Source organism: Salvelinus sp. IW2-2015, linkage group LG7 (assembly GCF_002910315.2).
Source record: "Salvelinus sp. IW2-2015 linkage group LG7, ASM291031v2, whole genome shotgun sequence".
NCBI classification, from domain to species: Eukaryota; Metazoa; Chordata; class Actinopteri; order Salmoniformes; family Salmonidae; genus Salvelinus; species Salvelinus sp. IW2-2015.
Window position 1 is genome coordinate 20,524,688 of NC_036847.1, and position 64,782 is coordinate 20,589,469.

The 64,782-nt window shown below is 42.2% G+C and overlaps 2 protein-coding genes across 3 annotated transcripts in view; both read right to left on the reverse strand.

Annotated features, from left to right (window-relative positions):
- Positions 1-5,793, reverse strand: part of LOC111966563 (vitamin D3 receptor A) — an 88,997-nt gene extending 83,204 nt beyond the window's left edge. For both annotated transcript variants that reach the window (XM_023991306.2, XM_070444517.1), the window contains exons 1-2: positions 5,701-5,793; positions 5,095-5,236 (exon numbers count right to left, since the gene is read on the reverse strand). The gene's annotated coding sequence lies outside the window, so the exon portion shown is untranslated. The remainder of the gene's footprint in view (positions 1-5,094; positions 5,237-5,700) is intronic.
- Positions 5,794-31,647: 25,854 nt separating this feature from the next.
- Positions 31,648-59,815, reverse strand: LOC111966564 (calcitonin gene-related peptide type 1 receptor). Its single transcript, XM_023991310.2, has 13 exons — positions 59,682-59,815; positions 43,215-43,269; positions 42,981-43,122; positions 37,565-37,672; positions 37,333-37,445; positions 37,080-37,171; positions 36,415-36,541; positions 36,094-36,247; positions 33,937-33,997; positions 33,683-33,749; positions 33,359-33,577; positions 33,192-33,233; positions 31,648-33,018 (listed from the first exon to the last, which is right to left on the reverse strand). The coding sequence occupies exons 2-13, from the start codon at positions 43,263-43,265 to the stop codon at positions 32,755-32,757; spliced, it is 1,440 nt and encodes a 479-aa protein (XP_023847078.1). The 5' UTR covers positions 43,266-43,269; positions 59,682-59,815; the 3' UTR covers positions 31,648-32,754.
- Positions 59,816-64,782: the final 4,967 nt, after the last annotated feature.

The window sequence follows — 64,782 nt, forward strand, 5'->3', positions numbered from 1 at the left end:
GTGAGGGGTAAAGGGTTTTATCAGCACTGCCTCAGAAAAGCATGGAGTGCCTCACAATCTGACCACATCAAACAGCCCAACCATGCCAGCCAAGATCTCCGCATGGTAATGGCTTCAGAAACAACACAGTGACTCCCAACGTAATATGGCCATCAGCCACAAAAAGTACCGTAGACAAAGTCTCTTTTCACAGAGGTATGAGATTTAGCCTATGGGTTAATGGTGCTAAAAACATCAAATTTAGCCATACATCAGACCACAAATAATGCCAGACTACAACATTTAGGAACAGTCTGCGCTGCAGAGAACGCTGACAGAATCCAGACATTAAAATTAACAATATTTTTTTTTAATGTGTAACTTTTATTTAAATCAACTAAATGTATTAACTTATTAGAAAATGCATTAAATTTGCCCAAGTTAAACATAAGACATGAATAAAATGCATCATAAGAAAACGTAAAAGCACAGGAATGGCCGTCTGTGTGTGTGGTGCGTGCGCATGTCTACATGTGTAGCCGTTAGCGACGATGCTAACGATAACCATCTTCTGATTCAGACAGAAAGGCTTTCCCAAAACCTTCTCAATTAAATGTGAACTACAAACTTGCATATGAATCCAGTGGCCATTTGTTTTGCAAACTCTGCAATCACATGAGGGTTACAGAAACATTGCTAATGAAACAAGTCTCTTGCTGGTATACACTTCCATTAAAATAGTAACTACTCAAAAAAAACATTGTATATTTTTCCTACCTCAAAAGTAGTCTGTGGTTTTAGCAAGTGTTGTTTTTTCTATTAAACAAGTGATTGACAGTGAAAACCTGAAGCAACAAAACAGAGAACAGAATATTGGGGAGAAATAAATTAAAATGAACCACTCAGGCAAAAAAAGCTAATAGTCTGGTAAGGTTATGAACACTGCCATGTCACTAGAAATGTGTCTGCAACAGAGAATGTCTCTATAGATTCACATACAGGAGGATGTAACGGTACCCACATAGCTACTTTAGTGAGTAGGGTTACACGCACACAATGAGAATGGTGGATAGTCAGATTAAAAAGGCGACTCGGCAACCTTTCAATCTAATATTCATTATCTCCAGAATCAAACCAGTGTCTGTGTGAAAACAGCACATTTGTAAAAAATAAAGTGCGTTAAAAAGTAAGTCATTTTCAAACAAAGATTTTCAGTATATGGGGGGGGGGGGGGGAATACCCTCCCTCATTGCAGGTTTTGAAATCATTGTTTTTCCACACTTGAAATATAATTAACAATTTTAAAAATCCATCTGTTTAAGATATGTTGCACATTTTGGAGAATATTCAGAAGTGGAAACTTTCCATGGGAATATATGCAATTAATATTTAGATACCATTTAAATGTAGAGTTTTTTTATATATATGGAGACAGAAACATTTTACCTTACCATAAGTAGAGATAATTGCAAATGATTAAATCACTCCAAAGAAAAAAAACAAATAATTTAGTTACTAACTGAACTTTAATTAAATGAGTTGACGCTTCACATGGGAGGATTAAAAAAAAAAAAAAAAAAAAGGGAATACTGATAAGGAAATAATGATCCATTGCATCTCCCAAAAACATTTAACATACATCTGTAAAATGAGTCGAAACTAAAGCTTTGGTTGTGTTCCTCTCAGGCTTCCATGTCTTCTTCCTGGACCTCCTCAATTTCCACCTCTTGAACATCAGACTCTGACGCCCATCTTCCAACCTGTTTGAGGATGGCTCGTTGTCAGGTCAAAAAGCCTCAAAATTGCCCGGGTGGCCACCAATTTCTCAACCCTAGTATTGGTCAGACTGTTGCTTGCTTTGGTGTGTGTGTTTCCCAAACAGGCCCAGTTGCGCTGAGGCGGCTGATGAGATATGTTGGCACGACTCCCATATTGCATCTCCATCCCAAAGCCCTTCCTTGGAAGTGTACATCGCCAGACGCTTTTTGATGTATTTCAGAACTGCAGTTTCCTCTGCTTGGAGCACAGTGAACTGGGCAGGGCAGTACAGATGTATTTCTCTACATCTGCAAGCAGAGTCTGAACATCACAGACAGGATGGCATTGTCTCCCTCAATCCGTGCAATGGCTACTGCTATAGGTTTCAGGAGTTTCAGGCTGCTTACTCTATCCCAAAATACATTATCCAGGAGGATCCTCTTGATGGGGCTGTCCATATGGGCAGACTGTAATATGGCCATTTCTTGGAGAGACTCCTTCCCCTCAAGGAGACTGTCAAACATGATGACAACACAACCCAACGGATGTTGCTGGGCAGCTTCAATGTTGTGCTCTTATTCTTCTCACGTTGCTTGGTGGGTAGATTGCTGCTAATACAACTTGATGACCCTTCACATAGCCAAGGAAATGGTTAGGTCTCTTGTAGAGTGTATCCATTGTTTTCAGTGCCATGATGTCCTTGAGGAACAGATTCAATGCATGAGCAGCACAGCCAATGGGTGTGATGTGAGGGTAGGACTCCTCCACTTTAGACCAAGCGGCCTTCATGTTTGCAGCATTGTCTGTCACCAGTGCAAATACCTTCTGTGGTCCAAGGTCATTGATGACTACCTTCAGCTCATCTGCAATGTAGAGACTGGTGTGTCTGGTGTTCTTTGTGTATGTCCTCTTGTAGAATACTGGTCGAGGGGTGGAGATGATGTAGTTACTTATTCCTTGCCCACGAATATTCGACCACCCATCAGAGATGATTGCAATAGGGTCTGCTTTCTCTATGATTTGCTTGACCTTCACTTGAACTCTTGGTAGATAAAGCATGTCTGGTTGGAGGGGTGTATGTTGGGCGAAGAATATTCAGAAATCTCTTCCAATACACAATGCCTGTGAGCATCAGAGGTGAACCAGTTGCATACAGGGCTCAAGCAATACATTCATCAGCATCTCTGACTACGTTCTTCCATCGAGTCAAAAAAAAAATATTCCAGGAGTTAGTTTGTTTTTTATTTCAGCCTCCCGGGTGGCGCAGTGGTCTAGGGCACTGCATCGCAGAGCTAGCTGTGCCACCAGAGACTCTGGGTTCGTGCCCAAGCTCTGTCGCAGCCGGGAGGTCCGTCGGGCGACGCACAATTGGCCTAGCGTCATCCGGGTTAGGCCGGTAGGGATATCCTGGTCTCATCGCGCACCAGCGACTCCTGTGGCGGGCCGGGCGCAGTGCGCGCTAACCTGGTAGCCAGGTGCACGGTGTTTCCTCCGACACATTGGTGCGGCTGGCTTCCAGGTTGGAGGCGCGCTGTGTTAAGCAGTGCGGCTTGGTTGGGTTGTGTTTCGGAGGACGCATGGCTTTCGACCTTCGTCTCTCCCGGGCGCGTACGGGAGTTGTAGCGATGAGACAAGATAGTAATTACTAACAATTGGATACCACGAGATTGGGGTGAAAAAAAGGGGGTAATCTTTTTTTAAATTTTATTTAAAAAATAAAATAATTTCAGCAGGACCGCAGTTGTACAGGAAAAACAATTGTTTTCAGAATTGACATTTTCACAAGGATCGACTGATAGTAACTCAATAAGTAGGTTTACAATTAGTAAGGTTACCCAATAAAAATGATATTAAATCGATTATGCAATAGTCATGTAAACACCATACTCTGCTTATCTTAAAAAAGGTYCACTAGGCAGAAAACCACTGCCATTTCCTAGTTGCTAAAATTCAAATAGTTTGCCTAATTTCAGTTTGTGAGAAAACAAATGTAAAGAATCATTGTATCATTTAAAATCGCTGTTAAATATCTTCTCAATAACCCAAAATATTGTATTTTTCAGTTTTTTGAAGCTGGTGTAGAAAACAGAAACTAAAAGATGCAAAAACAAAACTTAAGAATGGGAAGGTAGAACAGATGTACCTTTTCTTAGATTTGCTTTCAATGAAAATGACAGATCGATAAGTCACATTTCTACATGAATTTGCTCAGGTCCCCAAAAATTTACATATTGCAGCTTTAATCTGCGTAAAGTCAAATTACGAGAGCATTCGCGGATTAAAACACCTAGTTTTCTGAGCAATCTTTCGAAAAGATTACGACACGTAATGACCTTAAAAATCGGCGTACCAGCGGTGCATTTGATCTGCGCGTGTGCTAGCACCAGCCGAGCGAGCCCCCCTCTTCAGCGTGAGTGAACTGTGTTCGGAACTGAATGCATGCATCTTAGAAGTAGTTTGCACATACAAACTTTATATGTACAAACTCAGAATCAAATACGCTTAGCAAAAATAACATGTTCGCTGTGGTGGAACGTTTATTTTGATTGCCAGTTTTCTGCTAGTGCCGAGCAAGTTACTTTTCGGTTTTCAAACAACTAATAACAGTTGCTTTGGGAAGCATCTACTTGAAAATACATGATCTAAGTGATTGATAGTTGGTATTCAGCAGTCATAAAAGTATGCCTCATTTACTTTGAAGAACTACAAAATAGTGATTTTGTCAGATAGCATAGGCAGCATTTCTATAGATATGAGATGACTTGGAATGAAATAGTCAGTGAATAAAACAAATATAATATACACAACTAAAAAAATTGAATTAAGTAAAGTAATGTGAATAAACGGTTAATGTGTGGGTTGGATAAGCAGTAATGACCGGTCACTACCATCATGGGACTTTTATTAACCGTTTTATTCTGTCTTGTTACAGCATTCAACCCACATAATGCATTTGATGTTTAAAAAAAATATCGAACCGAAACCAAAAAGCACTAATCACTCAGCACTATTTTCTGCATTTATCAGATTGCCATCAGGTAACCTGATTTCAGATGTGTTCATGTAAAAATGATTATTAGGTTCTTCTTGCAAAGTAAGTAAACGTTTTAATCCAACTATTATAATAATTGGACTATACAAAATAATCGCTTTTGTGTGCATGTGACCGCACTGAATGTTGTTGCTAGCAAATCCCGCGACCAGATATCAAAACTCAATTCAGCCTCGATAAGAAAAAGGAGTTGAGCGTTCCTCAACTAGCTGCATCACAGTCCCTGCTGTGGTGGATGAATCGAGTTTGTGACTAACGTTAGTTAACTACCATTATGCAAACTTGCTAAAAAGCTATGTTCATACCTGATGTGGCATGTCACGTTTCTTTACTTTGCTGGGTAGGGTCTCGGGGACTGTTAAACTTGAAGCCAGGTCGAGAATTTTCCAAATGTTTGGTAGCTGGTGAACGTATTCTTCGTTCAATGGAAACTTTTCTGGTGTTAAACTGAAAGAAATGGCAATGAATCACACAACTTACGTAACCGGCTAGCTATGAATAAAGACGATAAATCAAAACATGTATTATGCAGAACAAAATAGCTAACGTTAGGAGTATAACTCGCTAACAAGTAATATTGTAGCAAGATAGCTAGGTAGCCATATTAAGTATCTCGTAAAGTATATAATAATACTATTCACCAACATTACCAAATTAAACGCAGTAAAATTACATTAGCTAACTACATTGTCAGCATGTTAAAATATTAACAAACTAGCTGGCTAAAATGCCGCGAGCTACCCGCGCAGTTGCGAAGCGCCAGCAAAGCGTGTGCGCGAGCGAACCATTTTTTCAGTCTCAAACGCATCAAAACACATATTACTAAAAGTCAGTGCATCATAATCAAATGTATTTAAAACGTTTACATGTTATATAGACCAAATCGTAAGCTTATTAGTAAAACAACTTACATTAATCCGTACGGAGGTAAATCTTTAATCTACCCATAAATAGCTACGACCACCACTTCTGCGTTGTCCCGCCCCATAGCTCAGCAGAAAGGCATATCTGTAAGTATATCACCACAAGCAACCAATCATAACAAACATGTAAGAATAATCTCTCTTTTTATTGGGCAGGAGCATGACAGTCTCATCTTTTTGGTCGAATAGAACTCCTCGGAATTTATTGAAGACGATGCACCCCTGCCATATAGGGGTGTGTCCTGACGTCATAGAAAACCAGCTAAGAGCTAAACAATTCGGCTGTTGTGAAGTTTGGAATTATGTGTATTTGGAGATTTCTCGTAATGACTGAAAGGAGAATTGGAGAATGTTGTTGTTTTTCMACAGTGAGCTATGATTCTATCGCAAGAAAGAGACATTAACAATGTGGATACAAAAATGTAAAGTGTTTCTGGTTATGAATTATACATCGTCAAAGGCTGCATCAAAGCCTCTCTTCCTTTCTGCATTGAAAACGAATGCCACATCCCGAAGAGGAGGGGGATCAAGAGGTTAGGGAAACTGATTTTGTATGCAGCCCAGTGTTGTTGAGTTAGAGCTTAATTTGGGGCACATGCCTTTCTGGAGGTAGTCTGAAGGAATGACTGTCAGACCTCTTTGTCTGTCAGTGATCATGTGTGAGGCTGCGAGCTGAGCTTGGGTAGGTTGGTTTCACTTACAAATAATGGAGAATTTCAGACCTTTAAACCAGAGCCACATCTTTGACCAGTAGGCTATTAGCATTTTTATAGCACCAAGTGGTTCCTCAAAGCCATATTGTGAACAGTAGGACACATGCTCACTCATCACGCGTTGGAAAGTGGTGTTGTTGTAGAGTCACATGGGCCCCACTCGGACGGTTTCCTGCGACCTGGGTGTGTCTCTCAAATCTAACCTACCAGAACTCTCCTCACAAAGCACTTTGCAGATGGCGAGAAGTGTGTAGTGTGGAGGAGGGGGCTCAGTGTGTAACAGTGACCGCATTAAGCTTTGTCTGCATACCTTGTGTGGGCGTATACATGTGTGTGAATGTGTAGGCAATGGTTAGTAGTCTAGTCTTTCAGCATGCTCATACACACAGCATATGATGGAGTGTGTGAATCTGGCGTGAGGGCCATTTGTGCTATGTGTACATGTAAATGAATATCTGGCAAGGTATGTGGGTTGCATGTGCAACAGAACAGGCATGTGTAATATTTTCCCTGTGCCTTTATGTGCCTGCGTCTGCACGTGCAGGAATCTAGGCCATCCCTGTGGCTTTGTGTCTGAGGGGCGGATCAGTGTATGTGGGGGAAGTGAGGCATGGGGGTGTGTGGTGGTGCCTGGGTCAGGGGTGTGTCCACTGTGTAAACACAGTGCAACTGAGGAACAGGAGACACTCTCTCCCTCTCAAATTCCACCCCATGCTCACACCCCCTCCATACACTAGGCATCCTCTCTCCCGAATGCAGACTCCACTGGAACATAAACAAGCCACAAATTCTCTGGATTCACCTCCATTGGTGGAAATTGCCGTTTGCCCAGTGCTCTTGATGGTGAGTGAAATGTGTATTAAAGGATGATGCACAAAGGACGTTTGCAATTTTCAGTCCATCATGTTTACTGTTCTGCTTTTACTGTGTTCACCACAAGGGCACATATCCCAGACTGTCCTATTTAAAAAGCCCCAGAGCCACAGTGAGTCCAGCTGGAAAAGCAAATAAAAGCTCACTGACCAGGCCCATGAGTCTATGAATGCAGTCTTGAACTTGAACTCATGGTGAATGTAGTAAGTTTAAAATGAATTGAAATAGAGGCTCTATCCGCTATAAAAGTAATCATTTACCATTTAATTATCAATGATATGACATATTCCTAACACTTATTGTGACCTCTTGCTGCATTATGCCTTATTTACAAAAGCTGACTTCATTTTATACAGGCATGTAGGCGGCTTGGGTGAGTTCCCAGCCCACTTAACCCAAGGGAAATGTTTGATAGACAATTTCCACTTATTTGAGGAACATTAACAAGCAGCAGCTTTGTCTGAAAAGGATTCTCACCTATCTACGTATAACCCTTCCTCTGAGATAAAGTACAGAGAAAAACAATACAACACAAATCATCCTGGTAATAAACACATAATCAACCATGTGAAAAAATACTGGTAACTGCCAAAATAAAGGAAAGACCAACATAAAGGGGCGGTTTTGCAGACACAGATTAAGCCTAATCATAGACTAAATTGCACTTTTAAACTGGACTAACTGAAATGGCCTTAATCTAGATTTAAGTGAAGCCTTAAATGAAACCTGGCCAGAGGCAGGTTAAACTTCAGATGAATGGATGTTGGTCCCCAGGTTGACCTTGGCAATGGAGGAAAATTGACTACCTGGACTTTCAATGATGATCACAGAGCACCACCAAGGCCAGGCAGAAAGGCAGTTATAGACAGGAGCAACCCACTGAATGATTCTGATGAAATCAATTTCTGTGACAATTTCCGTATGTACAAAGAAAATGCTGCTGACATAATTTGTTTGCTTGAGCCAAGGCTTTCATCTGACTCTTAGGGGAAGGCTCATCTTCATGTAATAGGACCTGAGCAACAACGTTACAACCAAGCTCATATCGGCACCTGGGGTGTAGTGGAGCGCACGTTTGGTGTATGGAAGAGTAATTTCCAGTGTCTCAGAAACACATTGCGCTTTCTACCAAGAAGATGCTGCATTGTCATAATTCCAACAGCAGTGCTTCACAATTACCTCAAACAGCATGGCTGCCCAGATCCTCGCATTGAAGATGAGGATGACCCCCATGTTCTCATGGTTGAGGCAGAGAATGACAGAAATGGACTCACCTGCAGAGATGCTTTTGCTATGCAGCACTTCTCCCAACAAAGATAGCTCAGGTGATTGAAACAAGTAATATCCAAAACATTTTTATTCACAAATGGAAATATCGGGACCCCGAACTGGTGCTGATTTGAGAAGAAGATTGGTACTACTACTGCTTCATGTTTCTCTCCTCCTTCATAGCCAACTCAACATGAAGGATGTGCATCTTCATGCCATGCTCTTCTTTTAAATACATTAGTTTGCACTCATGAAATTCCATGGTCAGTTTCTCATGCATGCTCAGCTTCTGTCTTTGTCCTCCAGCCCGGGATAGTGACAAAATCTTCCCTCCTGGCTGCTGCAGATGTAGTGATTTGCCCTTCATCCTGTCTTGTTCCCTACAATCTAAGGTGATCATCTGCTTCTAGAAAATGATTACATTGCTGCATTAGAGAACATTATTTCTTCAAGAGTTGAGTTCCTTACATTATGTTTTATTATGGGAGTGCAAGAGATGACTTACAACATTACGTATTCCCTGCAGTCCGGGGATGGCACATGTTGAATAAATTTTTCTTACCAAATGAGGATTGGAATGGTCCCCAATCTGACCTGTCTGTGGTCTTACTAGGGGGTCAGCCACCAGTCTTGAAACACTCCCTATGAGCAACAGCATTTGTCTTCTTTTAGTTTATTTTTATGTTTTTCCACAGGACCTTAGAAATACAAGATAATATAGAAATGATTCGTAATTATGTATGATATTGTTTTGTTACATTTAATTTAACATTTTTTTTGTATGAATTTTTAGTGACTTTTTAGTGATATCTAATTGGTAATTGTCCCAACTCCCGTACGGACTCGGGAGAGGCAAAGGTCGAGAGCCATGCGTCCTCCAAAACACGACCCCTCCAAGCCGCACTGCTTTTTGACACACTGCTTGCTTAACCCGGAAGCCAGCCGCACCAATGTGCGAAGAAACATAGTACAGCTGGCGACCAAAGTCTCCCGTCACAAGAAGTCGCTAGAGCACGATGGGACAAGGACATCCCGGCCAGTCAAACCCTCCCCTAACCCGGACAACACTGGGCCAATTGTGCGACACTTCATGGGTCTCCCGGTTGGCTGCGACACAGCCTGGGATCGAACCCGGGTCTGTAGTGACGCCTATGGCACTGCAATGCCATAGGCGTGCCTTACACCGCTGCGCCACTCAGGAGTTTGTTACTGTCACAAATACATTTAGGCCCCACTGTGTTATTACGCAAGAAAACTAACATTTCAAAGTGATTTGTAAAAGTCAGGCAACAATAAATATAGCATTTTGTCTGAAGTTATTGTAGCATCCTTTTGTTAATTTTTTAAAACTTTATTAGAGTTCAATTCATTACAAATGGTAGTCCAGGCATTCTTTTTCTTATTTTCTGTTGATGAATCATTCTGTTTGTTCTCGATAATTGGGACAATTCACTTTGAGGGTTTTTTCAAAGTTTTCTTTTACCTCCGTCCATTGTTTGGTTTAGATGACTTGCTCCAATTCCAGTTAATAATCAAATTCTTATTTACAATGATGGCCTACCAAGGAGAAAAAGGCCTCCTGGTTGAGGGGGGCTGGGACAAAACACACATCACGACAAGACACCACAACACTACATAAAAGAGAGACCTAAGACAACAACACAACATGGCAGCAACACATGATAACACAGCATAGTAGCAACACAGCATGACAACAACAAAGCAGCAACGCAACATAGTAGCAGCACAAACATGGTACAAACATTGTTAGGCACAGACAACAGCACAAAGGGCAAAAAGGTAGAGACCACAAATACATCACGCAAAGCAGCCACAAGTGTCAGTAAGATTATGTATTAATGTCCCATCCCTGGTTTTAGAAGCATCCTTAGGTTAGCACAAGGTCCACATTTTTTATCTAATTAGGCTTCACAAAAATGAACTGGGTAGTCCTTATTTACCTTAGCCTGAGACTCCCTAGTCTAGAACTAATTAGTCTGAAGTTAAGAAAAGTCTCAGAACGCCATTTTTAAAATCTGGATTAATTGAAGTAGAATTAGCTTGGTCCTGATTTAAATTAATCTCTGTCCAAGAAACCGCCCCCAAGTATCTTAATAGGGCGTTGGTCCACCACGAGCCAGGACAGCTTCAATGCACTTTTGCATACATTTTACAAGTGTCTGGAACTCTATTGGAGGGATGCGACACCATTCTTCCATGAGAAATTCAATAATTTGGTGTTTTGTTGATGGTGGTGGAAAATGCTCAGGCGCCTCTCCAGAATCTCACATAAGTGTTCAATTGGTTTAAGATCTGGTGACTGAGACGGCCATGGCATATGGTTTATATCGTTGTCATGCTCATCAAACCATTCAGTGACCCCTTGTGAACTGTGGATGGGGGCATTGTCATCAAATGGGGGCATAGCCATTTTTATTCATGACCCTAAGCATGATGGGATATTAATTGCTAAGGAATTGCTCAGGAACCACACCTATGTGGAAGCACCTGCTTTCAATGTACTTTGTATCCCTCAGTCACTCAAGTGATGCTGATCCATCACGACTGGTCTGCCGACGTAACCGCACGAGGGGGCTACAATAGACTTCTTCTGTCGCGACGTCCCTCTAAGGCCCTTCTTCTAGCCTGCTAGCCCCGGCTCGGCTAGCTGTCTGAATCGCCGTGTCTCCAGCCATCCAAGCAACTCACTGGACCCCTATGATCACTCGGCTAAGCATGCCTCTCCCTAATGTCAATATGCCTTGTCCATTGCTGTTTTGGTTAGTGATTATTGCCTTATTTCACTGTAGAGCCTCTAGCCCTGCTCAATACACCTAGCTAACCCTTTAGTTCCACCTCCCACACATGCGGTGACCTCACCTGGTTTAAATTATGTTTCTAGAGACAATATCTCTTTCATCGTCACTCAATGCATAGGTTTACCTCCACTGTATTCACATTCTACCATACCTTTGTCTGTACATTATGCCTTGAATCTATTCTACCGTGCCCAGAAACCTGTTCCTTTTACTCTGTTCCGAATGTACTAGACGACCAGTTCTTATAGCCTTTAGCCGTACCCTTATCCTACTCCTCTGTTCCTCTGGTGAGGTTAATCCAGGCCCTGCAGCCCACAGCTCCACTCCCACTCCCCAGGTGCTCTCATTTGCTGACTTTTGTAACCGTAAAAGCCTTGGTTTCATGCATGTTAACATTAGAAGCCTCCTCCATAAGTTTGTTTTATTCACTGCTTTAGCACACTCTGCCAACCCGGATGTCCTAGCCGTGTCTGAATCCTGGCTAAGGAAGACCACCAAAAACCCTGAAATTTCCATCCCTAACTATAACATTTTCCGACAAGATAGAACTGCCAAAGGGGGCGGAGTTGCAATCTATTGCAGAGATAGCCTGCAGKGTTCTGTTTTACTATCCAGGTCTGTGCCCAAACAATTTGAGCTTCTACTTTTAAAAATCCACTTTTCCAGAAACAAGTCTCTCACCGTTGCCACTTGCTATAGACCACCTTCTGCCCCCAGCTGTGCCCTGGACACCATATGTGAATTGATTGCCCCCCATCTATTTTCAGAGCTCGTGCTGTTAGGTGATCTAACTGGGACATGCTTAACACCCCGGTCATCCTACAATCTAAGCTTGATGCCCTCAATCTCACACAAATTATCAATGAACCTACCAGGTACAACCACAAATCTGTAAACACGGGAACCCTCATAGATATCATCCTAACCAACCTGCCCTCCAAATACACCTCTGCTGTCTTCAACCAGGATCTCAGCGATAACTGCCTCATTGCCTGCGTCCGTAATGGGTCTGCGGTCATACGATCACCCCTCATCACTGTCAAACGCTCCCTAAAACACTTCAGCGAGTAGGCCTTTCTAATCAACCTGGCCCGGGTATCCTGGAAGGATATTGACCTCATTCCGTCAGTAGAGGATGCCTGGTTATTCTTTAAAAGTGCTTTCCTCACCATCTTAAATAAGCATGCCCCATTCAAAAATGTTTTAACCAGGAACAGATATAGCTCTTGGTTTACTCCAGACCTGACTGCCCTTGACCAGCACAAAAACATCCTGTGGCATACTGCATTAGTATCGAATAGCCCCCGCGATATGCAACTTTTCAGGGAAGTCAGGAACCAATATACACAGGCAGTTAGGAAAGCAAAGGCTAGCTTTTTCAAACAGAAATTTGCATCCTGTAGCACAAACTCCAAAACGTTCTGGGACACTGTAAAGTCCATGGAGAATAAGAGCACCTCCTCCCAGCTGCCCACTGCACTGAGGCTAGGAAACACTGTCACCACCGATAAATCCACGATAATTGAGAATTTCAATAAGCGTTTTTCTACGGCTGGCTATGCTTTCCACCTGGCTACCCCTACCCTGGTCAACAGCCCTGCACCCCCCACAGCAACTTCCCAAGCTTCCCCCATTTCTCCTTCACCCAAATCCAGACAGCTGATGTTCTGAAAGAGCTGCAAAATCTGGACCCCTACAAATCAGCTGGGCTAGACAATCTGGACTCTCTCTTTCTAAAATTATCCGCCGAAATTGTTGCAACCTCTATTACTAGCCTGTTCAACCTCTCTTTTGTATCATCTGAGATCCCCAAAGATTGGAAAGGTGCTGCGGTCATCCCCCTCTTCAAAGAGGGAGACACTCTAGACCCAAACTGCTACAGACCTATATCTATCCTACCCTGCCTTTCTAAGGTCTTCGAAAGCCAAGTTAACAAACAGATCACCGACCATTTCGAATCCCACCGTACCTTCTTCGCAATGCAATCTGGTTTCCGAGCTGGTCATGGGTGCACCTCAGCCACACTCAAGGTCCTAAATGATATCATAACCGCCATCGATAAGAGACAATACTGTGCAGCTGTATTCATCGACCTGGCCAAGGCTTTCGACTCTGTCAATCACCACATTCTTCTCGGCAGACTCAACAGGCTTGTTTCTCAAATGACTGCCTCGCCTGGTTCACCAACTACTTCTCAGACAGAGTTCAGTGTGTCAAATCGAAGGGCCTGTTGTCCGGACCTCTGGCAGTCTCTATGGGGGTGCCACAGGGTTCAATTCTCGGGCCGACTCTCTTCTCTGTATACAGTCCAATTGATGTCGCTCCTGCTGCTGGTGATTCTCTGATCCACCTCTACGCAGACGACACCATTCCTGTATACTTCTGGCCCTTCTTTGGACACTGTGTTAACTAACCTCCAGACGAACTTCAATGCCATACAATTCTCCTTCCGTGCCTCCAACTGCGTCTTAAATGCAATAAAACTAAATGCATGCTCTTCAACCGATCGCTGCCCTCACCTGCCCGCCCGTCCTACTCTGGACGTTCTGACTTAAATATGTGGGCAACTACAAATACCTAGGTGTCTGGTTAGACTATAAACTATCCTTCCTGACTCAAATTAAGCGTCTTCAATCCAAAATAAAATCTAGAATCGCTTCCTATTTTGCAACAAAGCATCCTTCATTCATGCTGCCAAACTTACCCTCGTAAAACTGACTATCCTACCGATTCTTGACTTCGGGATGTCATTTACAAAATAGCCTCCAACACTCTACTCAGCAAATTGGATGCAGTCTATCACAGTGCCATCGTTTTCACCAAAGCCCCAAATACTACTCACCACCTGGACCTGTATGCTCCTCTTGGTTGGCCCTCCGCTTTCATATTCATTGCCAAACCCACTAGCTCCAGGTCACTAAAGTCTCTGCTAGGTAAGCCCCGCCTTATCTCAGCGCACTGGTCACCATAGCAGCACCCACCCGTATCACGCACTCCAGCAGGTATATTTCACTGGTCACCATAGCAGCACCCACCCGTATCACGCACTCCAGCAGTATATTTCACTGGTCACCCATAAAGCCAATTCACTTGCCGCCTTTCCATCCAGTTCTCTGCTCCAATGACTGAACGAACTGCAAAAATCCCTGAAGCTGGAGACTCATATCTCCCTCACTAACTTTTAAGCACCAGCTGTCAGAGAGCTCACAGATCACTGCACCTGTACATAGCCCATCCAACTACTCATCCCCATACTGTTATTTATTATTTTATTTTGCTCCTTTGCACTCCAGTATCTCTACTTGCACATCCATCTTCTGCACATCTACCACTCCAGTATTTATTGCTAAATTGTAATTATTTCGCCACTATGGCCTATTTATTGCCTACCTCCTTATCCTACCTCATATTTGCACACACACTGATATAGACTTGTTCTATTGTATTATTGACTGATGTTTGTTTTTCTATGTGTAACTCTGTGTTGTTGTTTTGTCGCACTGCTTTGCTTTATCTGTGGCCAGTTCGCAGTTGAAATGAGAACTTTTCTCAACACTAGCCTACCTGGTTAAATAAAGGTGAAATAAAAATAAATAAAAGTGTTTCTTTATTTTGACAGTTATAATTGACATTTAGGCCTATACAGCTGAAGTCAGAAGTTTACATACACCTTTAGCCAAATACATTTAAACTCAGTTTTTCACAATCCTGACATTTAATCGGAGTTAAAATTCCCTGTCTTAGGTCAGTTAGGATCACACTTTATTTTAAGAATGTGAAATGTCAGAATTATAGCAGAGGAGATTATTTATTTAAGCTTTATTTCTTTCATCACATTCCAGTTGGTCAGAAGTTTACATACACTCAATTAGTATTTGGTAGCATTGCATTTAAATTGTTTTAACTTGGTTCAACAATTTGGGTAGCCTTCCACAAGCTTCCCACAATAAATTGGTGAATTTTGGCCCATTCTTCTGACAGAGCTGGTGTAACTGAGTCAGGTTTGTAGGCCTCCTTGCTCGCACACGCTTTTTCAGTTCTGCCCACCAATTTTCTATAGGATTGAGGTCAAGGCTTTGTGATGGCCACTCCAATACCTTGACTTTGTCCTTAAGCCATTTTGCCACAACTCTGGAAGTATGCTTGGGTCATTGTCCATTTGGAAAGACCCGTTTGCGACCAAGCTCTAACTTCCTGACTGATATCTTGAGATGTTGCTCAATATATCCACATAACACCCCCCCCCCCCCCCCCCCGATGATGACATCTATTTTTGTGAAGTGCACCAGTCCCTCCTGCAGCAAAGCACCCCACAACATGATGCTGCCACCCACCGTGCTTCACGGTTGGGATGTGTGTTCTTCGGCTTGCAAGCCTCCCCCTTTTTCCTCCAAACATAACAAATTCATTATGGCCAAACGTTCTATTTTTGTTTCATCAGACCAGAGGACATTTCTCCAAAAGTACGATCTTTGTCCCCATGTGCAGTTGCACACCGTAGTCTGGCTTTATTATGGCGATTTTGGAGCAGTGGCTTCTTCCTTGCTGAGCGGCCTTTCAGGTTATGTCGATATAGGACTCGTTTTACTGTGGATATAGATACTTTGTACCTGTTTCCTCCAGCATCTTCACAAGGTCCTTTGCTGTTGTTCTGGGATTGATTTGCTTTTCGCACCAAAGTACGTTCATCTCTTGGAGACAGAAGGCGTCTCCTTCCTGAGCGGTATGACAGCTGCGTGGTCCCATGGTGTTTATACTTGCGTACTATTGTTTGTACAGATGAACGCGGTACCTTCAGGCGTTTGGAAATTGCTCCCAAGCATGAACCAGACTTGTGGAGGTCTACAGTTTTTTTTTCTGAGGTCTTGGCTGATTTCATTTGATTTCCCCATGATGTCAAGCAAAGAGTTTGAAGGTAGACCTTGAAATACATCCACTGGTAAGCCTCCAATTGACTCAAATGATGTCAATTAGCCTATTAGAAGCTTCTAAAGCCATGACATTTTCTGGAATTCTCCAAGCTGTTTAAAGGAACAGTCAACTTAGTCTATGTAAACTTTTGACCCACTGGAATTGTGATACAGTGAATTATAAGTGAAATAATCTGTCTGTAAACAATTGTTGGAAAAATTACTTGTGTCATGCACAAAGTAGATGTCCTAACCAAATTGCCAGAACTATAGTTTGTTAACAATACATTTGTGGAGTGGTTGAAAAACGAGTTTTAATGACTCCAACCTAAGTGTACGTACACTTCCGACTTAAGTCTATATCCAGCCAGGCGCTACATAAAGCCCATTTCATGAGTGTTGATTCATATTTTGTTCCAACTGTTAACCCACTACACATTGGGCCATATCAACAGAGAAACTGTAATATTCTGTAATTGTTTTGTAGAACACTGGAATGTACAATGATGCAACATACTACATGCAGGTTCCTTATTAACTGCAGTAAAATGATTGGTTGGGTGAAAGACATACAGAGAAGTGAGAGAGACGAAAAGAGGAGCAGCAGGAGGAAAGGAAAAGAGGAGAGAGAGGAGGTGGGACGACTCATAATGCACCAGAGAAAAAGGAAAACAACAACAATGTGTGTATTACTAGAGAATCGAGGCACAGCAGAGAGTGAAAAGGAAGGAGGCATGTTGTACGGCTGTTTAACACCAGTAAACTGCAGTGTCATTGCTCATCAGCCCCAGATCAATGTCAAGTGTTGCACAACAACTGACCCTGGGAAAAAACACGTCCCCGACCCCCATTGCCCTGGCTGTTCCTCCACCTCTGCCCCACTTGGCTCTGTGTGGAGATAAGGGAGGGGTTGGACACACAGCACAGCACCATGCATGTGAGAACTACCCCAGATCAGAGGTTAAGGAGCACACAGAACATGTGACCGTCCCTGGAAAAACATATAGCGAAGAGAACAAAAGAGAGAGTGGAAATGAAAGAGACATGTCAATCATAGACCCTAGTGTGTAAGTTTTTTCTGTTTTGAATTGATTAGCGCTTTCCACTGGACACAGACATCCGTTCAACGTCTAGTTTTGATTTACATTTAATTGAGATGTCAACTAATGTGAATTCAATGTGAAATCAACAAAACATTTAACAATGTCATTGGATGAAGGTAAAAAAAGTGGGTGAAAAATAGACAAACATTCCCAAAAAGGTCTTTATAGTGATGATTTTTTGCAAATCCAATCAATTTTCCATATTGATTTAACATCCATCAAATTGAATTTGTTTGTTGAAATGACGTGGAAACAACGTTGATTCAACCAGTTTGTGCCCAGTGGGTTGTCACTTGGGTGTGGAGGTTGATATATACTCTGTTTGCACATGTTCATATTAACATGTTCATATTAACATGCATTGGCATGCATTGTTGATATACTGTAATTTTGTACTAGCTTTTTTCCATAGGAAATAAAATACATTGTTGAGTGAAAGATGAAATGAGGAGTAATCAGGATGTTTAAATGTTAATAAATAAAGACTTACATTTATTTTATGCAGGATATTTGTTGCACATTGAGTCTAGACGGTGTGCGTAAAACGTTTGACCAACTTTTAATATTTCCCAATCATTTGACCTCTGCCACACAGACTAATGGGCGTGTGGAAAGAAATGGGCATACATTATCTCATGGGGGTGCCCTGATTTGTTATGGGATTGCCCTGCCTGCTAGGGCACCGTTGTAACTCAAACCGCAGTTATGTCTAATTTTCTTCTAAAAACAACAGGTGCTTACTCTGTGCATGTTCAAATGTTTAGTAAACCAAATACCTTTATCCCTTATAGTACAGAGTGAGATTTGTGACACAGAAACAATAAAGTGGGATATCATTACACTGTCAGATGCACTTTCAGAAACATTGCAACAGCTGAGAAGAATGGTCTCTAGTTAACATGGCACCATAGCCTCTCATAACTGTGATCATGGAACATCTAAATATGTTCTGAATAGGTGGTTTAATATAGCTCAGTTGAACAGAACAACGTTTAAACAGTAGTTATCAAGGCTTCAGGTGGAATAACACAAGGTTGGTATCCAAGCTAGATGCAGACCATTATGTTTGTTATTGTAGATGGTCGGCTCTTTGAACGGCCCTGATTTATGCAGATGAGATTATATGGTATAGTCAGACATGTTCTCCTTAGGGTTGACTTATGATGAGGCATCACAGCATGTCATCCTGCTGGACCTTCAGACGTCACCTACTCCTCCCAACACTGTAGTCAGCTTCACATTTCTCCTGAGACTTCCTTCCTGCAGAGAAAGAGAGAATAGACAGAGGTGGGAAGGAAGAGTTGAGCTGCTACAGGAGGACTTTGGGTTGTACGTCTGAGCCTGTGTTTGGATCCAATTTAAAAAAGCAAACATAAACTGGCAACCCATGTCCAACTACCCCCTTAGCCAGGGTTATACTTAGAAAATTACACACTTCCCTGCCAAACCCTGCTGACACTGCCCTTGAAAAGTACAAGGGAAGATGAGACAGAGAGGTAAAATAAGAGGGCTCCCATCACAACTTGACCGAACACAAGTAAATAAAACAGCACTCTGCTGTCTTATTTACCCTGGTTGTTTACAGCGCAGTAGAGAGATGGCCTCTTTGCCAAACCAGTGATGCAATGTGGACTCGTCCAATCTTTAAATGGCGGTTCGTAAAATAAGTAAACAGGCCTTGTGAAACTCTCCAGGCAACGCTATTAGCTTCTTGCCCGAGATGAGTAAATGTTTGACTAACTGTGTGTCCATCGTTGCTATTTATGTCACAGGGGCCCTTTGGAGGTGGCCTCCTTATGACTGCGACCTACCAGAGTTCTGGTATAATTTGCAGTGCCCAAGTAGTAGGTCTTATGTAACAGACGTCACAGATTAGCTGTCCCTTTTCCCTCCCCCTTCCTCCCCCTGGAGGCCACTGGCCTTTCTTTTTCCCTGTGTCTATGTCTATCTTTCTCATCTTCTGACAACCTCCCCTTTACACGTATTGCTACTGTAGCAATGTTTTGTGATAGTTATTACTACATTTGCACACGCTGTATATAGATTTTTCTATTGTGTTATTGACTGTACGTTTGGTGAACTCTGTGTTGTTGTTTTTGTCGAACTGCTCTGCTTTATCTTGGCCAGGTCGCAGTTGTAAATGAGAACGTGTTCTCAACTAGCCTACCTGGTTAAATAAAGGTGAAATAAATGTTTTTTWAAATAGTTGAGTTCCTTGGTAGACATATCTGTCAAACATGATCGTGTTTGCAAATTCTCTTAAATCGTTCAAATGAGTGTGAAATGGTTGTCTCGTTCTTTCTTGTACTACACCTTTGATTCTCAATAGAGACTGGTCTGTCTCTTGTTACAATTCACTATTTACAGACTAGATGAAACAAGAGCCAAATTCACAATGGCCACTTACTCAAAGGATGAGATTACAATGTCAACTACAAACAAACAATAAATCCAGCTGAATCAGATACCATATTATCTCCACCTCTGATCCTAAGAAGCAAGAATGGGCTCACAGGCCTATGAAGTCCTCCAGATACAGTATACATCGGCATGACCGATTCACCCATGATGAAAATAGATATGCATCCTCACACCCCGCTGGCCACATAGGCATGGTACATTTGACAAGAGCACTATTGAGACTATGCAACACAAATACTCCTCATTCATTACTGAAGCCCGGCTTGCAATACATCTCTAAAGCTGTTGTGTTTGCTCTCGACCTGACTTGACACAGCTAACATTCTAAGTCCACAAACTGTTCCCTGTACCAAAATCCCACAAAAAGGATTGTTTTTGTTTGCTCTATTGAGGTGTGTCCAGAGAGAGAGAGAGAGAGAGATGGATGGATGGAGGGAGGGAGGAGGAGAGGAGGAGGAGGGAGGGAGGGAGAGGGAGGAGGGAGGAGAGAGGATGGAGGGAGGGAGGGAGGGAGGGAGGGAGGGAGGGAGGGAGGGAGGGGGAGGGAGGGAGGGAGGGAGGGGGAATGAGAAAGTCCATCATTCATTACCATCCACAATTTGAATATGAACTCTTTATGTAGCTCCATCCCAATTTGAGATTCTCTGGACAGCAATTACAGTTCCATGGCTTTTTCTAAGAACATTTTTAGTCGCTGGCAGTTCACTGACGTGTGATTAATCTATAGTAAGTGTATGTCTAAGTACATTCAATAGATATAGAAGTCTTCACTACAAGTAAATGTATACATTGGGAATAGACCTGAAGGTTTCTGACAGAAAGCCGTTCATCCTGCAAATGTAAACATTGTGTTTCTGTAGCTGCATTTAGACAGGCAGCCTAATTCGGATATTTTTTCAATAATTGGTCTTTTGATCAACCAGATCAGCTCTGAAAAAGTGCTGATGTGAAAAGACCTGATGTGATTGGTCAAAATACCAATTAGTGGAGAAAATATCAGAATTGGTCTTCCTGTCTAAACGCAGCCTATGTCGTCTGCTTATGGTCCATTGTGGAATTGGTTTGCCTTTGTCTGAATGTCTTATTGTGAGTCTGAGGGCTTTGTAAGAGCCCTGGGATTCCAAGGTGTCGGCTGTGGAGGCAGATCAAGACAGCTCTGTTCTGGTTAATCAAATGGATGAGAGGAGACAGTAACAATACACACTTAACATGTCCAGCATCCCAGTGACAGGTTGGAAATGCAGATTAGCAAAGGGTCTAGTAGGAGGTGCCAATTAGGCAAAAATGTTGATTAACACTCATCAGGGTCTTAGCTCAAATCAGATTAAGGATTGTCTCAGATACATTCTGTCCCCCCCACATTCTGAAATTGCATTTTTGTCCCCCCCAGTTTTATGAGAACCTCCCAAGTGGCGCAGTGGTCTAAGGCACTGCATCGCAGGGCTAGAGGCGTCACTACAAATCTGGGTTTGATCCTGGGCTGTGTCGTAGTTGGCCGCGACCGGGAGACACATGAGGCGGCGCACAATTGGTCCAGCGTCATCTGGGTTAGGGGAGGGTCTGGCCTGCCGGGATGTTCTTGCCCCACCCCCTGTGGCGGGCCAGGCGCATGCAAGCTGACACGGTCGCCAGTTGGATGGTGTTTCCTCCGACAAATTTGTGCGGCTGGCTTCCGGGTTAAGCAAGCAGTGTGTCGAGAAGCAGTGCGGCTTGGCACGGTTGTGTTACGGAGGACATGTACAGGAGTTGCAGCGATGGGACAAGACTGTAACTACCAATTGGATACCATGAAATTGTGGAGGAAAAGGGGTAAAACATTTTTATAAGATAAAATGTTAAAAATATATTGGAATGTGATACAAAACGAGGCAACGGTGTGCTTTAGGACCATGCAGACGCCGCCGAGCGGTAGGGTAGGCTGTTTGGAGTGTTTATCCTACAGGATAAATAATTTTTTAATAAGAAATAGTTATGTCTAAAACCAAAGTTGCGCCCCTGCCTCTGATGCACAGGAGATAGTAAAGAACTACACGTTTTGAAGACTGTAGATGTCCCCTGTAAAGATTCTAATTGACAGGGACATGCAGTAATTGATTTCTGGCCACATGTTGCTACTGCCATGGCTGTGTTTACATAGGCAGCCCAATTCTGATATTTTTCCACTTATTTGACTTTTGACCAATCACATCAGATCTTTTCACATCAGATGTTTTTCAGCGCTGATCTGATTGGTCAAAAGAATAATTTGTGAAAAAAAAAGATCAGAATTGGGCTGCCTGTGTAAACGCAGCCCATGTGGTTGACCTTAATGGTGAATTGTGAAGAGGTCAAATGCATTTGGGTGGTATGGACACGCACACCAAACGCACACTAGTATAGGAGGATTGTCATGACGGTGTACATGGTAAGCCTTCGGCGATCAATGTAATGTATCCTTAGTCCATAGACCCATGCTCATCTTCTAGTCTCGGGCCAATTTTTCCATAAGACAAAATGTTCCTCTTCTAATTTATGTGGATTGAGTGACATAAGATTATGCTATTATAACCCTCTAAACTGACAAAACTGTTAGTGTTTTCTAGTATGACACAAGACAGAGATGAAGATCATCATGTCAAAACAAGAATATGCCGGATGGACGCTGAGTAAATCTGTAGGCTCTAGCGCTCTCTGGTGGTAGTAACCTAGACTCAGACTTATATTTATAGTCATAGCGAAACCAGCTGCTATGATTGAGATATTTCTAAACAAGACACTTACTATAACACCAACCTGATTATCTAGGGCAGCGTTTCCCAAACTCTGTCCTCGGGACCCCAAGGGGTGCACGTTTTAGTTTTTGCTCTAGCACCACACAGCTGATTCAATGAATCAACTTATCATCAAGCTTTGATAATTTGATTCAGCTGGGTAGTGTTAGGACAAAAAACAAAATGTGCACCCCTTGAGGTCCTGAGGACAGAGTTTGGGAAATGCTGATCTAGGGCAACATAGATTTTGAAAGGGTTCTGTGTACCTACTTTCTTAATGCTGACTGATGAGCATCCAGACAATATTTTCAGTTGGGGTCCCGTAAAAGCTGAAGCATGGGCCCTATGATAAGCTGCCCTAGCCTGGTTGACCAGACAGATAGGCTATTGCTGCAATTGCATCACTATCTGTCTGGTCAACCCAGCTAATCTAAAGCTACCCAAATGGGACTCATCAAATGTTGTCCTTGAGTACTGGTCAATCCCATGGTAGCATGCATAAAAAGACACCAAAAGAGTCCCCATATCTGTTTTTTAGGGGAAACGGAAGTTAGTTTGAAAGTACTGTATCCCTAAAAAACGGAAACATCCGCTTTTACCCAACCCTGCAGAGAGTGATCCCATGGTGATGGTGGTGTAAGGGCAGGTTTGCAGGTTGTGTTACCTATTATGGTCATGACAAAAACATTGAGTGAGGTGCCTTGTTTTCCATTGTCTCTCCGACAGCCAGAGAGTGTGTGCACTCATAAACATCTTGGAGCTCAACTAACTGTGAAATAGCGTCTTCTCTGAATTTGTTTGACTAGTCTTCCATTGCTAACATTCACTTCAAAGCTGATATAATATTTATATTATCAATGGCAACACTTGCCAGATATAGCAGCAATGGCACTTAGGTGTGTTGTAAAGGGACAGCACTTACCATCACTGGCAGGCCTATTCTGAATAGTTCTTGGTGTATATGTTTTGCAATGGCCTAAAGGTCTAGCCTGCTACAGTGCCATGGAGAGGGACTAGGATGATGAATAATGGATTCAATCACTTTCACACCTCACACAAACACTGGCATCATGATATTAATATTTTGTATAGAAACAGGCTAACAATATTTTAGTTCAGACTAATTTTAATTTGTATAGCAACTCTATTGTGCATCTATTCACATTTGCAGTGCAAATTTAGCATGGAAGAGCTAAACTAGCTATCTAGGTTGTTCGCATGCGCATGCATAATCTTTGATATTGTTTACTACTATTTAGCCAGCAGATCTGACCCCCTTGCTTACAGCTGCACTAGGGTCGAACAGCATTCCTGTGTAGATTAAGAGGCCTCGGATGCGGCGAGAGATATGTCTTGGAAAATGTACCTCAATCCAGGGATGAGAAAGGCATGGAACTCCAAATTGTCCCATTAACCCAACTGTTACACCAAGAAGATTAAACGACTGTCCGACCCGAGTGCAGCTGTAACCAAGCTGGTTCTGATGGCTAACCGCTGTTGAGCTACTGCACATCATTGCTTTGAACTTAATACTACTCAGGTGAATCAAAATGTCAAACAGTAGAGTAGTTTTGTTCTGAATACAGGAAATAGAATGTTGCTGTGACCATCTTTTATTAACTTAAATTCAGCTGCCATGTTGTCATCCATTCCTAGTGTGTAATGGATAGAACTTTGGACTTTGAATCCAGTGATCCGAGTTCAAATCTCGGTAGGACCTTATAATGTCACCCAGAGTTCTGATATTACCGGTGGTGGGCCGAAGCATCTTATCTGCTCTAGATCAGTCCCTAGTCAACAGATCCAACCCGCTTGCTTACAGCTGCATTAGGGTTGGACAAGCTTCCTGTGTAGATTAAGACACCACGGAGCTGGCGTGGAATATGTCTCGGAAAAAGTACCTCAATCCAGGGATGAGAAATGCATTGTACTGTCTCAGCCTCCAGTATTTATGCTGCAGTAGTTTATGTGTCGTGGGGCTAGGGTCAGTTTGTTATATCTGGAGTACTTCTCCTGTCTTATCCGGTGTCCTGTGTGAATTTAAGTATGCTCTCTCTAATTCTCTCTTTCTCTCTTTCTTTCTCTCTCTCGGAGGACCTGAGCCCTAGGACCATGCCTCAGGACTACCTGGCATGATGACTCCTTGCTGTCTCCAGTCCACCTGGCCGTGCTGCTGCTCCAGTTTCAACTGTTCTGCCTGCGGCTATGGAACCCTGACCTGTTCACCGGACGTGCTACCTGTCCCAGACCTGCTGTTTTCAACTCTCTAGAGACTGCGGGAGCGGTAGAGATACTCTTAATGATCGGCTATGAAAAGCTAACTGACATTTACTCCTGAGGTGCTGACTTGCTGCACCCTCGACAACTACTGTGATTATTATTATTTGACCATGCTGGTTATTTATGAACATTTGAACATCTTGGCCATGTTCTGTTATAATCTCCACCCGGCACAGCCAGAAGAGGACTGGCCACCCCTCATAGCCTGGTTCCTCTCTAGGTTTCTTCCTAGGTTTGGCCTTTCTAGGGAGTTTTTCCTAGCCACCGTGCTTCTACACCTGCATTGCTTGCTGTTTGGGGTTTTAGGCTGGGTTTCTGTACAGCACTTTGAGATATCAGCTGATGTAAGAAGGGCTATATAAATACATTTGATTTGATTTGATACTTTTGAATTGTCCCATTATTCCAATTGTTACACCAAGAAGATTGAATGACAGCACATTTGTTCAATCTTCTCAGTGCAACAGTTTGGATAATCAGACAATTCAGAGTACAATGCATTTCCCATCTCTGGATTGAGGAATGTTTTCCGAGACATATCTTGCGCTGGCTCCACATGTCTTAAAGGCGCTGCATGGTCTATCCATTGTCTGCATTGGACGTGCAGCATTTACAGTGATACGACCTCTGCAGAAGTCAGGACATTCAAACTTATTGCGCTTCGAGGAGCAGCACAGAGCTGTTAGCAGAACTGTTGTGAAGGGAGTTGCCAAGGAAGTGAGTTTGTGTTTATACAGGACCTCCCGCCCCCATCTACTGTCAACCAACCTATACTGAGCCCTCCGCATTGTTACAACATTTCCGAGGCCCACAGCGATGCGGTACGGGGCTCAATTTGGCCTCTGCGTGCCTCCGGAGGCTCAGGAATTGCGTCACACCCTCCATATGGAGTCTACGACCACATTTCCGGATTAAGCATAAATTGTCTCATAATCTACACAGGAAGCCTGTCCGACCCTAGTAAAGTGTTAAGCAGTGGGTCAGATCTGCTGGCTAGTCGGTCCCTGGTGAAGGAGGAGCTGGTTTCTACATATTGTGTATATTTATTTATACTGAACACATTTCCGTGTCCAGCGACTGTGAAGCCAACCCCCAAGAGGACAGAACCTCTTGATGAGGTTGCTAGGTGTTTGATTAAGGTCACTACACTACATTGCGTGACGGTTTGTACTGAATGATACATTTCCCCAAAATAGTGTCCACTGTTCTTCAACAGCTTTTTGGGTAGTGAAACTTAGTAAAATAAATATACAGTACCAGTCAAACGTTTGGACACACCTACACATTCAAGGATTTTTCTTTATTTTTGCTATTTTCTACGTTGTAAAATAATACTGAAGACATCAAAACTATGAAATAACACATATGGAATCATGTAGTAACTAAAAAAGTGTTAAACAAATCAAAATATATTTTATATTTCAGATTCTTCAAAGTAGCCACCGTTTGCCTTGATGACAGCTGTCATGTTCTGACCATAGTTCTTTTGTGTTTTCCTTGTTTTAGTGTTGGTCAGGACGTGAGCTGGGTGGGCATTCTATGTTGTGTGTCTAGTTTGTCCGTTTCTATGTATGGTCTGATATGGTTCTCAATCAGAGGCAGGTGTTAGTCATTGTCTCTGATTGGGAACCATATTTAGGTAGCTTGTTTTGTGTTGGGGTTTGTGGGTGGTTGTCTTCTGTCTCTGTGTTCTCTGCACCAGATAGGACTGTTTCGGTTTTGCCACGTTATTTTGTATTTGTGTAGTGTTCACGTTTCGTCTTTTATTAAACATGTTGAACACGAACTACGCTGCGTCTTGGTCCGATCCCTGCTACACCTCCTCTTCAGACGAAGAGGAGGAAGGCTGCCGTTACAACAGCTTTGCACACTCTTGGCATTCTCTCAACCAGCTTCATGAGCTAGTCACCTGGAATGCATTTCAATTAACAGGTGTGCCTTGTTAAAAGTTAATTTGTGGAATTTCTTTCCATAATGCATTTGAGCCAGTCTGTTTTGTTGTGACAAGGTAGGGGGGGTATACTATTTGTTTAAAGACCAAGTCCATATTAGGGCAAGAACAGCTCAAATAAGCAAAGAGAAACGACAGTCCATCATTACTTTAAGACATGAAGGTCAGTCAATACAGAAGATTTCTTGAAGTGCAGTCGCAAAAACCATCAAGCGCTATGATGAAACCAGCTCTCATGAGGACCGCCATAGGAAAGGAAGACCCAGAGTTACCTCTGCTGCAGAGGATAAGTTAATAAGAGTTAACTGCACCTCAGATTGCAGCCCAAATAAATGCTTCACAGAGTTCAAGTAACAGACACACCTCAACATCAACTGTTCAGAGGAGATTGCGTGAATCAGGCCTTCATGGTCGAATTGCTGCAAAGAAACCACTACTAAAGGACACCAATAATAAGAAGAGACTTGCTTGGGCCAAGAAACACGAGTAATGGACATTAAACCGGTGGAAATCTGTCCTTTTGGTCTTATGAGTCCAAATTTGAGATTTTTTTCTTCCAACCTCTGTGTCTTTGTGAGACGCATAGTAGGTGAATGGATGATCTCCGCATGTGTGGTTCTCACCGTGAATCATGGAGGAGGAGGTGTAATGGTGTGGGGGTGTTAAGGTGGAAAATGAGTTCTCACATGTAGCTGTGGACGCCCCACTCATGAGCCCTATGATTTCATTTTGAATATCGTGTGACTTGTATGTTGCATTGTAGGGTATGGCGCTAAACACCTTGGCTAGTTCCTTGTCTTTCAAATGCTCCTTGCTTGATGCGTGCCTAGCGAATCCTTTGGTACAATCAATCGCATGCTTCCAGTTAGAATACCCAGCTTGGGTGAAGGCCTTGTCTGCGTTAACATTGGACCCAACACAGAACTTTCGACATGGGAAATGTTTTTTTTGCATCTGCAGCAACCAAGTATTCCAGCCACTCTCTTCCTATGACCAGTTGTTATCACTTGAACATTTTTAGACAGAAAACCTGTGGCTAGGGTAGGCTCCTAAGCTAACCTGGGCTGGCTTCTCTGTTCCAAGATTGTCAGGAACAATCGGAGGGGGCTGTGGAGCCATTATCCTGTTGGCGCTTGGGGAAGGGTGGGTAGGCTGTGCACACGGAGCTAACTGGAGCTCGGCAGTATAATTATTTTACTATTAATGAACTAGCTTAAATATAAATTGTGTTCTTTACAAGGCCTACTTGGTACCACTGTTTTGTTCTGTTTGCATTCATTTGTTCTCATTCGCAGTTGTGTCGGTTGCTATTCAGTATTTCTGTTGCCTATCTCCGCTGTATCAGCACAATGGATCGTGCCCTACACACTAAAGCAAGGCGGTTTTGGTAATGCATATAGGCTTCAAGATAGACACAGTTTGTAATAGATGAATTACCCTATGTGAATGCAGTCGTACACATAGCTGTCTTACCAAAAGAATGCAAACTAAATGCCGAAAGTAGTAGCCTAGTTATTCATGCATGCAAACAAAAATCCTGAATAGCAGTTTGGCTTAGAAAACTGACACAACCGTGAATACGAACAAATTAATGCAAACAGAACAAAACAGCGATACCAAGTGGGCCCTAGTAAACAACACAATCTATATTTAGGCCAGTTACATTAAGAGTAAAAGAATGAGGCTCCAGTTAGCCCTGCATGCAGAGCCTACCCTTCCACAAGCGCCACCACGATAATAGCTCCACAGCCCCCTCCACCTCCGACTGTTCCTGATGATCTTGGAACAGAGAATCCAGCCCAGGTTAGTTTAGAATCCTACTCTCGCTGCAGATTTTCTGTCCAAAAACATTAATTTAATAACAACTGGTCATAGGAAGAGAGTGGCTGCAATGCTCGGTTGCTGCAGATGCGACATTTTGTTTCCAATGTCGAAGGTTCTGTGTTGGGTCCAATGCTAACGCAGACAAGGCCTTCACCCAAGCTGTATGTATTCATATATAGTATTAATTTATGTGTCAATATTGTCCCTGAGTTTCTATCAGATACCATATGGTTCGAGAGAAAATAGCCAAATTAATTTAAAAAACTGTCTAATCAACAATAGCATAAACATTCAATTAACTCTGCAACTTTTCCAACTATTTACTTTCTTCACAACTGCCACCAGTTTGACTCCAAAACATTGACAACAAATACATTTGTTGACATAAAATAAATAACAATTATATATATTTTTATTTTATTTCACTTTTATTTAACTAGGTAGGCTAGTTGAGAACAAGTTCTCATTTACAACTGCGACCTGGCCAAAACAAAGCAAAGCAGTGCGACACAAACAACACAGAATTACACATGGAAAAAACAAACATACAGTCAATAATACAATAGAACAAGTCTATATACAGTGTGTGCAAATGAGGTAGGATAAGGAAGGTAAGGCAATAAATAGGCCATAGTGGCAAAATAATTACAATTTAGCAATAAAACACTGGAGTGATAGATGTGCAGAAGATGAGTGTGCAAGTAGAGATAAGATACTGGGGTGCAAAGGAGCAAAATAAATAAATAACAGTAGGGGGATGAGGTAGTTGGATGGGCTATTTACAGATGGGCTATGTACAGGTGCAGTGATCTGTGAGCTGCTCTGACAGCTGGTGCTTCAAGTTAGTGAGGGAGATATGAGTCTCGAGCTTCAGTGATTTTTGCAGTTCGTTCCAGTCATTGGCAGCAGAGAACTGGAAGGAAAGGCGGCCAAAGGAGGAATTGGCTTTGGGGGTGACCACCTGCTGGAGCGCGTGCTACGGGTGGGTGCTGCTATGGTGACCAGTGAGCTGAGATAAGGCAGGGCTTTACCTAGCAGAGACTTATAGATGACCTGGAGCCAGTGGGTTTGGCGACGAATATGAAGCGAGGGCCAGCCAACGAGAGCATACAGGTCGCAGTGGTGTGTAGTATATGGGACTTTGGTGTCAAAAAGAATATATATATACACACACTGCCCTTCAAATGTTGGGGTCACTTAGAAATGTACTTGTTTTTGAAAGAAAAGCTTATTTTTTTTGTCCATTAAAATATCAAATTGATCAGAAATACAGTGTAGACGTTCATGTTGTAAATGACTATTGTAGCTGGAAACGGCAGATAAAGAAAAAAAAAGGATATCTTCATAGGCATACAAAGGCCCATTATCAGCAACCATCACTCCTGTGTTCCAATGGCACATTGTGTTAGCTAATCCAAGTTTAGCATTTTAAAAGGCTAATTGATCATTAGAAAACTATTTTGCAATTATGTTAGCACAGCTGAAAACTGTTGTGATGATTAAAGAAGCAATAAAACTGGCCTTCTTTAGACTAGTTGAGTATCTAGAGCATCAGCATTTGTGGGTTCGATTACAGGCTCAAAATGGCCAGAAACAAAGAACTTTCTTCTGAAACMTGTCAGTCTATTCTTGTTCTGATAAATTAAGGTTATTCCTTGTGAGAAATTGCCAAGAAACTGAAGATCTCGTACAACGCTGTGTACTACTCCCTTCACAGAACAGCGCAAACGGGCTCTAACCAGAATAGAAAGAGGAGTGGTGGGCACAACTGAGCAAGAGGTCAAGTACATTAGTGTCTAGTTTGAGAAAGAGACGCATCACAAGTCCTAAACTGGCAGCTTCATTAAATAGTACCCACAAAACACCAGTCTCAACGTCAACAGTGAAGAGGCGACACCGGGATGCTGGCCTTCTACGCAGAGGGGCAAAGAAAAAGCCATATCTCAGACTGGCCAATAAAAATAAAAGATTAAGATGGGCAATAGAATAGAGACACTGGACAGAGGAACTCTGCTTAGAAGGCCAGCATCCCGGAGTCGCCTCTTCACTGTTGACGTTGAGACTGGTGTTTTGAGGGTACTATTTAATGCTTTTACATGTGATAAGGCCACACAGTAGGCCAGACATGATTAGACACCTGTGATAATTTGAAGTACCCAAAAAGGGCACTAGATGTCTTGTGATTACATAAAATCCTTGAAAGAGACCACAATTCTGGTAGCTTACTGGTAAACTTCAAAAGTTTGCAACCTTAGCCACCGTAATTACAATGTTTTTCAACTGGTTGTTCACTACAGTACCATTTATGTTGAATTCAATGTTGCACACCGTTCTGTCGTTCTGAACGCAACACAGGTGGGAGGAGAGAGCATACACTTCTCACAAGAAAATGCTTGTGTAGAGCACCATCTTCATGTTGGAATCTACGGTAGGCCTATTTATTATGCAAAGTTGCACTTTAATTGTCTATCTGCATTAAATAGTAACATCGCCCAACTAAAGACCTGTTGGGAAAGCCAATTAGCCATATATATGTGGACGCCTCATGAACCTGTGCCAATGGCGTACCAAAGGAATTCGCCATTAGGCCTACATTCAATTTAGGTCAGCATTATTTGTTAGGTTCATGTGATCACGTATACACATAAGGCTTCTCGCAATAATAAAAAAAATTACATCTAATTAAACTAGGCCACCGAGCAGTAACACCATCAGCCCATAAAAGGTAATTTTCATTTCCAGCAAGACAGGATTGAAACAGGCCCTGTCCACCGGCACACACGATGAAAAGAGTCTGGAAAAAAAATACCATCCCCCTTTTTTAATAGTGATCTTAATGGTTTGCAATAAATTCCCTCTTCCGATTTGTAAGATTAAGTAGAGTGAGTGAGTCAGTTTAACAAAAGCTTTTCCCTCCTGGTGGTCTTTCTTTTAATACCTCTGCCTTTGAAGATATCACATTCTGAGTGAGTCAGATCTACATTACAAAAAAGTAATAGTTAAATAGAAAAGAACAAGCAAAAACCTAAATTATAAAAGTTTATTTTAATACCATTGTTACACAATTAAACAGGTTTATAAAGTAGTGTTATTCAGTTAGGCATTTATTCTGAAGTCAAAGTGGAATGTTTTTCATAAACTGCAGCATTGCAAATTCTCCCCACTACACACACATGTATGTATGTATGTATGTATGTATGTATGTATGTATGTATGTATGTATGTATGTATGTATAAATAGTTAAACTGCAGCTCAGTGGTATAATACATGTATCCTTAGATTTTTCATATTGTGAAAAGCAACTCAATAAACAAGACTGTAAAACCGTAAGAAAATAACACTGGATAAAAAAGTGACTTTTGGGTGTTGTCAGACATAGGGCAACCCCACATCACTGAATCATAGGTTCTCCCATTAGAGTGTCAAAGCACACAGACTTTTCCTCATTGTGTTGTATGCCTTATTCACTGTCAGTCATCTTCCTTGCCTCTGAGAACTCAACATTCAGCAGTCAGAACTATGCCAAGTAATTTCATGGTTCTAAAAAGGCAAGCTTATGCAACACACAATTAAATAATAAGTTCCACATCATTAAAAAGTGACATCAAAAAGACAGATCCTAATTTTAATAATATAAAAGTAGTGTCAGAGTTGAATAAACTCATCAAATATAAGAGTGCTTATATACTGTACAAATGGTACAATAGGCCTACAGAAAATTATTACATCAGACACTAATTCGCATTGAAGGCCAAGATCAAACATGACCAGAGATAGCCACCTTCATTGGGTCCTTGTATCACTGGATTTGTTCCATAGGGCCAACATGAGCAACAGTGAGAAGCTACAGTAAAATGTATATACATCTGGGGCGAATACTTGTCTGCAAGGTTTCAACTGGACCCTGTAAACTGCTCATTCATTATCAAATGTGTGTGTATGTGTCTGTCTGTTTGTGCTTGCATGTGTATCTTGTACACATTTGTGCGTATATTCTTACCGTGTGTGTGTGTGTGATCCTCTTTTTCTGCTCTGACCAATTGTCTGTGGCCACGCTGTGAGCTAAGTGAGCCTGTTTGTGACCAGCATTATGTGATGACGCCTATGGGAAGGGACAATGCAATGCTCTCAGATGTCAGTGGTCTCCAGGATCCTTGGCGTATCCATCTCCCTATTGGTGCAGCGCTTGCCGTTGCTCTGTCCATTGGCTCGGTAGTGCACACTGCCACCTGGCTTAATGATGGTGTCCTCCTCAGAAGCAGTGAGCTCCAGGCTGACTGTAGCGCGACTCGTCTCGGTCACAGAGGAGTTGGTGTTGTAGTGGGAGTAGGAATCTGTCCATTTCCACACCAGCTTGGTCTGGGCCCATTTCCTTCTAAGACATGCCTGCACCTGTGGAACCAAAGACAGAGTGGTTTAAGAGCAACATAAAATGCGAGCTTGAACCTTATCAGTAAATACTGGCAAACAAATATATAGAGAATTCCTGAATGACAATGATTCTACTTCTAAATGAAAAGAGACTGAGGGTAATCATCAGCTATTTAAGAAATACTGACACTTACCTCTGCATTGCAAAAGCAGAATATAATTGCAACCAGGAGTCCCTATAAAGAAATAATTATTCAGTGAATATTCCTCCAGATTAAACATTCTGTAATGGCCTTATATCGCTTGTGGATATTGTGTTGAAAGGTTATCAGATTTGCTTTTAATAAAAAAACACCCATACCTGGAAATGTGTGAAGATGTTCATGATGAACTCATAGATGGCCCTGGCCTTATGTCCCTCTGGCCTCCAAGGAACCAGGATGAACTGGGCTCCCAGCAGAGGTATCAGGATTAGAGTGGCTCGCACAGCCTTCATATAGGCATTGGACTGTGCACTGTGGGTCACCTGCAGCTTGGTGATCAGCACACGCACTATGTTGAGTAGGAAGAACAGGTTCACCTGGAAACAGCCAGAGGGAAGCAGAGGAGGGGTCGAGTTTGAGCACACTGTCCACTTTGGTTTCTATTTTTGTTAGATATTTTTGTTTTGGTAGTGCAGACTCACAAGCAGGGCAGCTTGGAAAGGACCATGGATGATGTAGAGCAGGTGTGTGTCGGAACTGATCCAGCATCTGGGAGACAAGGAGAGACGAGGCTAAACTCAACTGAGACAGTAAAATAAGATCCTGAGCTTTACTGGGACATAAGTATTGTAACTGACAGGATGCAGCGTACTAATGCAGCATGCAGTGCACTGTCAACCTCTGCTACTATTGTGCACAGTAGCATATTATTCAGAGGGAGGAGCTGACACATTACCTGTCATCATAGAAGACCCCGCGGGCCACAGCATGTGTAATGGCAGGAATGATGGGGAAGCCTGGGAGAGAGACAGAGGAGTCCATGGCTGCAGTTCAAACGCAAAGTAGACAGCCCTCAGCCCTAAACCCTCAGCCCTTGAATGACGTTTTACATCGTCACATCGGAGTGTACCTTAAATGTCCCTTGCCCAAGCGAGGGAGAGAGGCAATGTCCTTGGTGAAAATCCTGAAGTTGAGCTTAAAAACAACCAACCTAAAGCTATTAATCACAGATCACTGCACCTGTACATAGCCCATCTGTAAACAGCCCATCTATCTACCTACCTCATCCCCATACTGTATTTATTTATTTATCTTGCTCCTTTGCACCCCAGTATCTCTACCTGCACATTCATCTTCTGCACATCTACCATTCCAGTGTTTTAATTGCTATAATGTAATTACTTCGCCACCATGGCCTATGTATTGCCTTACCTCCCTTATCTTACCTCATTTGCACTCACTGTATATATACTTTTTGTTTTCTTTTGTTCTACTGTATTATTGACTATGTGTTGTTGTATGTGTCGAATTGCTATGCTTTATCTTGGCCAGGTCACAGTTGCAAATGAGAACATGTTCTCAACTAGCCTACCTGGTTAAATAACGGTGAAATAAAATAAATAAATGTAGCTAGCAAGCTAACATAACTAGCTAGCACATGTCAGGTAGCTAGCTACAGTTACCCATAGCTGGCTAGCTAGGTTTATAGTTTGGTAATTTATTCCAAATAATTTTCAGAATTCCCAAAAATGTTTATGAAGCTAGCTACATTTTATAGTCTCATAGTGAGGAGCCTAAGCCAATTTGAGCGTTATTCCCATTTGCCAATGCTAAAATCAAATCAAATTGTATTTGTCACATGCCCGAATACAACAGGTATACAGCAGTTGCCATACCAGGCAGTGACGCAACTAGTCCGGATGCTATCAATGGTGCAGCTGTAGGATTTGAGGATCTGAGGACCCATGCAAAATCTTTTCAGTCTCCTGGCATTGTCGTGCCCTCTACACGACTGTCTTGGAGCGTTTGGACCATGATAGTTTGTTGGTGATGTGGACACCAAGTAACTTCAAGCTCTCAACCTGCTCCACTACAGCCCTGTCGATGTAGTCCATGATCATCTCCTTTGTCTTGATCACATTGAGGGAGAGGTTGTTATCCTGGCACCACACTGCCAGGTCTCTGACCTCCTCCCTATAGGCTGTCTCGTCGTTGACGGTGATCAGGACTACCACTGTTGTGTCATCGGCAAACTTGATGGTGTTGAAGTCGTGCTTGGCGAACAGGGAGTACAGGAGTGGACTTAGCACACACCCCTGAGGGGCCCCCGTGTTGAGGATCAGCGCGTCAGATTTGTTGTTGCCTACCCTAACCACCTGGGGCTGGCCCGTCAGGAAGCCCAGGATCCAGTTGCAGAGGGAGGCGTTTAGTCCCAGGGTCCTTAGCTTAGTGATGAGCTTTGAGGGTACTATAAATAGCATTCTCACGTAGGTGTTCCTTTTGTCCAGGTGGGAAAGGACAGTGCAATAGAGATTGCGTCATCTGTGGATCTGTTGGGGCGGTATGCAAATTGGAATGGGTCTAGGGTTTCTGGGATAATGGTGTCGATGTGAGCCATGACCAGCCTTTCAAAGCACTTCAAGGCTACAGAAGTGAGTGCTACAGGTCACAATATCATCTGTATATTTTTAGCAACCGAGCTTAATAATTTTGTTGATTAAATTTGACACTTCGTGGGCACCGGAGTTTGACACATACGGTAGCTACATTTTGTAGTCACATGTCAACCCCACAAGTGATTAAAGTCCTGCACTCGCTCCCTCAAGCTAAATCGAGGGCCGAGGGGGCAACATRTGTGAATTTAACCTCCACTTATGTCGGCAATCAAACTGCATCTGGTTTCGACGGGGATTCTCCGAAGGGAAAGTGGCAAGCGCAAGGGCTGAGGTGGTAAAATGAAAGTGTTTGGACTGCAGCCCAAGACTGTCATGAGCTTCCATAAGGCCTTCTTAGATGACATGATGCATAATATAGAGATATGAAAGCATAGAAGACATATTCAACATTGTGCTAGGGGAACAGCAGTGTGACAAAGATGCAGTCAGTCACTCACCCCAACCAAGGACATAATACCAGCCCAGCTGCTGCTCTCCCACAAACACAGAAACGACGATGAGAGTGTGCAGGTAGATCCCCTCACACAGCATCCAGAAGTAGTTGGAGCCAAATGTATACTGGTTCAGGACTGTCAGGATCTTGCATCCAATCTGAGAACAGCACAGGGACAACTTTCTGAAGTTGTCACTGTCACTCATTGCCACACATTGTGGAGTGTAGCACCTCAAAATTGCATCTTCACCAACTTCATGAGTTCAACCAGTAGCTATTCATGTTCAGAGTAATCCCCCTGATGACAGAGGTGTACATTACTTACAGGGTAGCTGGTCCCCAGCTGCTGGTTTTTGGCTACAGCAGAGATCCAGATGACGGTGCAGATGGAGTTGAAGATAAAGGACAGGAACATGTTCTTATGGAGGGAGATCCTCTGGCAACTCAGACTCCTAATGGGAGGATTAGAACAGAGGGACACAACTCAAGAAACAAGTGGTGTGGTATGGTAATTACTTTTATTTGTAAAAAAATGTGTAGGTCATAGGATAACTTTCTTATTTTTCACTTTTCCACTTCATGGTGTAGCACTAGTAGTCAAATGTTGTGAATTCAAGTTGGCAATGTAGGAAGAACCAAATACCTCTATTCTAAAACAGAGGGCTCTGTGTGTAGTTAGAACCAAATACCTCTGTTTTAGAATAAAGGGCTCTGTGTGTAGTTAGAACCAAATACCTCTGTTTTAGAATAGAGGGCTATGTGTGTAGTTAGAACCAAATACCTCTGTTTTAGAATAGAGGGCTATGTGTGTAGTTAGAACCAAATACCTCTGTTTTAGAATAGAGGGCTCAGTGTGCAGGAAGAGCAACACCAACAGAATCACTTTGATTCAAGGATGTAAAGTGAAAAAGTACACTAATGTGACAGTCTACTGTTGTGCTCTGAATATCTGCCTCAATTGGTCCATGGAGGAAACCATGAATGACTTACTTGAAGTAGGAGAAGATGCAGAGTGAGATGATGAGGGATACCACAGACAATCCATGTCCCACAATGGCCAAGTAGTACAAGCTGAAAGCAAACTGGGCAAGAAGGGAACGAGGACGCAACAGGAAGCATTAATTCACTTCTTTAACTAAGTGGACACAATAGAGACGTTGACAACAACAATCACTAAATTGACTCTAAAAAAAATGGTTTAGCCACTGTCAGAATTGATAAACTACTTGGCTTAAAAGTATACCATCAGTTTATCCTTGGTGTACATCTGACACTGGGTGTAATTGGACCAAATACGGTTGCTCTCAGGGTGACGAAACCACTGTCCATCCAAGTTGCACACTTTGGTCGCTTTCTCTGTTTGAATGGACACAGGGAGAGTATGGATGTCACAAAACATTTCAGGTAGGGCATCATCAGTAAAGATCAAGTCAGTTGAATTGTGATTGAATGAGATGTGTGGCTGGCTGGCTCACCTGAGGGGTCAAAGTCCTGGAAGTAATCAGGGCAGAGCTGCATGGCCGTGCCAGGGGCAGAGTCACTCCAACACAGCCAGCCGTCCCATGTGCGGTTACAGAATGTGCCTGTAGGGGGCAAAGAGGGAGGAGCAGCTGTTTGCAGTGTATTATAGTACTGCAACCATTTCATGTTTCAAAAAGTTTAGGTTCATTGCATTAGTGAACTCTGAACTGTGTATTATATCATGAACATATACAGGTAGAGTGACATCTGGTAGTCATATTAGTGATCAAAGAACACTAATAATCTAGGTATAAATCTTTCACACTCATTTTAAAATACTGTGTTGGGTCGTTTTCTAAGACAAACTGAAAACAACAGTCTCTTATTTCCTGGGAATGTGACTTTAAAAAGCCAACAGAGAAACGAAACACCTAAAATGTCCCTTAAAAATTATTGATATAAAACATTGAATATTGTATCAATACTGTACATTAAAACAGCTGAGAGAAACAGCTACATATGCAAACACACATATCACTTTAAATACATTCCTAGTAAACAATACAAGGAAGTCTGTGTCCAGGTTGTTGCATGTAGGGAAATAGAGCGCAAAATAGCATTTCAAAGGCTGTTATTTACTGAGCTCCAGTAACAGGGGCAGCTTGGAGACAAAGAACACTTCCCTCCTTTCAGACCTGAGGGTAGTCACTTCCCTTCTCCCTATTTCTCTCCTGACCTGCACTATTCCTCCACTCTTATTATGATGAGTGTGTATGTGGCTGCATGTCAGTGGCGGTCAGTGCCATTTATTTTGATTATTAGACTGTATTTAACCAGGAGAACCCATTGAGACCAGGGTCTCATTTCCAATGGTGCCCTGAGAACAACAGTGAGCAACAATTCAAGCATGATCACTACAAAATTACAGTTAAAACATTTCAAATAAACTACGTTCCTTTCAAAAGGGCAGTAGAAACAAATAAACTCAGGACCCTGTCTTTCAAAGATAATTCATAAAAAAACAAATAACTTCACATATCTTCATTGTAAAGGGTTTAAACACTGTTTCCCATGCATGTTCAATGAACCGTAAACAATTAATGAACATGCACCTGTGGAACAGTCGTTAAGACACTAACAGCTTACAGACGGTAGGCAATTAAGGTCACAGTTATGAAAACTTAGGACACTAAAGAGGCCTTTCTACTGTCTCTGAAAAACACCTAAAGAAAGATGCCCAGGGTCCCTGCTCATCTGCGTGAACGTGCCTTAGGCATGCTGCAAGAAGGCATGAGGACTGCAGTAGTGGCCAGGGCAATAAATTGCAATGTCCGTACTGTGAGACACCTAAGACGGAACTACAGGGAGACAGGACGGACAGCTGATCGTCCTCGCAGTGGCAGACCACGTGCAACAACACCTGCACAGAATCGGTACATCTGAACATCACACCTGCGGGACAGGTACAGGATGGCAACAACAACTGCCCGAGTTACACCAGGAACGCACAATCCCTCCATCACTGCTCAGACTGTCCGCAATAGGCTGAGAGAGGCTGGACTGAGGGCTTGTAGGCCTGTTGTAGGTCGTGGCAGGTCCTGACCAGACATCACCGGCAACAACGTCGCCTATGGGCACAAACCCACCTTGTCTGGACCAGACAGGACTGGCAAAAAGTGCTCTTCACTGARGAGTCGCGGTTTTGTCTCACCAGGGGTGATGGTCGAATTTGAGTTTATCGTCGATGGAATGAGCGTTACACCGAGGCCTGTACTCTGGAGCGGGATCGATTTGGAGGTAGAGGGTCCGTCATGGTCTGGGGCAGTGTGTCACAGCATCATCGGACTGAGCTTGTCATTATAGGCAATCTCAACGCTGTCCGTTACAGGGAAGACATCCTCCTCCCTCATGTGGTACCCTTCCTGCAGGCTCATCCTGACATGACCCTCCAGCATGACAATGCCACCAGCCATACTGCTTGTTCTGTGCGTGATTTCCTGCAAGACAGGCATGTCAGTGTTCTGTCATGGCCAGCGAAGAGCCTGGATCTCAATCCCATTGAGCACGTCTGGGACCTGTTGGATCGGAGGGTGAGGGCTAGAGCCATTCCCCCAAGAAATGTGCGGGAACTTGCAGGTGCCTTGGTGGAAGAGTGGGGTAACATCTCACAGCAAAAACTGGCAAATCTGGTGCAGTCCATGAGGAGGAGATGCACTGCAGTACTTAATGCAGCTGGTGGCCCCACCAGATTCTGACTGTTACTTTTGATTTTAACCCCCCCCCCCTTTGTTCAGGGACACATTATTCCATTTCTGTTAGTCACATGTCTCTGGAACTTGTTCAGTTTACGTCTCAGTTGTTGAATCTTATATTTACACTTTAAGTTTGCTGAAAATAAGCACAGTTGACAGTGAGGACATTTCTTTTTTTGCTSAATTTATATACAGTCAATCAAAATAAGTACAGTTTTCATTGGTCAGATTTTTTATATCAGAGCCCTGAATTCACCTTCTGGGACCAAATAATGAAGTTTTAGAATGACCTGTAGGTCATTCCAGGACAGAGAAGCATAGTAACTGAAAGCTGTCTTCCCTAACTCAAAGGAGACACTGGAACCTTTAGTACCAACCATTCTTGAGAGCGAGTTTTATAGTTACTAGATTTCCAATTTAGAAGTGAGGTGAGGTAATAAGGGAGTTCCTGGAGAAGTGCTTTATATACGAATAATAGCCAATGTTGTGGTGTTCTGTTAGTCAGAGACTCCGAGCCAACAGAAATATATAAGAGACATGATGCGTACGGAATTCTCACCAGTGATAAAACGCAAGGCTGAGTGGTAGACTGAATCCAGAGGTTTTAACAGGCTGCCGGGTGCATGTAGATTGTGTCGCCATAGTCAATTACTGAGAGGAGTGTCTTCCTCCTATTTTCAAAAGTGAGACAGGATTTATTTCTATACTCACAACTTTGTCAGCTTATCAATGTGTGATTTATAAAAGGCTGGCTTATCGTCAATCAAATACCTATATAAATGGGGGTCTAGCTCAATTTGGACTCCTTTTAATGTACATATACAGTATATACATACACAGTATATACACACACACACACATACATACATACATACATACATACATACAGATCTTTAGGATACCTGGAGAAAAATATAAACTTTGTTATATCAACATTTTAGCACTAATTTAAAGATTGAATTTAATCAAAGCCAAGCTGAAAGTTGTGAATGGCCTGCTAAATTGAGGGGACGGGAATAAGAAACTGTCATCCACAGAGATGTAAACCCCAGTTGTTGTTGTTGGGGGACAAACCAAAATGATGAATTAAATAGTGAACAGTAAGGGCCTAGTACTGAGCCTTGTGGCACTCCTTTGGTTATGTTAAGAAAATTAGACTGAACTCCATCAACAGATATACACTGACTTCCGTCGTGCAGGTCATTTTTTAACTAGCCGCAGGTCTCTTGGTCTAGACCAACTTCGGATAGCCTCCGTAGCAGGAGTGCATGATAAACTATATTGGATACTTTAGACAGATCAATAAAAAGGGCAGCGCAGTGCTCTTTTCTGTCTTGTGTGTTTATGTAATTTAAGACTTGAGAAGCAGGGAGATGGTGCTGTGACCTGGCCTAAAGCCTGACTGGTGAGCATTCAGAATACATTTTCTAAAAAGGACCGCATTTGAGAATTTACCAAGAGTTCTAATATTGTCGCTAGACGTGAACGTTTTGAGGTCGGGCAATAATTATTAAAGATCACAGGGATCACCACCTTTGTGGAGCGGGAGAACAAAAAGGGCCAACTTCCACACCTTAGGAATAATACCCAAGAGAATGGCTAGATTAAAAACATGTCAATTGCTCCAGAATCCAGCATGGGTCAAGAATGTCTGTCCCAGTGGATTTGTTTTACATAAATAAAATAGGATTACTAGGAATGTTCTGGATGCTAACGGATTACTTTCAAACCGTAACTGCTACACAGGGTTGGGAAGGGTTGCATTCTTTATTTATTTAACAAGGCAAGTCCGTTAAGAACAAATTCTTATTTACAATGACGGCATACCAAAAGGCAAAAGACCTGAGGGGATGGGGGCTGGGATTAAAAATAATTATAATCATTTCTAAATGTAATCCATTAGTTACTAGATACCAGTCCACAATTGTAATCAGTAACATAGCTTTTGGATTACCCAAACTCAGTAATGTGATTACTCACATTTTTTCCTTTTTACTTTTGGATTACTGTAAAGTAAAAAGGATCCATCAAACGCATTTAGTGTGTCATCACATTGGTCTCTCACTTGTGGTTAGACTCGCTCAGGTGGAACAAACTTAAACTTGTGCCTTTTTTCAATGCTGAATTGAATGTTATTGAGAGAACAAAGGTATCATAATGTATTTTTCTTTTTTCACTAACATCCTTTCTAAATTTAAAAGTAATCTAGGTTTTTCAAAAGTAATGCAATCTGATTACAATATTTTTTTAGGGTAATGTAACTGATTACAGTTTCTTTTTAATAACTGATGACATGCAATCAGTTACTCCCCAACCCTGCCTCTACACAACCTACATCGTTGTCACCATATTAGCTAACATCATAGTCAACAGCGGAACGAACGCGTTAGTAAACCTACAACCCAATCCATGTGTACGATCACGCAGTACAGTGTACAGCAAGCAGTTCAGCAGTTACACCGTTGGGGCCCAGTGGCAATAAATTAATACAAAATTGCCACTGCGTTGCAGTGTTTGATAGCCTTGGCCAGCTAGCTAACATTTTAATAGCATTCCTCTCTGTTTAAGTCAGGTTGTTGAGTAGGCTAAATTTGCTGCATTAGCTAGCTAAGTAAGTGAAAGGTAAACTAAGAAGAACAAAAAATTTAACTAGCTCTCTCTCTACTGCGTTTCCTTCATTTTTGAATAAAGGAATAATTTGTTCAAAACTGTTCAACTATTGTCTTTCGCTCTCTTTGAGTCAACTACTCACCACACATTGTGCCCTGCAGTGCTAGCTAGTTGCAGCTTATGCTTTCAGTACTGGATGAATTATCTGATCTTTTGATTGGATGGACAACATGTCAGTTCATGCTGCAAGAGCTCTGATAGGTTGGAGGCCGTCCTACGGAAGTCATCATAATTACTGTGTAAGTCTATGGAAGGGGGTGAGAACAATGCGCCTACAAGGTTTAGTATTGAAGTCAATGTACCCAGATGAGGATGGAGGCTAGCTGTCCTCCAGCTACACCATGGTGCTACCCTACAGAGTGCTGTTGAGGCTACTGTAGACCTTCATTGCAAAACAGTGTGTTTTAATCAGCTATTTGGTGACTTGTGAATATATTTTTATCATAGTTTTTATTAGAGCCTCCACAGGTGCATGTGTGTGTGGGGGTGCATGTGTATAGTGCCTCACCATCTTCATTGTGTGGTGGGTCATGGAGAATCTTTAGGTAGCACTCAAACTGAGCTGAGAGGATCTGGCTGCGGGTCACTGTGGTTGACACAGGGTTGATAGGCACCTCTTCTGATTCCAGCACATCTTCACAGTGGCACACCTATTGGATATGTTTAAGGGCCCCTTTTGAGTTTCTAATATGACAAAGACATCACACATACACACACACACAGAGTAGTCACGCTCTCTCACCTCAACTTCCAGGAGTAGCACCGGAAGCCATAGTGCTAGAATCCTCCACATGGTTCTATATGGGACAAAGAAAGGTGTTGCCAGTGAGTATCAGTGAACTATGGCAAGAGGAATCACAAGCATGGAAATAATATAGAGGAGCGAGTGGCTGTATTTCTAACTTTGGGATATACTTCATGTGGTTTGGTTCACGGTGGGGATTAATTGCAGCAATGGCTCTTTTGAATGGACCACTCAACAGTAATTGGCCATACTATGAGGAAACAACAAAAATACTTGTTTGTTCATGATTCTACTGTCTGTCTTTGCACTCGCTGAACACGCAGCGTGTACAAGTGTCTCAGAACAGGATGTCCACTCTCAATAGGAGGTCACAGCACCGCAGTCATTCCACTCAAGGTCAGGGAACATGCATATTTACAATACCAAGCAGGATGTTTATTTGATTATGGTTGAAATTTGAAACTGGAAAAACGTGAAGTATAACACTAGTGTCCCATCATGAAATCCACATTTTAATTGACTAACCCAGTTTAAAAGCACAGTAAACTTCCTGTTAGAACAAGAACATATAAGTATATAGATTGTTTTAGTAGTATTAGACATGAAAATTATGAGTGTAAAACATGAGCAAAGGGAGAGAAAGACAGGAGGAAAAGAGAGAGGATAGAATATGGAACACTGTGGAGCTTTGGGTGAAGACCAAGGACAATCCACAGAGGCTTATGGTTGGCCCAGAAATACAATACACTGGTGTAGTCTATACACTCTTTAAAAAAAAAGTGCTATCTAGAACGATAAAGGGTTCTTCGGCTGTCTCCATTGGAGAACCCTTTTTGATTGTAGGTAGAACCCTTTTGGGTTCCATGTAGAACCCTTTCTATAGGGAAGGCCAAATAACCCTTTTTTCTAAGTGTGTATATACAGTGCATTCGGAAAGTATTCAGACTCCTCGACTTTTTCCACATTTTGTTACGTTACAGCCTTATTCTAAAATTGATGAATGTTTTTCCTCATCAAGCTACACAAGATACCCCATAATAGCAAAGCAACAAAACAAAACCTTATTCAGACTATTTGATAGGAGATTCAAAATTGAGCTCAGGTGCATCCTGTTTCCATTGATCATCCTCGAGATGTTTTTACAAATTGATTGGAGTCCACCTGTGGTAAATTCAATTGATTGGACATGATTTGGAAAGGCACACTATATAAGGTCCCACAGTTGAGAGTGCATGTCAGAGCAAAAACCAAGCCATGAGGTCAAAGGATTTGTCCTAGAGCTCCGAGACAGATGTGTCGAGGCACAGATCTGGGGATGTGTACCAAACATTTTCTGCAGCATTGAAAGTCCCTAAGAACACAGTGGCCTCCATCATTCTTAAATGGAAGAAGTTTGGAACCACCAAGACTCTTCCTAGAGCTGGCCGCCCGGCCAAACTAAGCAATCGGGGGAGAAGGGCCTTGGTCAGGGAGGTGACCAAGAACCCGATGGTTACTCTGACAGAGCTCCAGAGTTCCTCTGTGGAGATGGGAGAACTTCCAGAAGGACAACCATCTCTGCAGCACTCCACCAATCAGGCCTTTATAGTAGAGTGGCCGGATGGAAGCAACTCCTCAGTAAAAGGCATGACAGCCCATTTGGAGTTTGCCAAGGGACACCTAAAGAACATGAGAAACAAGATTCTCTGGTCTGATGAAACCAAGATTGACCTCTTTGGCCTGATTGCCAAGCGTCACGTCTGGAGGAAACCTGGCACCATCCCTACAGTGAAGCATGGTGATGGCAGCATCATGCTGTGGGGATGTTTTTCAGCAGCAGGTACTGGGAGACTAGTCAGGATCGACGGAAATATGAAAAGAGCAAAGTACAGAGAGAGATCCTTAACGAAATCCTGATCCAGAGCGCTCAGGACCTCAGACTGGGGTCAAGGTTCACCTTCCAACAGGACAATGACCCTACGCACACAGCCAAGACAACGCTGGAGTGGCTTTAGGACAAGTCTCTGAATATCCTTGAGTGGCCCAGCCAGAGCCCGGACATGAACCCGATCGAACATCCTCTGGAGAGACATGAAAATAGCTTTGCAGCGACGCTCCTCATCCAACTTGAGGCTGTAAATGGCTGCCAAAGGTGCTTCAACAAAGTACTGAGTAAAGGGTCTAAATACTTACATGATAAAGTTTTTTATTTGTAATACATTTGCAACAAAAAAAACTCATTATGGTGTATTTTGTGTAGATTGGTGTGGGGGGGGGGGGGGAACAATGAAATCCATTTTAGAATAAGGCTGTAACGTAATAAAATGTGGAAAAAGTCAAAGGGTCTGAATACTTTCCGAATGCACTGTAGGGTCCTCTCTTCAATGGCTTGTCACCTGACCAAAGTCCCAAAGGGAGACACAGGGACATGGTGTCACACGTGTTCTCATCCAAGACTATACAACACCCTTTCACAATCAAGCCACGTTCCCAAGCCCTTTACATCTGTAAAACTACTATTTGCCTCCTATGCCAAGGAAAACAAACTGTAATGAGAACTGTAATAACAGTCTACATTCTGAGGACATCAATTCATCAGATGAGAGAGAGAGAGAGAGAGAGACTGCTAGGCCAGCGCGGAAGAATGTCCAACAGAAAATGTTTCCATGGAGGGACTATTTTCAGGTTGTTCTCCATCATCTAGGGTTGTGTTTCCATGGAGAGACCTAGATCAGTCTATCATGTAAGTGACACCCTTCACTTTCTCCTTTTATGAAGGATAATGGTCATCAGCAAACATCATGATCACACAACCCTAGATGATAGAGAACCTGAAAATAGTCCCACCAACTGTCCTTTTGATGCACTATAGCTCTAGCATAGTGGTCAGTAGATTTTCTGCCAACAACAGTTTTTTCCAAGAGGAACCCTTTAGGGTTCCAGGAAGAACCCTTTCTACATGTAACCCAAAAGGGTTATCCTATGGGGATAGCCGAAGAACCCTTTTACACATCCCGTGTAGCTCAGTTGGTAGAGCATGGTGCTTGCAACGCCAGGGTTCTGGGTTTGATTCCCACGGTGGACCAGTATGAAAAAGGTATGGAAATGGATGCACTCACTGTAAGTTGCTCTGGATAAGAGCGTCTGCTAAAATGTAAATGTCAGTGGATTTTCTGCCAACTACAGTTTTAAGTAGGAAATACAATGCTTAGTTGAATAAATCTTGTTAAAAAAAAGTGTTAACGCCACTGTAGTTTGTCTGAACAAAGCTGATATTGTGTCATTGAATATTACTGTCTAACAAGTCTGGGATTTTTTTAATTTTCAATTGGTACCATGCGTTGCCACATTTAATTACCCCAATTAACAAGTATTGATTCAAACACATGCAGTGTTTGCTATCAAAACATTTGAATTCCTGTAGACCAGACAAAGAGGCCTAATTAGGCTATGAAAAATATCAAGACCAAGAAAGAAACTGCAAAAGAAAGCCTTAATCAAGCTGTTTCATTTGTTGCCAGAAACAAAGCCATGACCCATGAGCTACAACAGCTTTGGGCAGAGACCCATTTGTCTATTGTTATTGTACTGTTCTATGTGTTTGTTGCTTTGATGTAGAGAATCGAGGAAGAACGGAAAACAAAAGATAGAGGCCATGCTGTGATTGTGAACACCCTTGACTTGTATAAGGACGAGAAAGACATTACCAGAGGCCACTGCCTCCTATCATTACCCTGACATGGAAGGAAAGAGTAGTCTGTTTGGATATGTGTCTGTGGCCAACACTAGTGGTGTTACGTCCGTCGTTAGATGAATGAGACCAAGGTGCAGCGTGGTAAGCGTACATCTTTCTTTATTTAGATGAACACCAACAAATATATATATGAACAGAACGTTCTGCAGGCTACACAGTAACTGTACAAAAACAAGATCCCATAAACTCAGGTGGAAAACAGGCTACCTAAGTATGATCCCCAATCAGAGACAACGATAGACAGCTGCCTCTGATTGGGAACCATACCCGGCCAACAAAGAAATAGAACACATAGATTTTCCCACCCAAGTCACACCCTGACCTAACCAAATATAGAATAAAAAGGCTCTCTAAGGTCAGGGCGTGACAAGTGGTCACATACTCTGAGTCCTAATCTAGGTTCAACAGAATTTCAACTCAAAACAAAATMCACCAGAGGTGGCGTTAAGAAACTCACATCCCTGGTTCTGCATCCTAGGTAATCAACATATTTAAAGATCAAATTGGTACTTATATTAATAGGTGATGCAAAATTTTGATTTACACTATTTACATTGATTTATTCACTGGTTTGCACACTGACATATTTACAGGTATGACTATTTAAAAAGTGTAATTACTGCTAGAAACTGTCCCTTGACAACCACTCAGGAGGCTCTTCATAACCACTCAAATAATTCATTCATTCCAGTCCAAGTCTTTTAAGTCTGACTCACAGGAATGTATTCTAATCTTTCAAAGCACTTTTACTTGTTTTGATTATCTTCTTGGGTTACATATAACACATGTGCACTTCCATAGATAAATGAAAATGTCCATTTACACTTTCATAAATGTCTCCATGTACCATGGAGTGTATGGGTAGGTTCAGACAAGCCTTTCTCATGTTCACTCTTCCTTACATTATGTTCTACCAAAGAGTCCTGCCACTGGAAAAATACAGATGTGGCTGCAGTGTCTTCCTACATGAAAAAAATACTACCGTTTTCTATAGTAAAATGTAGTATACAATATGACACACTGCAGTAATCAAGTCAAATCAAACTGTAATGGTTGCATACACATATTTAGCAGATGTTATTGGGGGTGTAGCAATGCTTATAATGTAGCAAAATGCTTGTAAAAATTAGTATCCCTCAATCATGTGTAGCACTATAGAATGTTGTAGTATACTATAGAATAATATAGTAAATACTACAGTATTATCAGCAAAAACACACTTTTTGTAGCAAATAAAAGTAATGTTTTTTAACTATAGTAAAAACTACAGTTTTTAATTTGCATATACCCTGCCCATTCCCCTCCCTTTGTATTGCAATTTGTGCCACCCATTAGTGAGTAACCTAAATGCCAAGTGTAGACCATATATTGTGTTCCCTACAGGTTATAGTTCAGCGCTTCTGCTCTGTTCGGACCCCAGTTTTACCCATCTACAAGTTATGGAAAATGTGCGCTTTTCTCCAGTATGTTTCCTGAAGGAGAAAGCCTCCATTTATGTCAAATATAATAAAACACTATAGTAAACACTGCAGTAATGTCCACAAAAACACTACAGTAAAAATTACAGTATACTAGTCTGCAAAAACAATACAGTAAATACTAAATTCTGCAAAAACACTACATGAATTAATTAGAAAGTATATTTACTACAGTATTTAGTTGCGTTAACTGTAAATACTACATTAAATACTACAGTATTTCAATGTAGTGTTTTTGCAGACTAAAGTCTGCAAAAACACTTCAGTAAAGTCCACAAAAACACTACGGGAAATATAGTTTTTATACCATAGTATTTTTTTTATGTGGGTCGCACCGTATATTGAACATCTTGAGTATTTCCCGACAGCAGCAAGAGGAGCTGTTTATATTGTGTTGGACTTTTACGAGGGAACTCGAAGGGATGGAGGGGAAGCAACACGTTTCCCACGATTTCCATAGGACTCTAAAGTGGCTGAAATGGATTGCCATGAATTTTATTTTCAACCCAGATCCTGAAACCTTTTTGTGTTATGATGTGCAGAATCATCCCAAGGCTCAACTACCCCCGTCATGTGGCAAGAAGAACCCTTCTTTATGATTTGTCTAACCTGTCTGTCTTTGACCGGACAATACAATATCATCTTATGGTGTGATTCTAAAACCAAGGGCTCTCAGAAAAGCTTTTCTCATGTTTTTTTGTCTCCACCAAGCACCATGCTCCCTAACCCTAAGCTGTTAACCATTTTATTTCACCATTAAAAAAAAGATAAACTTTCATCCAGTCAGTTTTATAAATTCCTCTGAGACATCAGACCTTAATGACGTCTGGGCTCTAAATTTCCACCCACGCGTTAGAAGCATCTGTAACCCATTTGACTAGGAGAGATGCTAATCATGCATTCCATGTTTTTATGAAAAATATTTGGATTTCCCAGCTCCTTTTTGATGACCCCATGACCCCCGAGAGCAATTCATCTATTTCTGTCCTTTAGGGGTTACATTCTAATGGTGGCTCTCTGGTGCCAATTAGTTGTTTCTTGCCACATGATGGTGGTAGTTTTGGTACTTTATTATGATTCCCATTAGCTGTTGCAAAAGCAGCAGCTACTCTTCCTGGGTCCACACAAAACATGACATAATACAGAACATTAATAGACAAGAACAGCTCAAGGACAGAACTACATAAAAAATGTTTAAAGGCACACAGCCTACATATCAGTGCATACACAAACTATCTAGGTCAAATAGGGGAGAGACGTTGTGCCGTGAGGTGTTGCTTCATCTGTTTTTTAAAACCAGATTTGCTGTTTATTTGAGCAATCTGAGATGGAACGGCGTTCCATGCAATAATGGTAAACCATTTGTTGAGTTTAGGGACGACCTCTACACAACTTCCCCCTCTCTTTTGCTAATTGTAGGTCAGGCAGTCATAGCTCACTGACTGTTACTCACTGGGGAGAGGCCTGTTTATTTGTATTTCAAAAGGGGCTGTGGAGAGCCTCTCCAAATCCCAGGAAGGATAAAGTATGAGGAGGCCTCTCTTCCTTAGTTGTCCTGGCACTTCCGTTCCCCTCTCCCAACAGCCACAGGTTAAAAATACGCCATTGTTACACCTACAAAGGCAGAGGGTTTTAGAAGGAAGAAAATGTTGAACTTTCAACATTGGGTGTTGGTGTCAGTAATACTATTTTACTGCCTGAAAAGGATTCCCGAAATGTATTATTTGAACTAAAACAGTTCTATCAAATCAAATGTATTTGTCATATACGGCGAATACAACGGATATAGACTTTACCGTAAAATGCTTGCTTATGAGCCCTTACCAATGATGCAGAGTAAAAAAATATTTTCAGCTTCCAGGAATTGTGTACATAGCCTTGCGACCATGGGGCTGTGCATTATCATACTGAAACATGAGGTGATGGCGGCAGATGAAAGGCATGACAATGGGCCTCAGGATCTCATCACAGCATCTCTGTGCATTCAAATTGACATCAATAAAATGCAATTGTGTTCATTGTCCGTAGTTTATGCCTGCCCATACCATAATCCCACCACCACCATAGGCCACTCTGTTCACAACTTTGACATCAGCAAACCGCTCGCCCACACGACGCTATCTGCCCGGTACAGTTAATCGGGATTCATCCGTGAAGAGCACACTTCTCCAGCATGCCAGTGGCCAACTAAGGTGAGAATTTGCCCACTGAAGTCTGTTACTACACCAAACTGCAGTCAGGTGTAGACCCTGGTGAGGATGACGAGCACGCAGATGAGCTTCCCTGAGACAGTCTATGCAGAAATTGTTCTGTTGTGCAAACCCACAGTTTCATCAGCTGTCCAGGTGGCTGGTCTCAGACGATCCCGCAGGTGAAGAAGCCAGATGTAGAGGTCCTGGGCTGGCGTGGTTACACATGGTCTGCGGTTGTGAGGCCGGTTGGACGTACTACCAAATTTTCTAAGACGACTTTAAGAGATTTTTGTTCAGTGTACATCTGGATAGATGGTACTTAAACACATCCGGTAAACTGTACATTATATATAGTGTTTGTGCAGTCATAAATATTATAGATCAAGGGCTTTTAAAACCACCCCTCAGCTGCTCTCAGCCAATCCCACCTACAGTYTCTCCGTAAACCACCCCCTTATGATTTTCAACTGTGCTGGGATAATTCACATACATTCTGAACCTTTCTAATCACATAGTATCTACAGATTGTAAGTTAAAGATTAATATTTTTACACAAGTTATTATATTGTTGATTGACTATGGCTTTCCAAATCTCCCAACAGTGCTATTTGCAGGGCTAGTTTTAGGTAAATGTGATTTTTCAGACACTGCTGAACCTGTGATCAGAAATAAGCTACATGGGGGTAATACCAGAATAAGTGACCTAATGATTCTGTTTCTTCTCAGCAAAATCTGTCGAGATGAGATGGTTGTATGCCCCATACACATAACATTCTATTGGTGGCAAGAATTTTGAATAATCATTTTAATTGAAAAACTAAGTTTTGAATAAAGCGTTGTTTTGTGTATCAGTTAATAAACCATGTGCCATGGAATCGGAACATCCTAAATCTTTTCCCAGCTATTTTGCAACCTGTATTGCGCCGCCGCTGTCAACATTTGTCCTCAAATGAAACTGGTATATTCGTTTATTTTATGCCCCCCTGAAATTGCTAATTTTGGTATTTTAATAAAAGGCAGACACACAAGAACCTTCTCCCCCTTCCACCTGCCTCCTTAATTTTTGCAGTAATGCTGCAATCAGTTGGTTAATGCTGCAATCAGTTGGGTGTAATTTTGATAGAGCAAACATTTCCATATTTTTGTTCACTGCACTTGTGACAACTCTACCATTCCTATTCATAATATCGTGAACAAAGAATACCTTTTTCTTAATAAAGAATGTTTTTTTTATTTTTATATCAATCAGTATATTTGCGTTTAACCATAATAATTATTCTGCCTTTTCTGGGGGATAACTGGAATTGCAACCAGCTTTGTATGGCTTGTTTGAGTATAACTTTTGTATTACTCTAGCTTTTAGTGAGAGGTTTAATGCTTTAATGTGTAATCACTTTAGACTCACTCTTATTATATAAATAGGGATATTTAATTTTGTCTGTCTTTCCGTTTCAAATAAAATAATTTTTTGCTCATAATTTGAAAAACTATTTGTCTGGAGTAAGCAGCATCATAAGTCATTATGTAAACTGTGATATGACTAGAGTTAAATCAGTGTGATTTTTTTCCCATAAATGGAGAGGTATGGCACTCTCCCTGGTTGCAAGATCCTGTTAATTTTTGCTAACTTTCTATTGAAATTTGTTGTATCGAGTTCATTTATTTTTGGGGGCATATGAATACCAAGTATGTCTACTTCACCATCAGACCATTTTATTGGTAAACTATAGGGTAATGTTAAAGTTGTCTTTTAACAATTCAATATGTAATATGGTACACTTATCATAATTAGGTTTTAGTCCAGAAAGGTCAGAGGAAAATATCTAGATCCTCAATGAGACTGTGCAGTGATCCAAATTGCAGACTTAAGAGAACTTAAGTCGTCAGCATACATTGACACGTTGGTTGTTTAACACTGGATTTGTAACCCCTTGACATTGTTGGAACTGATTTTCATAGTTAAAATTTAGATGGCCAAAACAAAGATAAGACAATGGACAACCTTGTTTAACTCCTTGACAGTTCAATACTTTGAGAAGTAACCATTATTTACATTTCCTTCAGAAAGTACTCACACACCTTGACCTTTTCCACATTTTGCTGTGTTACAGCCTGAATTTAAAATTGATTAAACATTGAGTTGTCACTTGCCTACACACAATACCCCATAATGTCAAACTGGAATTATATATATATATATATATACACACACACACAGTGGGGCAAAAAACTATTTAGTCAGCCACCAATTGTGCAAGTTCTCCCGCTTAAAAAGATGAGGCCTGTAATTTTCATCATAGGTACACTTCAACTATGACAGACAAAATGAGAAAAAAAAATCCAGAAAATCACATTGTAGGATTTTAATGAATTTATTTGCAAATTATGGTGGAAAATAAGTATTTGGTCAATAACAAAAGTTTCTCAATACTTTGTTATATACCCTTTGTTGGCAATGACAGAGGTCAAACGTTTTCTGTAAGTCTTCACAAGGTTTTCACACACCGTTGCTGGTATTTTGGCCCATTCCTCCATGCAGATCTCCTCTAGAGCAGTGATGTTTTGGGGCTGTTGCTGGGCAACACGGACTTGTCAACCTCCCTCCAAAGATTTTCTATGGGTTGAGATCTGGAGACTGGCTAGGCCCCTCCAGGACCTTGAAATGCTTCTTACGAAGCCACTCCTTCGTTGCCCGGGCGGTGTGTGACTTTCAACTCCCTCCAAGATTTTCTATGGGGTTGAGATCTGGAGACTGGCTAGGCCACTCCAGGACCTTGAAATGCTTCTTACGAAGCCACTCCTTCGTTGCCCGGCGGTGTGTTTTCATGCTGAAAGACCCAGCCACGTTTCATCTTCAATGCCCTTGCTGATGGAAGGAGGTTTTCACTCAAAATCTCACGATACATGGCCCATTCATTCTGTCCTTTACACGGATCAGTCGTCCTGGTCCCTTTGCAGAAAAACAGCCCCAAAGCATGATGTTTTCACACCCATGCTCCACAGTAGGTATGTGTTCTTTGGATGCAACTCACATTCTTTGTCCTCCAAACACAACGAGTTGAGTTTTTACAAAAAGTTATATTTTGGTTTCATCTGACCATATGACATTCTCCCAATCTTCTTCTGGATCATCCAAATGCTCTCTAGCAAACTTCAGACGGCCTTGACATTTACTGGCTTAAGCAGGGGGACACGTCTGCACTGCAGGATTTGAGTCCCTGCGGCGTAGTGTGTTACTGATGGTAGGCTTTGTTACTTTGGTCCCAGCTCTCTGCAGGTCATTCACTAGGTCCCCCCGTGTGGTTCTGGGCTTTTTGCTCACCGTTCTTGTGATCATTTTGACCCCACGGGGTGAGATCTGCGTGGAGCCCCAGATCGAGGGAGATTATCAGTGGTCTTGTATGTCTTCCATTTCCTAATAATTGCTCCCACAGTTGATTTCTTCAAACCAAGCTGCTTACCTATTGCAGATTCAGTCTTCCCAGCCTGGTGCAGGTCTACAATTTGTTTCTGGTGTCCTTTGACAGCTCTTTGGTCTGGCCATAGTGGAGTTTGGAGTGTGACTGTTTGAGGTTGGGACAGGTGTCTTTTATACTGATAACAGTTCAACAGGTGCCATTAATACAGGTAACGGATGGAGGACAGAGGAGCCTCTTAAAGAAGAAGTTACAGGTCTGTGAGACCAGAAATCTTGCTTGTTTGTAGGTGACCAAATACTTATTTTCCGCCATAATTTGCAAATAAATTCATAAAAAATCCTACAAAGTGATTTTCTGGTTTTATTTTCTCTCCATTTGGTCTGCATAGTTGAAGTGTACCTATGATGAAAATTACAGGCCTCTCATCTTTTTAATTGGGAGAACTTGCACAATTGGTGGCTGACTAAATACTTTTTTGCCCCACTGTATATTTGTATTATTATTTTGTTACAAATGAAAGGCTGAAATGTATCGAGTCAATTAGTATTAAACCCCTTTGTTATGGCAAACCTCAATAAGTTCAGGAGTAACAATTAGCTTAACAAGTGACATAAGTTGCATGGACTCACTCTGTGTGCAATAATAGTGTTTAACATGATTTTTGAATGACTACCTAGTCTCTGTACCCCACACATACAGATAATTGTAAAGTCCCTCAGTCGAACAGTGCATTTCAAACAGATTCAATCAAAGACCAGGGAGGTTTTCCAATGCTTTGCAAAGAAGGGCAGCTATTGGTACAGTGCATTCGGAAAGTATTCAGACCCCTTGACTTTTTCCACATTGTTACGTTACAGCCTTATTCTAAAATGGATTAAATAGTTTTTTCCCCCCTCATCAATTTCATAATGGCAAAGCAAAAACAAGTTTTTGAAATGTTTGCTAATTTATAAAAAATAAAAAACAGAAACATTACATTTACATAACTATTCAGAACCTTTGCTATGAGACTCAAAATTGAGCTCAAGTGCATCCTGTTTCCATTGATCATTCTTGAGATGTTTCTACAACTTCATTGGAGTTCACCTTTTTGTAAATTAAATTGATTGGAACTGATTTGGAAAGGCACACACCTGTCTATATGAGGTCCCACAGTTGACAGTGCATGTCAGAGCAAAAACCAAGCCATGAGGTAGAATTCCTTGTTTGGACAGTTTGCACATTCAGATCAAGACAATTGATAATTTAATATCATCACCACTTTTGAGTTTCTTTGCCCATGACAGAAATGTATTGCTCTCTCCCAGTCCTTTTCCCACACAACCTCATCTGTAATTGTAGAGTGAGTTTACCTGGCTGAAAGATAAGTAATATCTATTGTTTACAGGAAAGATTCATCATCTTTTTTTATAATCTGCTAAACCACTACAATTATAACTAGCTATACTCATAATGAGATACAAGTTTCAATTATACATGCCTGTAAACTTACTAACAAAATGTACCATGATGATCAACCTGCTAAACACCCTGAATGTATCATACTTACCAATATTACAAGAATCAATACATGACCTCTATCCATGTAGCTGTACTATAATGTATGCACTGCTAAACATACTGTAGCTGCAACTGACTCTAAGTAGACCTCCAGCTGTCTTCCAATATCCTTCCTGTGAAAGTCTCCCCGATCCCAGATGGGGCTGTTGTCCCTGATACTATCATACCACCTCTGTACCCGTAACGCACCTTTAGTGTCTTAATGCACACCTTCAACCACCGATTGGCATGGCCAAAGTAAAGAATTGGTACTGTCCCGTGAAACCTGTTTCAATGCTGCCACCCCTCAAGCGCCCAGCCAAAACCCTGTAAGCCTATGGCATGACCATGAGAAGTACGTCCTCTTTTGGAATTAATGGAAAAAGAAAAAGGGACCGAGAGAAAGAGAACAATAAATGCAATAGCACTGAGGACAAAAAGACCTTAAGATACCCAGATAGCAGCAAAGTGTGGAACATAATACTAATGATAATAACTAATTATATCAATAGTGATAGTCTAACAACTAATCATCTTCCCAATATAATACCAATATTCACTTGTGAGCTTTACCTTTAACAGCATTGTATGCTGTATTTGAGGTAGAAACTTATGTACATGAAGGCAGGGTAAAGTCACTAGGTGTCAGGATAGATAAGAGGTGTGTGTGTATTTGTATGTGTGTTTGTCTTGTGTCTGTACGCGTGTGGAAGTTTTGTGTGAGAGTGGAAGTGTAGTGTGTGGAGTGAGTGTGTATACACTTAGTGTACAAAACATTAAGAACACCTTCCTAATATTGAGTTCCACCCACCCTTTTGCCCCCAGAACAGCCTCAATTCATCAGGACATGGACGCTACAAGGTGTCCAAAGCATTCCACAGCGATGCTGGCCCATGTTGACTCCAATGCTTTCCACAGTTGTGTCAAGTTGGCTGCATGTCCTTTGGTGGACCATTCTTGATACATGGGAATCTGTTAGTGTGAAAAGCCCACCAGTGTGGCAGTTCTTGACACAAACCAGTCTGCCTGGCACCTACTACCATACCCCGTTTAAAGAAACGTTAATTTTTTGTCTTGCCCATTCATCCTCTGAAAGGCACACATACACAATCCATGTCTCAAGGCTTAAAAATCTGTATTTAACCTGACTCCTTACCTTCATCTACACTGATTGAAATGTATTTAACAAGTGACATCAATAAGGGATCATAGCTTTCACCTGAATCCCCCTGGTCAGTCTATGTCATGGAAAGAGTAGGTGTTCTTAAAGTTTCTCAACACTCAGTGTATATAGTCTTGTGAGTGTGCATAGTCAGTGCAAGATAGGGTCAGTGCATACTGTACATAATGTGTAAACCTACCTGTATGGACCACAGTGAAAAGTCTAATCTGACAAATGGAGTATTTCATGGAAAAGATTCTTTACTTTTACTTACTGATTCCATAAATCACTGTTTTGTTTTCTAGGGATTTTCAAAAAGCTGTCTATTTGTGAGTGATTATGGACTTGCTTATTTTCCCATAGCTGGATCCAAAAATAGTTTTCCAAGCTTGGAGCCATGCCACACTTTTTCCTGGAGGCAAAGAGAGAAAGAGCGATGGAGAGAAAGAAAGACAGCACAGACTGTCCAGAACAGCTCTCCAACACACTGTTCCGACTCCCATAACTTATCACTGTGATACCCCCAAACAAATAAACTCTGGTGCCAGTAAGACTGGGAGGATGCACTCTAGCACCCCCACCCCCCCCAGTTTATATGCCATCCAGTTCCTCAAGATAAAAAATAATCCATAGGTAACATGATACCCTGGCCCCCCATTTCCTTTCACTACCCCAAAAAAGCAGAGGTTAGTTAGGCACAGTGTCTTGGCATGATTGCAAAAGGGTTTTGGACTAAAGTAGAAGGCACACAAAACCTATTTATACCACTCAACAGCTGCCTGGCAGGTCCAGCATGTTCTGGGGCAAAGACATGTTGGGGGGCGGGGACTTCTGAACAGCACCATTAAAATCGACAGTTCACCCAAATAAAAAAATGACACATTGGTTTCCTTAACCTGTCTATAGACAAGACATGACCACAATCATGTGTAACAGTTTAACTTTAGTCCGTTCCCTCGCCCCGACCCGGGCACGAACCAGGGACCCTCTGCACACATCAACAACTGACACCCACGAAGCATCGTTGCCCATCGCTCCACAAAGGCCGCGGCCCTTGCAGAGCAAGGAGAACCACTACTTCAAGGTCTCAGAGCAAGTGACGTCACCGATTGAAAGGCTATTAGCGCGCACCACCGCTAACTAGATAGCCATTTCACATCCGTTACACATGCTTTGGTTTAGTTTCCAGTGGTGGAAAAAGTACCCAATTGTCATAGTTGAATAAAAGTAAAGATTCCTTCATAGAAAATTACTCAAGTAAAAGTGAAAGTCACAGAGTAAAATAATACTTAAGTTTAAAAGTATTTGGTTTTAAATATACCTACAAGGAAAAATCCACCCAGTCACTATATTTTGGTATTTGTTTCATTAGTCCATTGTTGATATAGTCCCAAAAGGTTTTGAATATAAGCAATCAAGTTTAAGTTACAACTTTCAAAATACATAAATACAGCTGGTATGAATGCATCATATTGTCTGTATTTATGTATTTTGAAAGTTATACATCTTGAAAAATTMATTGCTTACATGCAACAACAAAAAAAAGGCTAAAATATACTTAAGTAAATGTTATAAATCATTTCAAATGTATTATATTAAGCAAACAAGATAGCACGATTTCTTGTTTAACATTTTTCAGATAGCCAGGGCCACATTCCAACACTCAGACGTCATCTACAAATGAAGCATTTGTGTTTAGTGAGTCCGCCAAATCAGAGGCACTAGAGGTGACCACGTGAATTGGACCATTTTCCTGTTCTGCTAAGCAATCGAAATGTGAAGAATACTTTTGGGTGTCAGAGAAAATGTACAAGAGTAAAAAGTACTTATTTTCTTTATGAATGTAGTGGACTAAAAGTAGAAGTAATCAAAAATATAAATAGTAAAGTACAGAACCAAAAAAACGACTTAAGTAGTACTTCAACGTATTTTTACTGTTAGTTTCCATGGTCTGTTTCCACATGCTAACATTTTAGCATTTGTGGCACAAGCCCCATTCAAGTAATGGTACTTTCACGCATCATGTTCAAACCATCCTAAAGTATCTAAAATGTATTTGTGAAGCCCAACAAAGTCACTTATAGATGTTTTAAATATGATGCACGAAAATGTCTAATATTGCACGACTTGAATGGGATTTGTGCCACAAATGATAAAACGTTAGCATGTGGAAACCGTGACAGGGAAACTAAATCAAAGCACGGGCTGCAGTCATTCCTTGTCCATAGAGTGCTTACAGGGTAAGGAAACCCAAATACAATTTTGTAATTTGGGCGAACTATCCCTTTAAAACAATAGGCATAAATAGAACAGATCTGGAAACACCTCAAGTTACTTATTGCCAGCTTTTGATGTGAACCCCTATTCATAATTTGAGTGGCATAAAACAGCCACGTGTAGTTATATGAAGGCACAACAGTCAAGGAAATTAATTTCATTTCACGTACATTACTTGTTCTTAAAAAGCTAATTTGTTGCAATAACCACGTACGTCCACACGCACGCGCACAAACACGTACACACAATTGGATTTTGCAACTTAAAATTCATGCACTCCAATTCCCAAACAAGGCAACCAACTAACTGGTCTGGGCTTGTTTATCACTCAACATGTTTGGGTGGAGTTATCCGTGCATTAATGCCCAAATGTGCCAATATAACCAAATGTGTTTTAATTGTTTTTACTAATTGACATTTMGTTTAAAAACAAACATTTTCCATTTACTTAAAAAGGACACTAAATTCTTGAAGTTTCGCTGGGCATACATACAGTAAGCTACTGATAGGCGCGTAGCATATCTATGATTTGAAATCGTGAGACAATCACATTAACATTCTGTATTCTGTAGCTGGTAAAAAATAAAAAATAAAGCTATTTATGTTACAAGCAAAAACATTTAAATCTAACATGGACATACTCTTGGAAAATATGCAAAAATACCTTCAGAATTTGCTGGATGCTCTAACTACTTTCCAAATCTTCCCACCTTCACATGTTCCAGTGTAAATGTGTCAGGCACTGCGTCCAGCCCGCACCAACTCATTGAATTGATAACAGCGGATATTGAGGGCGGTCCATCTCACCGGCATGAGGCTATTTTATTATCAACATTAAAGGTTTAATATGCATAAATCACACCACCATTTCCTGGTTGCTAAAATTCGAAAAGTTCTACTAGTTTCAATTTATGTGACAAAACAAGCAATGCAGATATTCATTGTACCATCTCAACCGATGTGAAATATATTTTCAATAACCATAAATATAGTATTTTCTACTTTTTGAAGCTGGTGTACAAAACCGAAAGTAAAAGAAGCAAATACGAAACTTCAGAACTGGAAGCATCGTGCACAAAGAACAGATATACCACTTCTTAGACTTGCTTTCAATGAGAATGACAGATCTATGACTCATATTTCTATGTGAATTCGGTCTAGCCCAAAAAGTTACATATTGCAGCTTTACATTTAATTTCTGAGCTTAATTGGTTATTTCCATGATTGATTTAGTGTTTCAGTTGTTGAAGTAATGCTCAGACATATTTTATAGTCACTATTATGTGATGTAGTCAACCTACTACTCCTTCCACTGCACATGACTGTTGACATTAATGGCAGGTCAACTGTCTGAGGCTTTTAGACTATAGCAAGCTGCTGCTTCACTCACATTAAACAGAAAATGCCTGAATTAATTGGCTGATGTGTGATTTTTGTTGTTGTTTCAATTTATTGAAGTCACAGTTACATTTATAAACATCGACCTGGCATGGTCAAAAAAAAAGGAATCTCTGCACAACCCGAATTTTGGTAACTCACTAAATTTCTCATGATCTAACATTCTAGTTAATATTCAAGAGTACTGAGCACAGACATAAGGATTTCCACCCTCTGACATAGAGAAGACATTACACGTACACACTCAGTAGCTACTGAGTAATGCTGCCCTCTGATGTCTATTTATTCATTTTCTTCTTTTGCTGAATATATTCTGTACAGTCTTTTGCATGAATGTTACCAGATCAACAAAATTATACAAATTATGATGAACAAGTAAAAGTAATCATGTCATTAAGCCTACAGATAAAAACGAATACATTGAATGTTATATTTGGAACCTGAAATCTAGAACCACAAATAATTGTCAGTAACCACATTTCCATCCACAATTTTTATCATAAAGTATGAAAAAAAGCACAACAGCTGTGATGGAAATAGGAAGTTTCGGTAAAATGTTATGAATGCCGACAGATAATTTGTTAGTTCGACATGGGGGGGGGGGGGGATCTTTTTGTCTAAAATGAGTTATGCAAGAAACGTAGGACATAAGGTTACACATCCTTTATATGTATATGACTCGGGAAACCATGCCGTTAATTAGTCTACAGATTAAATAAATGATGATGAACTTCACAGAGTTGTGAAAATGCATGGTCATATTGATGCTCCTTACAATAAATATTGAGGGTGTTATTCTGGTGACATGATGATCGATGCTTGACTGCCTTTTGACAAATTAAAATATTCTAGCTTTTATCCATAATAATCTCATCATGTAGAACCTATCAGCACTGTATCTGCGAGCTGTTGGCTAGAGCCGTTGGCACATTTGCTATTTAAAGCAGCAGTTTTTGTGACAAACTACAGTAGAGTTGAAAATAAGATGGAAACATGAAAATGTAAGCGGGAAAAAAAGACATTTTGTGTGCACTATGTCATCATGCACTGACTGTTATCTGCAACAAGTCCGTTTGGTGGAAACACTGGTGGGAAAATGCATATATTTTCTTTATGGGGATATTCGCAAGAAAATCTGTCGCCAATTGGATGGAAACCTAGCTAGTGTGTTACATTTTTAGCTATAATGTTTTATCTGTATCCTTTTCCAGCGGTGGGGGCAGGCTCCATCACACATATAAATAGATATAGGACTCATTGTCACGACTCCGACCGAAGGTGACTCCCCTTCTCGTTCGGGTGGCGCTCGGCGGTCGTCGTCACCGGCCTACTAGCTGCCACTGACTCTTTTTCCTCCCCCTCCTTATGTGTTTATTTGTTACACCTGTGTTTAGGTGATTCTAATTAGTTGGGCTTTATTAGTCAGCCAGCCCGTACGCTTCTTTGTGCGGGATTATTCAGTTGTAGTTTGGGATTTCGGGAGTAGATGTACGTATTGTTTGGTTCGTACATCAAGTGTATTTTGGACTGGGTTTTGTCCTCCGTGTATGGGACATTTGTTTGGTACACCCAGTAATTCCGTGTGGACATTTGTTTGCCGGTTGTGCATTAAAAGCACCGTATTGAACTCTCTGCTGTTCCTGCGTCTGACTTCACACCCCCCGACACCCAGACCGTTACAGAATCCCGCACCTATAGAAATGGAGTCAGCAGGAGCAGCAGCCAACCCTCTCCCATCGATGGAGGAACAGGTTCTCCACAACACCACCGTCCTCCATCGGATCGGATCAGCCATGGACCAAGTGATGGAGAGAATGGACCGATGGGAGAGGAGTGGGCTCCTCTCTCCACCTTCGGCTCCCCCCCCTCAGGACTCTCCATCCCCCGGCTCCAGCGCGCTCCGTCTTACGCTCCCGAGGGATTATGATGGAGCGGCGGCGGGGTGTKAGGGGTTCTTACTCCAACTGGAACTATACCTGGCCACCGTTCGCCCCACTCCCTCGGGAGCGGAGAGGGTGAGTGTCCTCGTCTCCTGCCTAACGGGTCGTGCTCTGGAGTGGGCCAACGCAGTCTGGAATGGCCCGGACTCAGCGAAGGAGCACTACCCAGAGTTTACCCGTCGTTTTCGTGCCGTGTTTGACCACCCCCCAGAGGGCCGAGCGGCGGGTGAAAGACTATTCCATCTCAGGCAGGAGAAGAGGAGCGCACAGGATTACGCGCTGGAGTTCCGGACCTTGGCCGCGGGATCAGGGTGGAACGACAGGGCCCTTATTGACCACTACCGGTGTAGTCTCCGGGAGGACGTCCGCAGGGAGCAGGGAGCTAGCGTGTCGGGACACCGCTCTTTCCCTTGATGAGCTAATTGACATGTCCATCCGACTGGACAATCTGCTGGCTGCCCGCGGGCGTTCGGAGAGGGTACTGTGCGTTCCACCACCTAGCACCCCGGCTCCCATCCCGATGGAGTTGGGAGGGGCCGCGCCTAGGGGTATCGGAGGAGGAGGCCCCCCCTGCACCAACTGTGGTCGGAGAGGACACACGGCCGATCGGTGCTGGGGGGGTCCGTCTGGGAGTCGAGATGGCAGGCGGAACACTTCTCGATCACCCCAGGTGAGTCAGCACCAAACTCACCCAGAACCCCCTGTTGGTCACATGTCTTGATTTTTTTCCTTAAATTTTTCCCCTCTTCCCAGCATAGGGCACTAGTCGATTCAGGTGCAGCTGGGAACTTTATGGATTGCGGACTCGCCCGTAAGTTGGGCGTCCCGCTTGTGCCGATAGATTCTCCTTTTCCCGTGCACTCCCTAGATAGCCGGCCATTAGGGTCAGGGGTGGTCAGGGAGGCCACAGTTCCCCTGGACATGGTGACGCAGGGGAATCATAGGGAACGTATCAGTCTCTATATTATTGATTCGCCTGCGTTTCCAGTGGTGCTGGGGATTCCCTGGCTGGCCCGGCACAATCCCAGTATTTCGTGGAGACAGGGGGTTCTCCAGGGGTGGTCAGAGGAYTGTTCTGGAAGGTGTCTGGGAGTTTCCATCGGTGCCACGTRGGTGGAGAGTCCAGACCAGGGTTCCACGGTGTGCATTCCCCCRGAGTATGCCGATTTGGCAATCGCTTTCTGTAAAAAGAAAGCGACGAAATTACCACCCCATCGACCGGGAAGGGATTGTGCGATAGATCTCCAGGTAAACGCTGCGCTTCCCAAGAGTCACGTGTACCCTTTGTCCCAAGAGGAGACGTTGGCTATGGAGACATATGTCGCGGAGTCTCTGGGACAGGGGTACATTCGGCCCTCCATCTCACCCGTCTCCTCAAGTTTTTTTTTTTGTGAAGAAAAAGGAGGGAGGTTTGCGTCCGTGTATTGATTATAGAGGTCTAAATGCCATCACAGTGGGGTTTAGTTACCCACTACCTCTCATCGCTTCGGCGGTGGAATCATTTCTCGGAGTGCAGTTCTTTACAAAACTGGACCTCAGGAGCGCGTACAGTCTGGTGCGTATTCGGAAAGGAGACGAGTGGAAAACCGCATTTAGTACCACATCGTGCCACTATGAGTACTGCGTCATGCCGTATGGGTTAAAGAATGCTCCAGCCGTTTTCAAATCCTTTGTAGACGAGATTCTCAGGGACCTGCACGTGCAGGGGGTGGTTGTGTATATCGATGACATTCTGATCTACTCAGCTACTCACGCCGCGCATGTATCTCTGGTACGCAAAGTGCTTGGCAGACTGCTGGAGCATGACCTATACGTCAAGGCTGAGAAGTGTGTGTTCTCCAAACGAGCCGTCTCCTTCCTGGGTTATCGCATTTCCACCTTGGGGGTGGTGGTGGAGAGTGACCGCATTAAGGCCGTGCGTAATTGGCTGACTCCGACCACGGTAAAAGAGGTGCAGCGGTTTTTGGGTTTTGCCAACTACTACCGGAGATTTATCCGGGGTTTTGGCCAGGTAGCGGCTCCCATTACCTCACTGCTAAAGGGGGGCCCGGTGCGGTTGCGGTGGTCAGCAGTGGCGGACGGAGCTTTCAACAGGTTGAAGGCTCTGTTCACGGATGCGCCCGTGTTGGCGCATCCGGACCCCTCTTTAGCATTCATAGTGGAGGTGGACGCGTCCGAGGCTGGGGTGGGTGCCGTGCTATCACAGCGCTCGGGTACGCCACCKAAACTCCGCCCCTGCGCTTTCTTCTCTAGGAAGCTCAGCCCAGCGGAGCGTAACTATGATGTGGGGGACCGGGAGTTGTTAGCGGTGGTCAGGGCTCTGAAGGTGTGGAGACACTGGCTTGAGGGGGCTAAGCACCCCTTTCTCATCTGGACCGACCACCAGAATCTGGAGTATATTCGGGCAGCTAGGAGACTGAACCCACG

Coding starts and splice junctions, on each gene's coding strand:
- LOC111966564 (XM_023991310.2), bottom strand. CDS start 43,265: ATGTGGAGGATTCTAGCACTATGGCTTCCGGTGCTACTCCTGGAAGTT. Junction 36,542..37,079: donor TGCATCTTCTCCTACTTCAA/GTAAGTCATTCA, acceptor TCCTCCCATTAG/GAGTCTGAGTTGCCAGAGGA. Junction 33,234..33,358: donor ACATCTTCACACATTTCCAG/GTATGGGTGTTT, acceptor ATTTCTTTATAG/GGACTCCTGGTTGCAATTAT.